Below are 72,089 nucleotides of genomic sequence, written 5' to 3'. Positions count from 1 at the left end.
AATTAGCAGCAGCACCTACCTTTCTATGACCACTGTGCTTTTCACTCTTCCCCAATCCCAGAAGCATTTCATCTTAGGTCCTCCGGGAAATGGAGAAGTCCCCTACAATCATGGACCAAAGAAGTTAGTGCAATGTGGCTGTCATATCCTTGCAGCTTGTTGTCAATTCTTTTTGGAATGGACATTAGACTGCATGGATTTGGTTTGTTTTAATTGCTTCAGCGCAGACGATGACCCGTTTATGTCCACCACACTACTATCACAGTGTGGTGGACTTCAACGGGTCATCTCAGTATTGAAAAAGAAAATATTTTCTGGTAAGAATACCAGAATCATTTTCTTTTCCAAAATCAGAGTTAGCATGTGAGGGAAATGCTTCCCAAGAGTCCTGGGTTTGTTGTATTGCATAGCATGCTGAGCACAATGACGATGCACAGCAAAGAAAAATGAAAGCAGACCGCACTAATGGAATCAGTGGGGACAAATACCACACAGTGTTCCTATACAATTATCCCAATAACAATAGTACCCCACTTGTGTGACTGAGCTATCACCCGTGAATGGAAAGGTTTCCTAAAGTCCCCAAGACACAAGGAAACATCCAGATTTTCCCTTGTAGATTGACCAATTCTGGTGATGTAACTGCAATATTTAGACGGGGGCTCGGTAGGAACCCACGGAAACCTGCGATGTCCAGACATATCTGAAAACAAAGTACTTAGGGTAGTCTGGGGCGCTGTAGCTTGCATGGATCTCAATACTTTTTCTTACCCTAAATGCCCTACAAACAACAAACTTTGACTAAATCACAGATTTTCCTCATATTTCTGTGAATGAAAATTGCAGAATTATGGTTTTCACAATAATTGGTTCAAGAAAATGAATCCTCAGCATGTTCAGCCTGGTATGGTTATCCAGATATTAAACCATCTTTTAAAGATAGTCTGTTATAGCAGCCTTTTGTGACATGGCAGGCTATATTTGGTAAATTCAGATTCCCACAACTTCTAGTTAGGGTAATTGCCGCACTCTGCAGCAGGCACATAGTTCTAACAAACTATCTGGCACCTGCCAACAAAATAATGAACTCTAGAGGAGATATATCATCTCACCAGACTATATTTCACAACAGGCCAGTGTAGGCTGGAGCAATGTCAGTCAAAAATAAGTCGTACCTGACTTGTGATACCTCTGCCCCAGAACAATAGGCTAATCACAGCACTATGCCATACTAGAATCTAGAGTTTCCTGATTGGATATTGCTTCTGATTGATTGGTAGGTTTAGGTAGTGACAACCACTCATGTATCAGGAATAGTAAAATTACAAAAAAAAGGCTGTTTCCGGGTCGCGGACTCCCTGGCTGCTCGGAAACACCCACTCCTCACTGAGTGTTGCGTGTGTAATTTGCCATGCTTTCACCGCAATCCCTACTCAGCACATGCAACTTTTCCTTTAGTCAACAGCACAATGTAGACTTCTGAATGGGGGTGCCGTATTTTCACAGAAAATGTGTGCACTTCGCCCCAGAACCTGGCTTGGCAGTGAGAGTAAAAAAAAATAATAATCACAAAACAGACATGCCACAACCCTGGAAAGCCTCTGGTGTTCGCTCACACAGGCATTGGGACCATAATTGAAAACAAGCCTGTAAATATTGTTTTTAGCAGTTTCCAGCACTTGTTAGGTCTCGCCAGAGTCAGCGCGCATGCGGTGCCCTGGGAGACATTTAGTTAGGGCTTTTAAATTCCAAAAAGCAAGCTTTTTTTAATCACTTGCTATTGGGCTTTGCGTGCTGTCTTTCTAAGAAAAACAGCACGCAATTGGCCCAAGGCAGGTGCATGTCCCGCCTTCTGTGTCATGTGGGCTAGGGTCCTCAGGAGTGAGAGGCACCGCATCCGGGTGCCAGGTGCATACCACACATTCCTTTCACGGCCGCGTGCCAGCGCTTGTTCCAATTATACTTTCTCATCCTTTTCACTGCTCCCTGCTCTGTGAATGATGTGTGCGCACCCGCTTGTTATATCTTGCTGACTCAGACTCTTGTGAGTTTATTTCACTTTCATTAGTAGAGGTGATCGGCTGTGAAATAATAAGAGCCTCTGAAATTTACAAACAAAAAGAATCGTAACAATGAAGACATACTCGCTCCTGCATGTTGTCACAGTGGCAAGTCTCTGCTTCCCTCGGATTCTGACTGCATAATATGCTTCCTGTTTAAATTGTTTCTCTTAAAATCTGTGTGAGTAGGTGGTCTAGCCCTCTGACCTTCGACTTCTTCCCTGGTGTGCACATGCAGGAGGTTCCAACGGCACCTTAAGTGCTAGGATTGTCGGTCTTAGATCTTGCTTGTTGGCAGCTGCTCGCCATTTCCCAAGCCACTGTTCTCAATTTACAAAGCACTCTTCCTGACGGAGACAGGAAGCGACCCTGGCGGGACTGAGTAATTAGGCATTGTTTTCAGTTTCAAGTTGATGCCAAGTTCTCAGAGTGGTAAGGTTAATGTTTTTGTTTCAAAGCAATAGCACGGATTAAAAGACTGAAAAAATGCCCAGCAGCCAATTTCTTTGCAAACAAATCCTTCCTTAAACACTTTTGCCCACATGTATGACAAGACACATGTTAGATAGAGTTTACGGAGCAGTAGTGCAAGCTCGATTTGCACATAGGAAAAAGGCACCAGGCTAGTAGCAACAGTGTATCTGTCTTCATACAGACAACATAGGAACTGCCCAGCACGACCAAGTGCTTGTTTTGTTCAAATAAAGCAACTACAAACGACACAGCAACGATGCAAACCTCTCAAATGCACAAGTAAGCGGTACCTCACGACAACACATGATAAATGGGAGAGAGCTGCTCACCAGCTAAAACCTCACATGCTGCGAGCACAGTGAACCAGACGGGGAGGCAGTGAACATTCTGTAAAATGAAAGGATGGCCACTCTTTGTTTAATGTTATCCTCTTCATTGCTGTGAAGAGACCATTTTCCCAGTGCCAACTATTCCAGCAGCTGTTACACTACTCCATGATCACTGCAACATTGGTAGGGCTCTTTTGCAAAGCGAAGGAAGTTGGGAAAGAATGTGTGATGTGGTTTGTCATTTCCAGCCCCAGGGCCCAAAAATTCTATATTTTTCCTCTGACGGGACTAATACATGCTGCCAAACCAATATTAAAATGTTGGTAATTTTTAAAGCACAGGTTGTATTCTCCTGAAGTATGTAATCACCAAATATTTGAATCCATTTACTTCCCTGACATCTACTCCTTGACTTCCATTGTACAGGATTTCACATCAGCAGCATTCTAGGTATGAATCACAGAAACTTTCACGTAAATAAAAAGATGTAAGAATTTTTCAGTTATTGATCCCCACAGGTGTTTGACATGATAGGGGTCAGAGATGGCCTTATTCTAATTGAGCGGTACAAAAAGGGGTGGTGATGGACGGAGCATCTGAACCAATCAAACACTCACTCCAAGTCAACAGATCTGGGTTTAATCCATCACCGTTCTTTAGCCCACTCTGCCACCCCAGTTCAGACATGGCCATATACAAATCAGTCTGACCCTGTGCCTCATGGGAACAGTCCAGCCCGAACTGCCAAGCCATGCCTTCCCTGGACCGGAAACAAGCTTCCTAGGACCGGTTTCTGACATTTCAGCCGTCTTCAAACAGGCTTGCTTGAATCCAGTGGCAAAGTGAGCAAGGGACTCATGTCTGAGCATACCCTGCCAACTTATGGCGAAAAAAGCGGTACAAAAAGGGGTGTTGATGGACGGAGCATCTGAACCAATCAAACACTCACTCCCAGTCAACAGATCTGGGTTTAATCCATCACCGTTCTTTAGCCCACTCTGCCACACCAGTTCAGACATGGCCATATGCAAATCAGTCTAACCCTGTGCCTCATGGGAACAGTCCAGCCCGAACTGCCAAGCCATGCCTTCCCTGGACCGTAAACAAGCTTCCTAGGACGGGTTTCTGGCATTTCAGCCGTCTTCAGCCAGGCATTACAATATACTCAATGCAACATAAATACAATCCACAAAATACCACTCAGTGCGACAAAGTTACCTCCGCATAATTACACTCTACTCAATGCAACATAAATACACTCCACATACCACTCAGTACCACATAATTACAAGTACAAAAAAACTAGAAGACATTTTTTATGATGAAATCTTTATTTAATCAGGTTTTTTAGTAATATATAATGTCGTCTTAGTTTGTATAAAGGTAATAAAAATGCTTAACACTTTTTATTATAACTTTCTAACATAATGCACAGCAGCAACAATACTCTACAACATACCCAAAAGTTCTAGCTAAACACATTAGGTCCCAAAAGCGAGACCTATTGGCTATGCCAATGCTTTTTTTCTTGTGCCATCGGGCCTCTATCGCTTTCTTTTCCAGAAGCCTGTGGGTGGCACCATGTTTACCGTTTGTAAATAAATTCTTTCATGGAAGGACACAGGGAGAGAGAAGTTTTGAAATCGGATGTCAGTTTCAGTTTGTGTCTGGACTAACACGATGTACTCCCAAAAATCAAATTAATTAAGAGACGCTTTTATCTCTGCCATATGCTAGATGGAGAGGATCCACTGCAATCATTTACCCGTATGTAGTCATTTTACAGAAGGGAATTAGGGGTCCTCACCAAAAATGTTAAATTTAACCTGCATTTAATTGCGAAATGACAAGCACAGTTCCATCTGCTCTTTTGGAAACTGTAAACAACATTGTGCACAGCAAGAAGGAACTGCTGAATGAAATACGGCCATACTGGACAAAACCAAAGCAGCCATTTGTAAGGCGGGGTAAACGGAGGACTCGAAACAGGCCAATAAAAAAAAGAAATCATAGGCAGAGGGGTGTTCATTTTCTTTTTATCGATTTTGCCTGATAAAAGAGGTATAATGGTAATAATACAGAGTACATAGATCGATGGCTTACCGCCAGTGCTTAATGTGCGAAAAAATAAAAGGGGCATTTTACAAATGGCCAGCGCTAATTATCGCTGGCCGTGCTTAGCGATACATTTTTTATCGCAGGCTATCTCTGGAATGTACCCCCTACCACCACAAAGGGAGGATTGGCTTAAGGCCTCATTCTCCATGGCTCGTCTAGACTACGAGGGCACAGAAAATAAGCCATTAAACATCTTGCATCCTTTTGTGAGTTGGGGACAAAGTTTAAGATTAATATAATTGGTCTAATGATTACACCAGGCTCCCTCACAAAAGGGACCGGTCGGACAACCCAAGCGAGTGCGGTAAGCCGTAGGGGCCACAGATCGCAAAAGCAGCTTCATAAGACCCGCAGAGGCTTGATAGGTGAGATGAGGACCAAAAAAAAAAAAAGGAATATATCGCCCTGGTAGCGCGTTATTAACAATGCGTTTATCCAGGGCGATACAAATTCCATAGATGGCGAGGTTATCGCCGTTTTGCAGGGAACATCGCTGGTTTTTCAGTGATTTTTCCCTGCAAAACGGCGCTAACCTTGCTGATACGACCTTGTGGTCGTATCAGCATAATCCACTCCTTATGTAAAGCATAGGTAAGTCTGGATTTTAGCAGAATCTGGTTGGCTGCCTTGTAAATATCGCGATGTGAACACCCAGTGGCGCCCATTTTGCATCTCATTAGAGATGCAAAGGGAGGCGTTGTCAAAAAGGGTGCTAACATGCGATTATGCATGTTAGCCCCCTCTTGTAAATTGGGCGATATTTTTAAAGCGGAGATAAAGCCCTTGTAAATATGCCCCAAAATGAGTTCAGGAGCCCAAAGGTTTTCTTAAAGGGGCAACACAGAGTACAACAAAACCCTCAAGTTTTTCAACCCAACAATCGCTTTCAAAAGGCATTCCAGAATGAGATATATATATATATATATAACACCAGTTGTATATATAGACCAATTAGACCACAGTTGTTATCCTCCTTCAGAATGTGCAGGTCCTCAAAAGTGCTGACATAGAGGCCTGCCACACTCGGGGCAAAGGTACTGCCCATCGACGTCCCATGGCATTGTAGGTACAGAGTATCTTTGTATTGGAAAAAGTTTTCCATGTGTGCCAACCGGCAACATTCCAATACAAAATGCCTAGGAGTCTTGTAATCGACTGTTTCCGGGGCAAGGAAGGCAGCGCGTTCACAGAGGACGACAGGATGCAAGAGGTAGCGCGACTGGGGAACAAGAACACCAAGAACCGCAAGTACTGTACTGAACCGACCTTTAATTAAACCTTTCCCTTTGTTTAGTCCTCCTGAAGGCCTTTTTCACCCGACTGGAGCGCGTTACATATACGCGCGAGGTAATATGCAATTTCTTAGAGAACAGACCGATGTCTGTTAGGGGCACATTTGTAAGAGAACACGTGTGTAGAGGCACGATATTGCACATAAAAATTTAATTTCTTCGTGTGAATCAGAAAAATTAGAGTTATACATGCTGAATATGTCACAATGACATCGAATGAAGTGTACTATCCTAGAATTACACGGGGCCAAAACCACAATATATTTCACACTTGTACAAACGCTGTAATTACATGCATGCAGCACCTACCTCTGAGCATGCCATTACCCTTTGTTTGAGTATGGAGAGTTTGAAGAGAGAGTTGACATTGCCATTGATAGTAGCCGCTTAATGAAGTATTGCCATTTTTTAGTTCTTACAATAATCTATCAATGGATAGATTTGATAAGCAGTTTTCTGCTTGGTGTGTATCCCCTTGTACCCCCTCCCTTGTGTGTTGAAAGACAATTGTGTTTATTTTCTCCTCACAGGTACATTGTGACCTCATTCAAAACAAGAGACAGGTCAATATACCTATTCCTTATCACTTTATTTAGAGCACCTTGATCGCACCCCCTTACCTTCACGTTATTCACATAACTGTCCTGATGAAAGCCCATAAGTCCTATCAAGGCAAAAGAGGCAGAAACATGTCGACCGATTTTTAACTTTCCTCCTCCCTTTCACTAATTTTTACATATACTCTGAGTGCATCCATTGCTCATAAAAAGTATCCCAAGATGCACTGGACCAGAGTTTACTAGACCCGAGCCCAGACCTATTAAAGTTAATTTCTGGTTTTCCGGGCCTTTTTAATGATTCCTCATCACTGGCTCACTACTGTTCCAACCCTGGGTAAATACCTCCTGGTGGAGGTTGCATAACCTGATCGACCTGATGATTATGCACACACGTGATTAGAAAGCGGAGAACCAAGATACACCGCTAAAACACCATCATACCCATCACGTGCATGAGGGTCTTTTAATTTGGGACTCACCCCCCGCTCCTGCAATATGCCTAAGGTTGTGCAGGACAAGTGATCCTTTCTCAATTGATTATTGAATATACTAAGCATGAGCGGATTTTGCGTATTGGCAATCCGCGGATTTGCGGATTTGCGTAGTTGCGTATTTCGAAAATACGCAAAATCCGCGGATCCTAGCGTATTTTTTTTTTTGTGTTCGCACGGGTTTCTGCAAGTTCGCGAGGGTTTTATTGTACAAAACGCGCAGAAACCCGTGCGAACACAATGTGCCTACTCATGGCCAAACGGACGGGGCTTCCATGCGAGTGCACATGCCTCTTGTGTGTATAAAAGGTCAGAGGCCGGTCAGAGCAGCAGATGAAGATACAGAGACTCCTGGTCACAGGAACAGCACAGGGATTGTGCTCGTGAAAGTCAAGGATGAAAAGGCCTCTATCCAGCATCACAGCTGACTTTCGACAGTAGATTTGGTAAAGAAGGCACATTGCCCAGCCTCGACGACGCTCTCAATTGTTTCTGGGCTGATGAATGAGTCACTGCATTTGAGCTTCAACTAGTTCCAGCGACCATGTGTGTGTTACTATGCAATCGCGCCAAAGGGCGCAGGGGTCTCTTGAGTGTATTTTACAATGGCGCCAGCAAGCTGCCAGCGCCGTTGTAAAATAGTTACAAAGTTAGCTTGCACAGGAAGCACTTAGATAAAATAAAGCAGCACCTGCTTCGTTTTATCTAGCGGTTCCTGTGCAAGCTAACTTTGTAACTATTTTACAACGGCGCTGGCAGCTTGCTGGCGCCATTGTAAAATAGTTACATGAGTGGGGGTTCAACTTTTGAACCCGTTACATCCGCGGATTTTTTTTTCCGGATTTTGTGAAAAATACGTAAAATACGCGGATTGCGTATTCACTAAAAATCCGAAAAATCCGCGGACGTAACGGATTTACCGCTCACACTTAGAATATACCCTGGAAACTGAATGGATCGGCTTTCCATCTCCCTCATTTTGATTAAAAGTCCTTCTGTAACGCCCACAGTAACAAAGTTGCTAATAGGCGCTATGACGGATTAGGGCTATACCTAATACGCCTACCAGTACCTTATTTATAACCCTGGACATGTACACTTAAACCTGACCACCAGTACCAATTAATTTGTCAGCAAGTGCCAATTCCTCACACTGTTAACATTTCACACTGCTTACTAATGTCATTTGCTTGCACTGTCCACTAGTGCAGCTCTTAGTGCTGGTCACTAGTAAAAGCTTCTTACACTGTCCACCGGCGCAGCTTCAAGCACCAACCACTCCTACATGTCTCCAGTGGTAAATTTGACCCGGTGGGGGTGACTGGTACTTAATTCTCCTTCATCAGACTTTTCCCGAGTGAGGCAAATTGAAAAACACACAAAACGGAAAGAAAGAGGGAGGAAGAGAAAGACGGAAAAGCACCACCTCCGCATAATTACACCACCACCAGTGCAACACCACCTCAGCATCAGCACATCATCACCACGCCAACCCAGCACCACCTGAGCACCAGTGCAGGACCACAACAGCATCACTCAGCACCACCTCAGCATCAGCACAGTACCACCTCCTCATCAAGGCACCACCACCAGTGCAGCACCAATTCAGCATTAGTGTATCACCACCTCAGTACCAGCGCAGCACCAATTCAACATACTCAGCACAGCCTAAACACCAGCACAGCACCACTTGAGCACCACCAAAGGAAAACTCAGCACCACCTCAGAATCACTCAGCACCACCTCAGTATCCCTCAGCACCACCAGAGCAGCACCAATGTACAAGCACACCACCACCTCTGTATCACTTAGCACAGCACACTCACCATAAGTGCATCACCTCCTCATCAGTGCACCACCACCAACTCAGCACCAGCGCAGCACCATCTCAGACCCTCTCAGCATCAGCACAGCATCAACTCAGCATCACTCAGCACCAACCCCCCCTGGAGCCCTAACCACACTCCCTCCCCAGCTCCTTCCTTCCTCCACTGTTTCCACTTCGTCTACTGCCTCCCTTGCTGTCATGCATAACCCGGTCTCACAAAACATAGGCCTGCCAGTTGTGGCTGAGGTAGTAGGAGATAGACTTGGCCTCTTATTCCAGTCCCTGAGGGGAGACTTATTCGATACGTTTGAGATTTCTGAGAGTAATCATAGGGGCTTGCACGATAGGTTTGTTGCTTTGGAGGCTAAACTGGATGGATTAGCAACTCAAACTGACCTGTTGGAAAGCAAAGTGACCTCGCTTGCGGAAACATCGATGGGGAACTCCCAAGACATTGACACTCTTAAGGCACAAAACCGTACTCTCTCCATGGATGTGGAGAGGTTGGAAATGCAGGGCCGACGGAATAATCTGAGGATCCTCAAATACCAGAGGGGGCAGAAGTTGAGGACATCAAGGGATTTGTGTGCAGGCTGCTACGAGAAGATATACTTAAGGATAGGTCAGATATTGACCTAGAAGCTGAAATACAGCGGGTGCACAGAGATCCTTTCAAGTTGCATCCAGACCGTAAGGCTCCTAGAAAGATTCTAGTCTACTTTCAAACCTACACAGTTAAGGAACTTATTCTCAGCAGAAGTCTTGCACGTTCCTCTCTCCACTATCGCGCCAACCCCTATCAAATTAGATCGGATATAGGGGGAAAGACCGCTCACAGGCAATGGGAACTGGGCTCTAGGATGCCAGAACTTCGTTCTTTGGGAGCTCAAGTCCAGATGAAATTCCCTGCTTTGCTCAAGATAATGTGGAACAATAAGATGTTCAACTGTAGCCATCCAGAGGAAGTTGATGAACTGCTTTTAAAAATGAGGAAATAATTATACTTCCAGGATGTAATCAGCGGCCAGACTGTGGGCATACGATCACCAATCATTTTATGCCGCTATCCACTGAGCGGTAACAGAATGAGAGGGTTTCTTTTCTTTTTTGATTTGTTTGCTGATAGGGATAAAGAGGGGGGAGGAAAGGGAAAAAAGATTAATAATAAATAAATTAAAAGCAAATTAATTAGACGTTTACTGAATGTAGGAGGTCTAAAAAAAAAAAATGTAACTGAGTATAGTAAGTCGGACTTTTGCACCGAGTGGGGAAAAAAAAAAGGGGAAAAATAAATAAAATTGTTTTCTGGTGGTGTTTCACGGTATGGGGCCCCCTAAGGCGTCTTCACGCCGGTTAGAAGGGAAGGGTTCCTCGGGGGGAGGGATGGGAGGGGTCACGGGAGGTAGGTAAAAAGTATTTGAAAAAGTCCTCATATGCCAATCCTTATGTTGTAAAATTAGAATGCAAGCACAGGTCACCATTAGTTGTAGATGTGGTTAGACTAGGTTATGGCTCTTAACATGGCTTCTAACATAAAGTTCCTCTCTTGGAACTTAAATGGTATAGGAAGCCGCAAGAAACAACACAGGGTGTGTGAATTCCTAAAAAATATTGAGGCACATATTTATCTTCTACAAGAGACCCACCTTGAAGCAGAGGCGTGTAGCCAAGTATTTGTAAAACTTAGTTGGGTTCAGGAAATCTTATGCTCCAGGTAAAGTGGTTCGACCAGAGGAGTAGCCATAATTGTGCGTGCCAATAAGGGAATAAGGGTCCATAATTGGGAAACCGATCGGTCTGGGCGATGGTTGGTGGCAGTCCTCTCCATTGGTAGTTCTACTTTCCAATCTTCTGTCTATTATGGCCCTAACGATGATAACCCGGGCTTCCTCCAAAAGTTGGAGGAGTACATGGTACAGAACTCAGCCCCAGTCATATTGGGAGGTGACTTTAACCTTATCTTTGACCCTCAGCTAGATCGTACTTCAAATGCCAAATATAATACACCAAAATAAATCTCTTTTAGCCTTGAGGAACATCATGAAGGATTTTACCCTACAGGATGCCTGGAGAGTCAAGTATGGTAGCCTAAGGGAATATTCATTTTACAGCAAAAAGTATAAAAAATACTCTAGATTAGACTACTTTCTTTTAGACCGAGCCTATCTCCCTGATATTGCCCTAATTTCACACATTCCTACGGGACTGTCAGATCATTCTGTTGTCGAATTAAAAATTAACTTTAAGGCTAACCCTTCAGAATACAGGTGGACTCTGGATAGAACTATCCTTCTAGATGAAGAGATTAAAATTAAAATTAGAGAGAGCCTGTCGGAGTTCTTTCTATTTAATGTTGGCACTGCCTCAGAACAGACAGTTTGGGACACCCTCAAGTCTTACTTGAGGGGTATCCTTGGTTCACACATGGCTCTAAAAAGAAAACTCGGGAAAGAACAAGATATTAAGGATCTAGAACTGATTAAGAAGAAGGAGCAACAGCTTCAGTTAGCGGTAATGGAAGAGAGAAGTAGAATCCAGGACCTTGAAATAGAGCTCCTGCAGCTGCAGATCGGCTTTAAAGCACGAGTAGATAAGATAAATAAAGATAAGTGGGAAGTAAGCAAGCTCCGTAACTTTGAATATGGAGAGAAGTGTGGTTCACTCCTGGCATGGAAAGCCAGGACCGAGAGGAACAGAAACAACATTAGTTCTCTAATTCAGCGAGACTCCGGGCTACTCATAACAGAAGACCTTGAGATCAAGAGAGAGGCTAGAGGATTCATGGAAGATCTATACAGTGAGGAAAACAGGTGTGGGGTGGAGGAGTTGGAAAAATGGTGGGCCCTGAGAGAGCTACCCCAGCTGAGTGAATCCGATAAAGCCTTTTTAGCTACGGAGATTACGGAGGGTGAGATACGGGCCCAGGTAAAAAAGATGTCCAGGAATAAGGCCCCTGGTCCAGATGGCCTCCCAGTGGAGGTGTATAAGGATAACATAGATGTAGTTATAGCCCCACTTCTGGTACTTTTTAATAAAATTTTCTTGGAAAGGGAGCATACCCCATCCACCTGGTTAGAAGCTACTATCACTTTGATAGTAAAACCCAATAAAAACCCTAAACAATTCGAGTCATACAGACCTATTTCCCTCCTTAATTCTGACCAAAAAATATACTCTAGGCTGGCAAAAGTAATTAAATCTATAATCCACCCTGACCAAAGGGGGTTCATCCCAGGCCGCCAACTTAACGAACTCACGTTTCAAGTTGTAGGAGCGGTAGATGTGGCAATGGACAAGGGACTGCCGCTCACCATTGTTGCGATTGATGCAGCAAAAGCCTTTGACCAAGTTAACTGGCCATTCCTATGGAAAACTATGGCAAAATTCGGATTTCCAGATATGTTTATTAAAGGGATTGCGACATTGTATAGGGTTCCTCGGACAAAAGTTTTGGTTAATGGTTGCCTAACTGAATGGTTTAATATCTCAAGGGGAACGAGGCAGGGTTGCCCCTTATCTCCCCTTCTTTTTGATATTTATATCGAGCCCTTTGTCTGCTCCCTGAGATTAGATCCGGTAATCCTACCGTTCAAAATGGGTGATTTGGTGCTTAAGACAGCATTATACGCTGATGATCTTCTTCTCTATACGTCCAATCCAGCAGAGGCCATCCCCAGACTATTCAAACTGGCTGAAGAGTTTGGTATAGTATCTGGGTATAGAATTAATAAAGAAAAAACAGATATTATGACTTGGAACAGCCCAACCCAGATACCAGAAGCCAAATCAAAAATTAGATATCTGGGAATTTTCCTTACCCAAAACTTAGAAGACATTCCGAAAGTTAGTTGGCAGAAGGTGGTAAAGGAAGTAAGGAATCTATTGACTAGATGGAACACTCTACCCCTTAACATCTACGGTAGAGTGAATCTAGTCAAGATGATAATCCTGCCAAAAGTCACTTTCTTATTTAATTCAATTCCCCTAATCTTTAATAAAAAGGACATCTCAAACCTCCAAGGAAGGATTGGTTCTTTTATTTGGGCGACTAAGTCACCAAGGATCGCCTGGAGAAAACTAAGAAGGGGATTGAAATTAGGCGGACTGGCTCTTCCCGATTTACTTTTTTATTGTTATGCTTTTCAGCTTAAGAACTTCAGGCTTCTGGCAAATGAGTTGGACTCTTAATCCCATGGTAGACTCTTTCAGGCCATGTTATCGGGCCTGCCGCATGGTTCAGTTTTTTTTCTCTACAAATATGGGGATCAGAAGTTTTTTAAAAAGGTTTGTTTGAAGCTTTTAAGGACAGCACTTAATACTTGGCAGTCAATACGTAACATTTTTGACATACCCTACTACCACTCACAAGCCCCAATTTGGGATTCCCCTGGTACACCGGACTGCCTATTGGATAGACTGGCTCTCCCTTTGAGAGCAGCAGGCCTTATGAAATGGTGGTACCTGTGTAACCACTCTGCATTGTTAAGTTGGGAATCCTTATCGAACATAACAGGGGGCTCCATTACAAGATTTAAATATTATCAATTGTCTTATTGGTGGGGGAGGCAGCGTTGGGTCAATGAAGAGGAGATCCCACTTTTGGCATCTATTAATAGGGTGGGAGGATGGAAAGGGGAAGTTGCGCTCTGGTACAATATACTTGTAGGAGCTAATGATAATCTAGGAGTTGAAATTACCAAGCTCTGGGATAATCACACAGTGCAAAACCCAGGAGAAGTGCTGAAGTTGTGGAAGGACTCATTCACACTTTCCCAGAATATCATAAAACCGTCCAACCTCAGGAGAAACCACCTGTTCACGCTACACAGGGTTTATTGGACTCCAGCGAAGCTCTCCAAGCTCTCAGCAGAAGTATATTGTTGTCCAAGATGTAAGTCTCCAGCTGCAGACGACAGACATATCTTTGTTGACTGCCCTGAAATTAAGAGTTATTGGAGTGAGGTTGGTAAATTCCTAGAAGAGGTTATACTATCCCCAATTACCTGCTCCGCTAGATTGATTTTCTTTGGCCTTCCCCTTAATTATGATATTAAAAATTGTACAGTACAGTTTATTTTCTATGTCATGGTTATTGCTAGGAGGGAAATTTGTAGGGAGTGGAAATCTGTAAACCCCCCCAGATTTGTAGACTGCTTAAGAAACATCATGGCGGTTTGTCGCCTAGACATGTTATGTGGTGGGGAAAGTGCTATTAAGATCTGGTCTGCCTTAAACACATGGTCTGAGAGATAATTTCCGTTGAGTCCAATGATTATGCCAGAGGTTAGTGGTCCTGTCCTCCCTAAGTGGCAAATAACATCGTGAATGGGAGTTGGATCAGGTAACAACCTACCTCTGGGTAATCTCCACTGGCTATCCACAGACTCCAGGGAGGAATCGGCTGGTTTGTGATAGTGGCCTGGAGAATGCCCATCTAGAGTTGACATTTCCTGGTGGCATATATGAGGACAAAAAAAAAAGGAAAAAAAAAAAAATGCACCACCTGAGCACCAGGGCAGCACCACCACCTCAGCATATCTCAGCACGGCCTTAGCATCGCTCAGAACCACCTTCAGCATCAGCATAGCACCATCTCAGCACCAGTGCAGCACCACCTCAGCACCAGCCCAGCACTACTGCAGCCCCAGCATAGCACCAGCGCAGCACCACCTCAGCATCAGCACAGCACCATCTCCGCATTAGGGCACCATCACTAATGCAGTCCCACCTCAGCACCAGCGCAGCCACACCTCAGCAGCAGTTCAGCACCAATGCAGTACCCCTTCAGCATCAGCGCAGCACAACCTCAGCATCACCCAGCACCTTCTGAGCTCCAGCTCAGCACCACAGAGCACCAGCTCAGTACCACCGAGCACCCCAGAGCACCACCTCAGCTTGACTCAGCACCACAGCATAACTCAGCATCACCTCAGTAGCACCTCAGTATCACTCAGCATCACCTCAGTAGCACCTCAGTATCACTCAGCATCACCTCCGCACCAGCACACCACCACCTCAGCATCACTCAGAACCACCTCAGTCTCCCTTCAGAATCTGCCATTTGTTGATTCTCCCCTAGTCTCCATCCGCTGCAAGTATTGCAATTCAGGTTCCTTTTCACAACCTCCACCCTCTCATTGATTATTTCCCCACCTAAAAAAACCAATATGAATCCAGCATTAGAACAGGCAGGAGGAAGTTGCCAGCATTGCAAGGACAAAAAAACTAGAAGATATTTGTATGCTAATTATGTTTTTTAATAGAGTTGTTCAGTTGTACATAATGTCTTCTTTGTTATATACAAAATAACAAAAATGCTATATAATATTTTTATTATAACTTTTCCACATACTGCAAAGCAGCCACACTGCTCTACAACATAGCTTAAAGACATTGGCAAAGCCAATAGCTCTGGCTAAACACTTATACGGTCCCAAACGCGAGACCTATTGGCTATACCAATGCTTTTTTAATTGCTAGTGGGCAAGAAGCAAGCAAATAAGAGTGACCATGAAGTCAGCAAATGGTAAGCAACGGGTGGGCTCTGAGCTCACTGTTAGAAAACAAAAGGTCTCAAAGGGACAGCGTGTGTGCTATCTAGGTAAGACCTAAAAAGACTGCTGCACTGAAAAAAAAAAATTTAAACCCTATGGCTTTCTCTATAGAATGTGTCTAGGAGATGTAAAATAGGCTATCATGCTTTGCAATTGAAGCGCTCAATAGGAGCTGAAATGATACACCAAAAACACAAAGGGGCAGATTTACAAGCCCCTTGCGCCGCCGGTGCATCACGTTGTGTGACGCACCGGTGGCGCAGCCTGCTAAGTGATATTTACAAGAACATGTAAAGTCACCCTGAGTGACTTAACCTGTGCTTGTAAATATCACCCCTGTTCACGCAACACTTTGCGTTTTATGGGCGTGACATGGGTGTTGCTATGGGTGTTCCCAAGCAACACCCATGTCCACTGATGCATTTCCAGATTTACGAGAAATCGTAAATCTGGAAATGCGTCAGAATCCTAAGGTTGGTGTAGCGAGGTGCAATGAGGAGAAATGTTTTCATTTCTCCTCGTTTTTTTCCTTTTTCAATTCGTGCTGCATTCTACAGCCCACATTGGAAGAGGAAATCACCTCAACTGATTTTTATTGTGCAGGAAGGTGCCTCTTCCTGCACAAAAACAATCTCCCCACGACACAGCCATCCTTGCACCATGGAGCAAGGGTGCCTGCACTGGCGCATGGCAGCAGTTTGTGCACCAGCGCAGGGGGAAGCACAGAGATGCAACATATTGTTGGAAATTTGTTGCATTCCTGTGCTTCGAAACAAACGCAGCGTGGCGCAGCAAAATAACGTGCGCCACTGCGTTCATTTCTTGTAGATCTGCCCCAAATAGTATAAGATGAGAGATGAGGGAGAGATGAGAGAGAAATGTTCTAAAGACATTTAATGAATATTTTAAAGCATTTGATCTGGCATGTGGGAGGAATGAATTTATGTGGCATTGATGGCTGATACACATGCAGTTTAAACAGAAGTAGTGAGGATGACATAGAGGTCACTAGGTTTTAAACAACAAATCATAGACTCTTCTACATTATAATGAACAGAAAAATGTTCATTTCAATGCAGCCAAACTTGATTGCCCCAAAACCCTTGTGGATTAGTAAACCTCATTAACGTCTTTATTCATTGTGGCAGGTTCCTAATGTAAATATTGTATTAAGGTACTTATATTGTATTTTTATTATAATATGTGTTCTAATATGATTAATTTTAATTCAAAGTTGTTTTATGTAATCATCTTTGTGTTGACTAGTAAGTACAATAAGCAAAACGTGAGTTAGGTAATTAGTTAGTGACACCATTACGTCCGTAAAGTTACAACACACTTCTTTATAATGAAAACTTTAGAATATAAAAACCTTGGGCTGTAGTCTTTTAAAAAATAATTCTATGAATTAAAAAAATTTAATGAGACTTGTGAAGTGGTGTCAATTCATCTACCTTATAACATCTTATATGGTCTTTTAAGTTGTGTTATCTAGCAGATATATTGGTAATGTAAACTGAAAAACTCTTGTGTCCTCTTCCCCGTCAGAGGCTAAACCAATGAATTATAAATACAATGATAACATTGTAATGTAAGCCATCCTATTTATGTTCTCTTATAATGTGAAAGCTGAAATATCATTGCCTTGTCTAAGGAAGGAACATGGTAGAGAAATTGAAAATGTAAATTTGTTGCACACTAAAATAATTCAGCTTCCAGTGGTCTATACACGTTTGTTCAACGCGCTAAACTACCCAAACAGGCTTGAAGTATTCCATGTCAATGGCATCACAAACATTACTATCCTGTAGTAATTCCTCAGACTGTAGACAACAGCTACATCTCTCAGGTCACCCAGTTTAAAATTGAGTAGCTCATCCAGTCAACGTTTTCCACTGCAACCTGAGATATTTACTCCCATTTTAAAACCAGAACTACAAGTCCCAGCATTCACAGAGAATTCCTGATCTGGAAAAGCTACCCAGACATGGGCCTGGGTAACTTGGGAGCTCTGAACAGGGGCATTCAATGGGGGGTCAGGAGGACTGGGTGCATGACTTGTTTCCAGAATAGCCAATCATGGTTAATTTGTTTAGCAACTAACCTAAATGTAAAGAAATCATTATATGATCAGTGTTTGACCTGAAACCCGGGCATATATCTGAGCCTCGTGAAATTATTTTGGGCACTCGTGAAAAGGATAGTCATGAACAGTCCACTAAGTGACTGCACTGACATCTGTACAAAGCACTGAATAGGTTAAAAGCACTTCTTGGGTCAGTCGCAGATGTCTACGAAAAAATGGAAGGCTTTGGCTTGTTCTTGAGAGCAGAACAACCACAATGTCATGTGTTTACGAAATAAGAATTAGTTGATGTCAAAGTCAAGGTACTGTGCAACCTCTACGCAGCACCTATGCCAGGGACCAATGAAAATCTGTGCCAGTCAATGGTGTCACAGACAGCCGAATGTGGGTAATGTGTAGACCATGCACGTGTCAATGTTTAATGTGATAATATGTAACTGTACACCTTATTGCACGTGAAGTCAAACAAACATAATATTCTGATGCACATGTACCACTACCACGGGGCTGGCACTACAAGCACCCAGACCCATGCTAGACAATACTTCAAGGGGGGTTTACTAGACCTTCACCGCAGGGAAACACCCCCATTCAGCATATAGCCTATGTATCGTCGATTTCAATTCCGACTGGCTGATTATGTATCAGCCGGTCAGAATTTAAACCAGCTGGTCATTCTGGCTGGCTTCTGACAGGCTCAAGGAGTCCGTCAGCCAGTCGGAACCGGCTCGTAATCCCAAAGGGTGGGCCTTTAAGACCTTGGAATTACGATTCTCGATGTCTGACATGGAAAGCGCGTTCATGGGCCGCAGCAGGGCCCCCTGTGTGCGGCCTCTGGTTGGGGGCTGAGGGGGATCCTATGGTGTCCCGCAGTTGATCCCTGCACCCCGTAGGGCCTGTCACGGGAAGCAGGGATGAACAACACCTCTGGGAGCATGTATTATGGCCGATTTTGGGATAATGCATGCTCCCATAGGGAAATATCGCAATGCGAACGAACACTCTTCCGTCGCATCCTAATGAGGCGGGCGGGACCGTTTATTAGACGGTGTCCGGTGGACGCAAGTCCACTTGACATCGTAATTGCCACATTTGTGTCGCATCACTGACCGCTGCCCCCATGTAACCATGTTGATGTTCTATGAAACATTGTGAATTACATGAACCTCTTGTAAGTTAAAAATACAGTTTTTAGCTCTGCCTTCTTGTCATACAGTGTTACATTATCAATGAAACCCTTATACACTCAACAATATTCAGAGGTCTCTTGGCTGCACATGTCTACAGCTGAGAATATGTGTGAGGGTTTAACAATGTTTCCTAAAATATCACTCAAATTGCAGTCAGGGTGTTTGTATATATTTCGGGCATTACTAAACAAGCATTTTCAATGCAATGGTTTTGCCTTTGGAAAAGTTATAGCTAATGGCAATGTAAATGACAATGCCATCTATTTTGCTATTCTCAAAATAAACACATAAATTCAAATTTTGACATTTACAATGCCAATAGCTCTAAATTTTCCAAAGGCGAAACCATTGCATTGAAAATGCTTGTTTCCGACTTCTTACCCCAACTACCACGCACAGTACCACTGGCCCCGGACTGGAGCTCATCAGCACTCCCTGGGGCGGGGGATAGTATAACAGGGCATCTGCCAAGGTTATGTAACACGCCACCCCAGCCATGTTGAGTAAACCTAAAATGAAGTAGGAAGAGGACGATCGGAGTGAGGTCAAAAGTACCGGACCCTTTTGGGAAATTGACGCCCTTTTTCTGCGAAAGGCCGCAATTGATCCACATAGTCTATTTAGCAGGGTACATAGCAAGACAGAAGACACTGACCTTAGTAACAGCGAAAAGGCAGCTTAAGTGGTTAACGTTCCTGCTGCCGAGATCTGTATATAATCTACACTTTTCCCGAAGCCGGTGAAAGAGTGCAACTGGGTTTGCTCCTTGGTTTATGGTAGTTCAGTACCTGTAGTATCTTGTCCCTGCCTCGCGTGTGATGCCTTACCACTGTCTGTGTTCAGTGATTCTCCCCGCTCGTTCACCCGTCTCCCACGGCGTTTTTTGCGCATGGCAGTGGCTCAGACGCCTGATAAGGATGGCTAACGACGTTTTCGACTTTGTTTACCATGGCGCGCGGTAGTTAGGCTCACTGCAGTTCAATGAACGAGAAAAGAACGTGGTACCTCTTGCCTCCGCCGCCATGCTTGATCTAATAATTAGCCGGTTTTCAGTCTTTCTTCTATTGCTATGACCATGTCTGTGAGGCTAAGAGCCTTGGAAATTGGATGTGGTTGCTACCCGGGTGTGAGCTCTGAGCTGACGGACATATTGAAAAACCTGAACAGAAGCACGTAGTATTTATGATTTTAACACTAAAAAGTTTCGCTAAGTTAAAATCTCGCAATTTTCATTTGTTTACAAACTTGCACTATGAGGCAACATTATTGCTCGTTTAAGCGAACTTTATTCTTATGTTACCTTGATGGTCAAAAAACAAAAAGGGGTAGTTGAATCAACAATGCCTGCCATAAAGTCGATTTTTCAGTCATGTTATAGCAAGTGGCGGTTCAGGCCATTGCAAGACGGCTGTTGTGATCACGACGTCAGAGCTTCAACCTGCAACATAGGAAGTAAGTAAACATGTTTTCGCAAGCCAGTGATAACTCCGCGCTCAACCTCCGCGTGTGTGTCGACACTTGTCAACAAGTCAGGTCCCGGGCCGGCAAGCCAATCACAGCGCGGCCCGGGGAATGACGTCACGGGGGTGTCCCGGGCCGGCAGCCAATCACAGCGCGGCCCAGGACAAAGGGGCGGGACTTAAAAAAAGACCGAGAAACGCCCCCGAATCGCGTTTTCAGGGGAAAGCGTGATTGACAGCCTCTGTCTCCCAATGGCTAGCCTCCATTTATGGAGCTAGCCAATGGGAGACAGAGGCGGAACCAAAGCCCATATGTAGGATCATGAGATTTCGCCCTGGGCAGTGCAACTGCTACGCAGTTGCAACGGCCAGGACGAAACCTAAAAAGCATATACTAATGAAGTGTTGCATATTGTCTCAAACATCTGCTTAAGTATTTAGCTGACACTGGGCACTGCGTTACCAAGGACAACGCGGATACCATTGTTCATATAGACAACCATTGAACTGTGAAGAGGCAGAACATGTTGCATTTTGGCGGATTTTAATTGAGGGTGGACGGTTAAATTGCCATCTATCATTCAACTCCGGCTCAAATAACCAAATCAAAAAAAAAAAACTCAACACAGGTCTTTTTCTAAGGACATGTGCTATGTATTGCCCAGGAGACTGTACACATGGCAGGAAAGCACTATACAAACACTGAAAACATGCCAGAAATATATCCACAAGGTTGCATTCAGTGAATGACAGGTTCAAATAGGTTAGCATAAAATTATCCTCTTCTCAAGCTATCACACTCCTATGTCATTATCCTTATTACTCATAGCAGATGTAAACAAGCCAAGAGAAGCAAGAAATCCCCTTCTAAAGAGACAAAGAAAAACTGGGCGAGGAAGTCTTTCCTGTGGTGCCAAACCTTAAGAATTCACATCAAAATGGCCGCATTCACCTGGACTATCGAGGAGTGTCACATAGTTCTTTGATCGTATCGGAGGAGAATCTCCCTTCCTGTTCTCAACAAGGCACGGCTTTGCCCGCGCTCGACATTCACGAGACGGTTGAGACGGATTTACAGTTTACAAATATTAATACAAATATAACGTGGACAATTGACATAAATGACGTCAAAAACCGCCTACCAACCCCCGCTAAAATGCTTACATTTAAAACTTAGCGCGGCGCCGCTTTACGGACACCGTGCGTGGTTTCTTTATGTATTTCTTAACTTTAACACTGAGCGTGGTGTCCATGAAGGTGGCGCTGCGCTCAGTGCTAAAGTTAAGAAATATATAACTAAACCGAGCGTGGTGTCCATGTAGCGGCGCCGCAAGCTCAGTTTTAAAGTTAAAAAAGCAAACACAAACATAGCGTGGTGTATCTGAAGTGGACGCCGCGAAAATGTAACAATAACTGCGCTTGTGCAATTGAAGCTGCCTGCGATAACAAACGCATGTGATGGTTTAAAAAAAAGTGCAGCAAGTTAAAATTAAGCCTACTCTGTCACGCCGCCAGTAAGAGATCCAATCCCGCTGGGCGTGGCCTAACAAGGACAGGGTGGCAACCAGGAGGGGCTTCAAACCGTCCAGGATAATCAGCAAATTCGGATTGGAATAATAAGCAGGGGCGGTGAGTCCATTAGGGCGCTTGGGCGTTGCCCCCCTAATTAATTTGAGGCAGGAGTGGAGTAACATGTGTGCAGTGCGTGCTATATCCCGGGATCCCGGAGGCAGTTGGCTCCGAAGGGGGCGGGGCAGCAGAAGTTAAGTGCAAATCGGCGGAGCGCACAGCAAGAGTGCGCATGTTCTGTTTAGGGCTTAGCAATTTTTGCTACCAGCCCGAACATGCGCACTAGGCACTGCTCATTAGAAGAGCGAGGGTTGTTCCATGCTGCTCTTCTAATGAGCAGCCTAGTGCGCATGTTTGGGCTGGTAGCAAAAATTGTTAAACCCTAAACAGAACATGCGCACTACTACTCATGCCAATCCTCGCGCTGCTGCTGGAGCAGCGTCTGGATTGGCTGAGACGTAGGCGCCGGCGGTGGGGTAAATTCGAACCTGCGCTCTGAACAGTGAATTCACTGAAGGACTCCGGACTCTGTCCCCCTGGCTGTGCTCAGCGAAACCGGCGGTTAAGTTTTAAGTGTACGGGCCGGTGTGAGAAGGACATCTATTTGTGTAATGCGGTCAGGTAAGATTTGTTTTAATTTTAACATTACCCCCCCCCCCCCCCAAGTATTGCGACCCGCCGCGACTCCGCAAGTAGATGTAGACATCATAGCCTCTCAGCGGCAGAGCGAGGCTAGGTAAATACAGAGCGCAAGGAATAGGATAGCTGGGCTGGGAGGTTTTCTGTATTAGCACACCAAATTCAGCAGTCTTCAAGCCTGGTTTCTCCCCCGGTGCTCAAACTTCAGGCACCTGTTGGACTACAAATGCGAGCCCGCGTGGGCGAGGGCACGAGCTGCGACCCGGCTTTGCCTGTTTCTTTAGTCTTCGGGGTGAACCAAATTTGAATTTCGGATTCATGCATCACTTCTGAGTGTCGTGGTCTTTTGTGTGGCGTGCACCTGTGATTGTGAACGACAGCAACAGAGGGTGAAACTGCAATAAATATGCGTCTTTGTAATGAAAAGCGCTTTATAAAACTGTAGCAACTGAAGCTAAATGCAAGTTATTTTAGGAGAGGAATAAAAAAAAGAATGGCACAAATAAGCGATCCTAAAACAGCCAGCAAAACACGACAATACAGTAGATGAGCCCGCTGTTAACCCACTGAGCTGGCTTACAGTATCCCCTAGCAAGCGCGTCATTTGATGTGGATTGAGTTTTTGTGCTAATTTATTAAACACCTTGGGCCGCTGTTTGCCTTGTAACAATGAGCAGCAAGCCCAGGACAGGACCTCTTCTTAGCGCCTTGAAGCGCTGCACAAAGGAGACTGGGCGCGAGTTCAGTGCACATCAAAGTGACAAAGTTGCTCGTCACATCAGAATTCTATGAGTCTGCCTCTTTAAATGATTTCCCTTGTCCACTAGGTCTGCCCCCAAGAGACTGCGGGGAGGTTCACGAGAGAGCACAAGAGAGAGGTTTTCACACAATCTGATCCCGATCACAAAGGAAGGATCCGTGTTTTTGTGTGGAGGGTTTTAAGAGTGTGCACATTTCGTCATGGAAATAGATGTCGGCAGCCACAAGTGACACCACTGATTCAGATTTTCAATGACAAAGTTCTCCACACAGTACACCCTGCCCCACCCATCCACCCCCCAGGTTTTATTCTCCAAGCACAAAAACGAACGAGACTCTAAAACAAGACTCCAACAAGGCTGTTGTGAAGGTGCCGAGCAGCTGAGAAGGAGGTGGGGGCAGCTTTGGGGCTCTTTTCGGAACAAGAATCTTACCGCTCCTTTTGCAGAAACTCCCCTCCTGGGATGAAATGAAAACCAGAGCAGAATATTCTTACCACACGGATTGCTTCCTTAGGAAGGGACACGTTGGTTCCGCGAAGAGATGTTCTCACAAGACCCACCACTACCTTCCTTTCCCTCCTCTTTTTCGCCCGTTCTTCCTTCCACTCCCTCTCTAAGTTTCGTCCCAAAACCTTTACCTTTCATTCCTGTCTCTCAACCACTACTCCCCATTCCTTTTTCGCCTCCCTGCCTGTTAGACTTGGGCCTTAGGGCAGGTTCACCCCTAATCTTTTTGCCTTTATTTGTGACCCTGTGTAGTGATTTTTGGGTCTTGGCGCACTTTTTTCCCTGTGTCCCAGAGTGAAAGTGCGTGCGTGTAGTATGGCTGGCCTGCCCTCCCATAGGAATGCATGGGGAATGTGTGTGCCCTGGTAGTTCCTGATGTGTGGGGAGTGCAGGCTCAAGTTTAGTATGTATGAACTCGTGAGAGTGAATGCTGCGCAATGGTATGTGCGGCTTGTATGTGTCTAGAAGGGAAGTGCTACTTCTGGACATTGATGTATGTGTGCAGTGAGGATGCTGGAGGGTGATTGGCTGGAGCTGGCTGGCATGCCAGGCTCCAGGAAGTCTGGATGGGTCTGCCCGGTGGTGAGTGTGAGATCAGCATGAGTGATGTGTGGGAGGAGTAGATCTGTGTCCTGGATGGGCTGGGTTTTCCCCACACAATGCTGGCTCCGCCCCCCTGTGGTTTGTCTAATGACCCTAGCCTCCCCAGTGAATGAAAGGGGTGGTTGGGCCATCAAGGGTACTCCCAAGCCAGCTGCAACTGGTTTCCCCCCACCCTGCACCTCCTAACAAAGGAATTCGCTGTATAAAAATGGGGCTGTGTCCCCACAGAAATTGTTCTACTTGTGGATCCTTGCCAGAGGGGGCTGTTGCTGCTGCTGGGGCCAGGAGGACCGCCACTTGGCTTGTCTCCCTGCCTGGAGACCCAGTGTGCTGGCTCTGGCCCTGCCTTGCCCCCCTGTCTGCCTCCAGACCTTGCTGGAGCTTTGCTGTGCTGGGGGAGCGCTCTCCCTTGTCCCCAGCGCTGGGAGCGCTTCGTTTTGCTTTTAGCGCTGAGAGCGCTTTATTTCCCCCCGAAGCGCTGGGTGCGCTTTATTTTGATTCTAGCGCTTTGGAGCGCTTTGCCAGGCCGAGCGAGTGCCTACCTCGCTTTCTATTTTTATTTGAGGCCGGTGCCCACCCGGCATTGCCCCGTGGTCTGTATTTATTTTTGAGCCGGTGCCACCCGGCATTGCCCAGGACATCACCGCCGCAGCCCGGGCGCACTGGAAGCTTGCCGGGCCGCCGCGCTGCCTGCAGCGACCCGGAAGTCCCGCCTCCTGACCCCCAGGGCCGCGCTGCCATTGGCGGCCCCGGCGGAAGTCAGGCGGCGTGTGGAGGAGACAAGGCCAGGCGGGAGACGAGGGAGGCAGCCGGTCGGGTCCCCGAGGCTCCCCGAGTGGAGAGAGGAGCCCCGGGACGAGAGGAGCCCCGCCCGCCCTGAGACTGCCGGTGAGTGCCGAGGAGGGAGAGGGGCCGCGGGACACGTTGTCGGTGTCCGCCCCTCCCCCGTAGCGCGATCGTGCGCGCATTGCTTTAGGAAGCCTGAGGGCTTCAGGGGGCATTTTTCGTGGAGGTAGAGTCCCCCGTGAGGGACTCCAACGCCCCCCATCTGTGCTGCAAGGGCCACGAGGCTCTGAGGGGCCATTCTGTTCTTGAGTCCCCCGTGAGGGACTCCAACGCCCCCATTGGTCCTTTGTAAGCCCCGAGAGGCTCCAGAGGCCACAGTTGTTGCCGAGCCCGGCGAGGCTCCTTGCCCTACCTGTAGTTACGAGCCCCGAGGCTCTGGGGGCATTTCATTGCTTTAGAGCGCTAAGCTCTACATTGCCTATTTTGCTTAGCGAGCCCTGAGAGGCTCTAGGGGGACACAGGCAGTTAGTTGGTTGTAGCCCCGAGGCTCCCACGCTGTGTCTCCCCACCTGTGTTCTTGAGCCCACCTGGCTCCAACGTTTGCCTACCTGCTATTCACAACTGTCCAGCACTTAGTGGACAGTTGCTACGTTTAGGCTTTTGTGTGCTGCCTGCGCAGCCTTCCCTGACATTGAGACTCAGGGCATTCCGCCCCTTTCGAGGCCAGTTGGACTGAGGGACATTTCTAGTGTTGTGCCATGTGCACCCTGCGCAATTTATGATTACTGCTCATTTGATTTGTGCGCAAATGTTCTACCTGCACCTCTGAATGTGTTTTAATGTTTCATGTGCCCTTGTTTGTTATTGCCTTTGCTAAAAGTGACCTGCTTAGGTAATTCTTTATGTGTTTATCCCCTTTGCTAAAAGTGACCTGCTTAGAGGATTGGTTGTGTCATTACCTTTGCTAAAAGTGACCTGCTTAGGTAATGCCTTGTTCTTTTATTTCCCTTTGCTAAAAGTGACCTGCTTAGAGGAATGTTGATGTTTAATTGCCTTTGCTAAATGTTACTTGCCTAGGTGATTATTTTAGGTTTCCTTCCCCCTGCGTGATTTCCCTACAGAGATTAGGGTGGCGTAGGAGGTGATAGGTTTTCCTTCCATAGGTCCTGCTGATAAGGTCCTAGCTCCCTGCGTGATTTCCCTACAGAGACTAGGGTGGCGTAGGAGGTATTTTCCCTTTACCAGTTGTTACTGGTTGTATGCTACATTTTCTATTTCTGTGTTACAGTCATTGTATGTTGATGTGCTAAAGTGTTATACCTACAAGTATTATTTCTAACAAGTGCATACCCCTGACAGTGGTCCAGGTGGCCCTGTCCTGTACATAATCCCTTGTAAATCTTGCCCGTGCCTGTTGGCACATTGTAAAGTGTGTGTGTTATCTAATGTGTTTTTACTATAATACAAAGGCTATTTTTATATAACCTTGTGTGGAGTTTCCTTTGTGGTGGGCCTTTGGTTGTTGTCGCTGGGGTGCGCGCGCAAACGCTTTACACATCGCCTCTGAGATTAGCCTTGCTGCTCGCGCCACGTTACCTAGAGGGTGAGCGGGGGTTATCTTGGTGTGTGACTCCCTAGCCCTGACTTAGAAATGGTGATCCCTGACTGACCTTGGCGCAAGCCTTGGCCAGCCGGAGGTCCCGTTTCTAACATTGGTGGCTAGCGGTGCGGATTGGACTTGCGTTTGCGTTGTACCACAGTGGCGACAGGCCACACTTCAAAACTCTGCAATTTTAGATAACCACATTTTTGGGATTATTGTTTTTTAGGGAAGTTCAGTTTTGCTTCTCCTGAAAGGTGTCATTTGTATTTTGTCCAGTACCTTGTTCCCCGCCCTGCTCCCAGAGTTTGGTACCTGTGTCGCTAGTGGTCAGGTTGAGATAATCAGGGGTGGTAGAAACTGCCTTACCAGTCCGAGGGGAGGGTTGTGTGTGAATGAGTGTGTGTTACGCTGGATAGTGGAGTGCAAGTTCTGAGATAGGAATCTTGCTGAATTGTGTAATTGTATACTCCTGTGTAAGCTCAGACCCCCAGGTTCCCTGTGTCAAACTCTTCTTGAGAACGTCCGCCAAAATGGAGCCTGTTTTTGATTTCTGTGATCTGTTTAGATACAGTATGATGGAATTGGTCAGATTCTGTGAAGAGAGAGACATAGGGGTGGATGAGTCAGATACTCAGTCAGAACTTAGGAGCAGCCTGATCCTATGGCAAAAGGGTCAGTGGGATCTTGAGCGCAGTGAGAGAGATAGGGCCCGGGCCGCACGTCATGAGGATGGTGAGTCTGTTGGGAGCCCTGAAGAAGGTGAAGTGAATGAGGATGACAGTGGATGGATGTCAGCAGAGAGTGAGGACCCCATAGGTAGGGAGTCCCTTGCTGAGTCCAGTGTCAGTACCAGCGCCACATCCCTTGTCCTGTCCCCAGAGGATTGGTTAGATAGGAAGGAAGAGAGGGAGCATCAGTTAGCGATGGAACAGCTCAGGTTAGAGCATGCCCAGGCTATGGCGCAGCTAGAGATCGAAAGACTCTTAGCGCAGGAGAGGATAGAGGTGGAGAGAAGGGCCATCATCCGTGAGAGAGCAGCCCTAGAGGATAGACTCTCCCCTGCGCACAATTGTAATTGTCTGGATTCCCCAGGGAGGGTGGAGTCCAGTGGTGGCAGCTTTTTAAATATAAGTGTAGACTGTCCCACTCCCAGTTCCCCGAGTATGTTACCTGGTTCCCCCGCAGAAGAGTTTGGGTTGAAGTTCAGGAGACTTAGGAAACTGCCTCATCAGTCGTGGGAAGACTTTGAAGATGAGTGTTGTGGAGCACTGCGTGATTGGGAAAAGGCTCACGTGAACGACAAGTCTGGCAGTTTATTTTGCATGGTTGTCACAGAGCACCTGCTCAGTTATTGTTCGCCAGAGTTACGCCAGCACCTGTTGAAGTTTGGATCGTTTATTGCATGTGAGCTTGCAGAGGAAGCAGACCGATGGGACAGTGCGAAAGGTTCTTTTGAGTCACTAGTGAGTGATTCCAACAATAGTGGGTCAGGTGTCTTCCAGCCCAGTGTGGTGGAGGAGGGTGAGAGTAGCCCAGCTAGGTCCTTGGTTAGTGAGAAGGGTGTAGGGGCTGACTGCCTGTCTCAGTGGAGCGGGAGTGAGTGTGTGACTGAGAGTCCCCAGACGCCCGAAGCCCTGTCACAGAGCCTGGATGGTTTCTTTAGGGAACACCAGGAAAGGAACCTAGACTTGCCTGTTAGTTCACTTGAGGGAGATCTCCTAGTGTGTAGAGAACCTGGAGCATCTGTAAGCGGAGCTTCCATGGTTCTAGAGTCTGGCAGTACCGCTCCAGGAGGGAGAGTACAGAAGTCCAGTGAAAGGAGTGATTTGGGGATCGGATGTGAGTCCCCAGAAGTCCTGGAGTGCCAGGCATTGGTTCCACCAAAGGTTGTAGACCGGAGGTTGGAAGGCCAGGTTCAGGATCCGCCTGACCTGAAGGGTGGGACTACTGTAATCAGTGTCCTGACCAGTTCTTTTTCCAGATGTACCGCCCCGGTTGGGAGGGAGCAGGACTCTGGAAGGGGGTGCAGAGGGTGGGAGAGCCCACTTCTGACCCCGGTACCACCTGAGGGGTTAAACCCTAGGTTGGGAGAATGTTGTTTAGAGGGTACCCCTCGCAGGAGGAGGAGGAACCCTAGGAGAAGAGGTAAGGGGAGGAGAGCCTTCCCTGAGACTCCTGGTCCGCCTGAGGTTGTAGACCCTAGGTTGGAGAACCAGTGGCAGTCTAGCCCTGTCTTGCAGACAGGAAGAGTGGAAAATGGCTATTATGTGCCAGGGGTTACTACCCCCCACTTTGTGAGTATACAGGATCCAGTGGTACCTGGATGGCCTAGGGCCTGGTCCTGGCCGAGGGCAGCTGGAGAGTATCAGTGGGGTACCCCAGTTAGTCCCTACAGTAGTTTTAGAAGGAACCCTAGGGGTTCACCGTGGCGTAAAACAGGAGGGTGTCCCTGCAGTTGTGGGCCCGCGTCCTTGTTTTATCGCCCCAAGCAGGGAAGCCCATCACGGTGGTGATCGGTCTGCCCTGCGTTTTGGCTGGAAGGGGGTCGTGTTAGACTTGGGCCTTAGGGCAGGTTCACCCCTAATCTTTTTGCCTTTATTTGTGACCCTGTGTAGTGATTTTTGGGTCTTGGCGCACTTTTTTCCCTGTGTCCCAGAGTGAAAGTGCGTGCGTGTAGTATGGCTGGCCTGCCCTCCCATAGGAATGCATGGGGAATGTGTGTGCCCTGGTAGTTCCTGATGTGTGGGGAGTGCAGGCTCAAGTTTAGTATGTATGAACTCGTGAGAGTGAATGCTGCGCAATGGTATGTGCGGCTTGTATGTGTCTAGAAGGGAAGTGCTACTTCTGGACATTGATGTATGTGTGCAGTGAGGATGCTGGAGGGTGATTGGCTGGAGCTGGCTGGCATGCCAGGCTCCAGGAAGTCTGGATGGGTCTGCCCGGTGGTGAGTGTGAGATCAGCATGAGTGATGTGCGGGAGGAGTAGATCTGTGTCCTGGATGGGCTGGGTTTTCCCCACACAATGCTGGCTCCGCCCCCCTGTGGTTTGTCTAATGACCCTAGCCTCCCCAGTGAATGAAAGGGGTGGTTGGGCCATCAAGGGTACTCCCAAGCCAGCTGCAACTGGTTTCCCCCCACCCTGCACCTCCTAACAAAGGAATTCGCTGTATAAAAATGGGGCTGTGTCCCCACAGAAATTGTTCTACTTGTGGATCCTTGCCAGAGGGGGCTGTTGCTGCTGCTGGGGCCAGGAGGACCGCCACGTGGCTTGTCTCCCTGCCTGGAGACCCAGTGTGCTGGCTCTGGCCCTGCCTTGCCCCCCTGTCTGCCTCCAGACCTTGCTGGAGCTTTGCTGTGCTGGGGGAGCGCTCTCCCTTGTCCCCAGCGCTGGGAGCGCTTCGTTTTGCTTTTAGCGCTGAGAGCGCTTTATTTCCCCCCGAAGCGCTGGGTGCGCTTTATTTTGATTCTAGCGCTTTGGAGCGCTTTGCCAGGCCGAGCGAGTGCCTACCTCGCTTTCTATTTTTATTTGAGGCCGGTGCCCACCCGGCATTGCCCCGTGGTCTGTATTTATTTTCGAGCCGGTGCCACCCGGCATTGCCCAGGACATCACCGCCGCAGCCCGGGCGCACTGGAAGCTTGCCGGGCCGCCGCGCTGCCTGCAGCGACCCGGAAGTCCCGCCTCCTGACCCCCAGGGCCGCGCTGCCATTGGCGGCCCCGGCGGAAGTCAGGCGGCGTGTGGAGGAGACAAGGCCAGGCGGGAGACGAGGGAGGCAGCCGGTCGGGTCCCCGAGGCTCCCCGAGTGGAGAGAGGAGCCCCGGGACGAGAGGAGCCCCGCCCGCCCTGAGACTGCCGGTGAGTGCCGAGGAGGGAGAGGGGCCGCGGGACACGTTGTCGGTGTCCGCCCCTCCCCCGTAGCGCGATCGTGCGCGCATTGCTTTAGGAAGCCTGAGGGCTTCAGGGGGCATTTTTCGTGGAGGTAGAGTCCCCCGTGAGGGACTCCAACGCCCCCCATCTGTGCTGCAAGGGCCACGAGGCTCTGAGGGGCCATTCTGTTCTTGAGTCCCCCGTGAGGGACTCCAACGCCCCCATTGGTCCTTTGTAAGCCCCGAGAGGCTCCAGAGGCCACAGTTGTTGCCGAGCCCGGCGAGGCTCCTTGCCCTACCTGTAGTTACGAGCCCCGAGGCTCTGGGGGCATTTCATTGCTTTAGAGCGCTAAGCTCTACATTGCCTATTTTGCTTAGCGAGCCCTGAGAGGCTCTAGGGGGACACAGGCAGTTAGTTGGTTGTAGCCCCGAGGCTCCCACGCTGTGTCTCCCCACCTGTGTTCTTGAGCCCACCTGGCTCCAACGTTTGCCTACCTGCTATTCACAACTGTCCAGCACTTAGTGGACAGTTGCTACGTTTAGGCTTTTGTGTGCTGCCTGCGCAGCCTTCCCTGACATTGAGACTCAGGGCATTCCGCCCCTTTCGAGGCCAGTTGGCCTGAGGGACATTTCTAGTGTTGTGCCATGTGCACCCTGCGCAATTTATGATTACTGCTCATTTGATTTGTGCGCAAATGTTCTACCTGCACCTCTGAATGTGTTTTAATGTTTCATGTGCCCTTGTTTGTTATTGCCTTTGCTAAAAGTGACCTGCTTAGGTAATTCTTTATGTGTTTATCCCCTTTGCTAAAAGTGACCTGCTTAGAGGATTGGTTGTGTCATTACCTTTGCTAAAAGTGACCTGCTTAGGTAATGCCTTGTTCTTTTATTTCCCTTTGCTAAAAGTGACCTGCTTAGAGGAATGTTGATGTTTAATTGCCTTTGCTAAATGTTACTTGCCTAGGTGATTATTTTAGGTTTCCTTCCCCCTGCGTGATTTCCCTACAGAGATTAGGGTGGCGTAGGAGGTGATAGGTTTTCCTTCCATAGGTCCTGCTGATAAGGTCCTAGCTCCCTGCGTGATTTCCCTACAGAGACTAGGGTGGCGTAGGAGGTATTTTCCCTTTACCAGTTGTTACTGGTTGTATGCTACATTTTCTATTTCTGTGTTACAGTCATTGTATGTTGATGTGCTAAAGTGTTATACCTACAAGTATTATTTCTAACAAGTGCATACCCCTGACAGTGGTCCAGGTGGCCCTGTCCTGTACATAATCCCTTGTAAATCTTGCCCGTGCCTGTTGGCACATTGTAAAGTGTGTGTGTTATCTAATGTGTTTTTACTATAATACAAAGGCTATTTTTATATAACCTTGTGTGGAGTTTCCTTTGTGGTGGGCCTTTGGTTGTTGTCGCTGGGGTGCGCGCGCAAACGCTTTACACATCGCCTCTGAGATTAGCCTTGCTGCTCGCGCCACGTTACCTAGAGGGTGAGCGGGGGTTATCTTGGTGTGTGACTCCCTAGCCCTGACTTAGAAATGGTGATCCCTGACTGACCTTGGCGCAAGCCTTGGCCAGCCGGAGGTCCCGTTTCTAACACTGCCTCTCACCCACCACATCTGCCTTTCCTCGTTCTCTCACCCACCACAACCCTTTTCCTTTCTCTCCCCCTCTCTCTCCTCACACCCACAACTCCTTCTGTCTCTCTCCTCACTGCCTTACTCACCACTCCGCCTTTCCTTTCTGTCCTCTCTCTGACACTCACACTCCACTTCTCTCCATTCCTCTTTCCCACCAAGTTTCCTCCTTTCATCCTCTTTCCCTTCTATGCTTGTCACCAATTCCTTCCCTTGCCGTCGGTTATTCTACCACTTTCCTCCTTATTTCTCTCCCTCTCACTCCTCTTCTCGACCACCTCCCCCTTCCCCTCTTCTCTCACTCAACACTCCCTCTACCTCTCGATCTCTAGTCTCTGCCCCAGCTTCCCCTTTCCTTTCTCTAGCCTCTCCTCTCACCCACCACTCCCTCTACCTTTCTTTCTGTTCACCCAGCTCCCCATTCCTTTCTCTGAACACTCTCTCCTTTCACCCACATCCCTCTACCTTTCTAGGTCTCTGTCCACCCAACTCTCCTTTCCTGGATCTACATTCTCTCTCCTCTCACCAACCACTCTCTACTAGACTGATGCCATCTATATTCTATGAGTGAGAAAGAAGCACCCATTCCTTGCACGCAAGGAAACACACGGGTATCTTGAAAGTAAAACAGGCTTGTTTAAGTGGAAAAACATGATGTGCATGTGGCTGGAATTAAAGGTGCATGCTTTTTAAGCTACCTACACCATTATCATATGATATCTTTTTATTTATTTCATAATTACACTTTCACAATTGCTTTATCAACTCTCTTGCTTCCTTAAATTTGATTAAATACACCATTTGCTTTCTCTTTCCCCCCCCCCCGAATTTCGCCGAGCCCCACCATATGGTGGCTGGACTTGCTCGCTACACTCACTCGCCTTCGGGCACTCATACAAAACTTTTACGCCCTACCACTTTCAAATGTCACCAGCCGCCACTGATATTAAGTGATGAGAAACGACGCATATCAATCTAATTTGGAGGCGGAGCTGAGACACAGCTTCAGAATCCGTATTGATTTCAAGAAGCTCGCATGGCGAGACAGTGCATGCGCGGCGAGACCTAAAAACAATACTGGTTTTCTGAATTTCGAAGAGGAGGTAAACATTTGAGGGAATACATACATAGCTTCACCTTGGTAAAAAGAAGAAAAGTTTCTGAAAAAGGTATAATCGGAGTTTGCCACAGTTTTATGACTAGCATGAAAGTGATACCATCAGCTAGTGACTTTTGCTTCCAGATTTATGACTTTACAAGCAAGCAAATGTCTATTCCAAATCCCTGGAGCACCCTGCCAATAAACAGTGTCAGTTTAAAAGAGTGATTAAAGAAAGGCATTTTTACATGGAAACAATTCTTCACATATTTGCTTTCAAGTTAGTTACCTACAAAAAAAACACAACATTGCAGAAAAAAAGCCTTTAAAGGGGAGGGTGCTGAAAGAAAAGCAAGAGATATGAATAAATATATTTACTTTTCCCCCTGCACATCTATCATATTCAGAGGCAAAATAGGGCACGAGGTTAACAGCCAAATGACACTTTTCCTAGTTCTGTGCCCTGCAGAGGCTCATGGTGGGGAGAGAAGTGCACGAGGGAGCCAGCTGAAAAAGACACACTCTGGTAGAATGCCTGAACACAAAGAAGAAAGTAGTGCTGATCAATGTAAGCAGTGGAAGGATGCACGTAATGGGTCCATGCTCCAGGGGAGGGTCAAACGGACAAAGAGGAAGGAAGCCTACAGCAGCTGACCAATAAGAAGTAAGAAAATGAGAGTGACAATGCAGTCAAACAATGGCAAGTAATGGGCGGGCTCTAAACGACTGTATTTTATTGTAATTGCATTTATGTAACACTTACTAATCCCTGATGAGGAATCGAACGGCCACATGCATCATTGTGGGATTTTGCGATTCCTAAATTGCGAAAATTAAGGAATCGCAATTTAGGAATTGCAAAATCCTATGCATCAAGAAATCTTAAAAGTTTTTACGATTTCTTAATTTTCTGTATTTGCGATTCCTTAATTGCGAATCGCAATTAAGGAATGGCATTACATTGATTCCTATGGGCCTAGAGGCCCAAAGGAATCAATGGAAAGGCATTCACTTTTTGCAATTTTTGTTTTGCGAATCGCAATTTGTTGATGCATTTCAAGGGTGCTGAGGGGGGTCCAAAGGACCCCCCCCCTGCACCCTTGAAATGTTTTTTTAAGTGCAAGTTTCACACACACATGTCCAAGGACATGTGTGTGTGTAACATGACACTTTCCAAAATGCTTTTTTGACCATTTATGAAAGATTTCGCAAATTAACACGAGGGTCAACCTCGTGTTAATTTGCTCCTCCTATTTGCGAATTCGAAATTTTTTAAACATTCATGCATTGCATTTAAGGAATCGCAAAAATGCGATTCCTTAAATGCAATCGCATTTTTAGGAATCACAAACAATTGCGATTTTTGAAAAACTGTTTAATGCATCCCAAAAAGTGATTTTGGAACCGCAAACGGCCGAATTTTCCGATTCGCACCATTTGCGACTCCAAAATCACTTGATGCATGTGGCTGGAAGTGCTTTATAGAAAACAAAAGTTCTCACAAGCAACAATGCAAGCACTGTCTTAGGCACGGCCTAGAAATGACAAAGGGCCTGTTTTAGATCTTGGCTGCACTATCCTCCACATGCCGCAGCGGCTGTTGCAAGTACTCCAGTCAGCTGACAGTGGTCTTTTATGAAGGCTAACAGGACTTCTTCACTTAAGGCCAGGATGGCTTTTGTTGAGCCGATTTAGATGTTCCCTTTGTGCTGCTGATGTCCTGGTGTGCGGAGTCCTGACAGAGTGAGGCCCTGCTAAAGTGGAGACAGGTAAGAACTACTTATCCTTATCTCGCTAAACATATGTATGTTGTAAATGTGTCACAAATTATATGTAGGCAATTCGTAATGCCCATATCTAACATATTGCGCAACAAAACATTGACCGGATAGGTTATTCCTAATTCCTCATATAAGAGCCTAAACCAACAATTCTAAGTTCATGTGATTTATTTCACATCACTTGTGACTTATTTCATGCACATGTGAATTATAACATTAGTTAATGTCATAAGAAGGATAATACATCATTTAGTATGCCATGCTTATGAAACACAATTCAACATTACAACAAAAACACATAAATTATAAACATGCAAAAAAACATAAACGCCAATACAATTATAAATGTCCTACAAGTATCCTGCAAACAACCAGTCCATATTAGACACATAAATCACAGGCAGACCAGGCTGCAATTTATCAGAGGACAGAGACAGACATTTAAACTGTCTTGGAACACGCAGCAAATGTAACTAGATAAAGAACATATTTGAAATGCATTTTTATTGCCCATTTACCATTTGAATACTTGCAGCTCTGTACTGTGCCACCTGCCTCGGTCATTTGAGAGGGGCAAAGATTCATAAGGGGTGGCCTGTCCCTCCAATACCCCTGTGGCTACTGCCCTGAATGGTTACATTGTATATGCTGTACAGTCCCATTACATACTGTTGTGCCCCTTTACTGTACAGAGCATCTATTGTTTGTCTGTAGTCCATATTATCTGTCTCCCTCCTCATATAATTGCGAAAATTAAGGAATCGCAATTTAGGAATTGCAAAATCCTATGCATCAAGAAATCTTAAAAGTTTTTACGATTTCTTAATTTTCTGTATTTGCGATTCCTTAATTGCGAATCGCAATTAAGGAATGGCATTACATTGATTCCTATGGGCCTAGAGGCCCAAAGGAATCAATGGAAAGGCATTCACTTTTTGCAATTTTTGTTTTGCGAATCGCAATTTGTTGATGCATTTCAAGGGTGCTGAGGGCGGTCCAAAGGACCCCCCCCCTGCACCCTTGAAATGTTTTTTTAAGTGCAAGTTTCACACACACATGTCCAAGGACATGTGTGTGTGTAACATGACACTTTCCAAAATGCTTTTTTGACCATTTATGAAAGATTTCGCAAATTAACACGAGGGTCAACCTCGTGTTAATTTGCTCCTCCTATTTGCGAATTCGAAATTTTTTAAACATTCATGCATTGCATTTAAGGAATCGCAAAAATGCGATTCCTTAAATGCAATCGCATTTTTAGGAATCACAAACAATTGCGATCTTTGAAAAACTGTTTAATGCATCCCAAAAAGTGATTTTGGAACCGCAAACGGCCGAATTTTCCGATTCGCACCATTTGCGACTCCAAAATCACTTGATGCATGTGGCTGGAAGTGCTTTATAGAAAACAAAAGTTCTCACAAGCAACAATGCAAGCACTGTCTTAGGCACGGCCTAGAAATGACAAAGGGCCTGTTTTAGATCTTGGCTGCACTATCCTCCACATGCCGCAGCGGCTGTTGCAAGTACTCCAGTCAGCTGACAGTGGTCTTTTATGAAGGCTAACAGGACTTCTTCACTTAAGGCCAGGATGGCTTTTGTTGAGCCGATTTAGATGTTCCCTTTGTGCTGCTGATGTCCTGGTGTGCGGAGTCCTGACAGAGTGAGGCCCTGCTAAAGTGGAGACAGGTAAGAACTACTTATCCTTATCTCGCTAAACATATGTATGTTGTAAATGTGTCACAAATTATATGTAGGCAATTCGTAATGCCCATATCTAACATATTGCGCAACAAAACATTGACCGGATAGGTTATTCCTAATTCCTCATATAAGAGCCTAAACCAACAATTCTAAGTTCATGTGATTTATTTCACATCACTTGTGACTTATTTCATGCACATGTGAATTATAACATTAGTTAATGTCATAAGAAGGATAATACATCATTTAGTATGCCATGCTTATGAAACACAATTCAACATTACAACAAAAACACATAAATTATAAACATGCAAAAAAACATAAACGCCAATACAATTATAAATGTCCTACAAGTATCCTGCAAACAACCAGTCCATATTAGACACATAAATCACAGGCAGACCAGGCTGCAATTTATCAGAGGACAGAGACAGACATTTAAACTGTCTTGGAACATGCAGCAAATGTAACTAGATAAAGAACATATTTGAAATGCATTTTTATTGCCCATTTACCATTTGAATACTTGCAGCTCTGTACTGTGCCACCTGCCTCAGTCATTTGAGAGGGGCAAAGATTCATAAGGGGTGGCCTGTCCCTCCAATACCCCTGTGGCTACTGCCCTGAATGGTTACATTGTATATGCTGTACAGTCCCATTACATACTGTTGTGCCCCTTTACTGTACAGAGCATCTATTGTTTGTCTGTAGTCCATATTATCTGTCTCCCTCCTCATATAATTGCGAAAATTAAGGAATCGCAATTTAGGAATTGCAAAATCCTATGCATCAAGAAATCTTAAAAGTTTTTACGATTTCTTAATTTTCTGTATTTGCGATTCCTTAATTGCGAATCGCAATTAAGGAATGGCATTACATTGATTCCTATGGGCCTAGAGGCCCAAAGGAATCAATGGAAAGGCATTCACTTTTTGCAATTTTTGTTTTGCGAATCGCAATTTGTTGATGCATTTCAAGGGTGCTGAGGGGGGTCCAAAGGACCCCCCCCCCTGCACCCTTGAAATGTTTTTTTAAGTGCAAGTTTCACACACACATGTCCAAGGACATGTGTGTGTGTAACATGACACTTTCCAAAATGCTTTTTTGACCATTTATGAAAGATTTCGCAAATTAACACGAGGGTCAACCTCGTGTTAATTTGCTCCTCCTATTTGCGAATTCGAAATTTTTTAAACATTCATGCATTGCATTTAAGGAATCGCAAAAATGCGATTCCTTAAATGCAATCGCATTTTTAGGAATCACAAACAATTGCGATCTTTGAAAAACTGTTTAATGCATCCCAAAAAGTGATTTTGGAACCGCAAACGGCCGAATTTTCCGATTCGCACCATTTGCGACTCCAAAATCACTTGATGCATGTGGCTGGAAGTGCTTTATAGAAAACAAAAGTTCTCACAAGCAACAATGCAAGCACTGTCTTAGGCACGGCCTAGAAATGACAAAGGGCCTGTTTTAGATCTTGGCTGCACTATCCTCCACATGCCGCAGCGGCTGTTGCAAGTACTCCAGTCAGCTGACAGTGGTCTTTTATGAAGGCTAACAGGACTTCTTCACTTAAGGCCAGGATGGCTTTTGTTGAGCCGATTTAGATGTTCCCTTTGTGCTGCTGATGTCCTGGTGTGCGGAGTCCTGACAGAGTGAGGCCCTGCTAAAGTGGAGACAGGTAAGAACTACTTATCCTTATCTCGCTAAACATATGTATGTTGTAAATGTGTCACAAATTATATGTAGGCAATTCGTAATGCCCATATCTAACATATTGCGCAACAAAACATTGACCGGATAGGTTATTCCTAATTCCTCATATAAGAGCCTAAACCAACAATTCTAAGTTCATGTGATTTATTTCACATCACTTGTGACTTATTTCATGCACATGTGAATTATAACATTAGTTAATGTCATAAGAAGGATAATACATCATTTAGTATGCCATGCTTATGAAACACAATTCAACATTACAACAAAAACACATAAATTATAAACATGCAAAAAAACATAAACGCCAATACAATTATAAATGTCCTACAAGTATCCTGCAAACAACCAGTCCATATTAGACACATAAATCACAGGCAGACCAGGCTGAAATTTATCAGAGGACAGAGACAGACATTTAAACTGTCTTGGAACACGCAGCAAATGTAACTAGATAAAGAACATATTTGAAATGCATTTTTATTGCCCATTTACCATTTGAATACTTGCAGCTCTGTACTGTGCCACCTGCCTCAGTCATTTGAGAGGGGCAAAGATTCATAAGGGGTGGCCTGTCCCTCCAATACCCCTGTGGCTACTGCCCTGAATGGTTACATTGTATATGCTGTACAGTCCCATTACATACTGTTGTGCCCCTTTACTGTACAGAGCATCTATTGTTTGTCTGTAGTCCATATTATCTGTCTCCCTCCTCATATAATTGCGAATTCCCAAGTCATTCACAGTGGGTGAATATCCAATTTGTTTTCAGCCATTACCTATATGCCTTTGCCATCTCTCTGCTGTTGTGTATTTTATTGACCGCTTCTTAACGTCAAGCAGTCATTTATTAACCTCTGGAGCTTTTCTTGTCTTCCACCCTATAAAAAATTGGGTTATTAGTTGTGCAGGATTGGAGGCCTGCAGAAGTAAAAGGTCAACAATTGTCTCCTTACTGGGAACTAACAGCCTGATTCATGTACGGGCCGTTTTGCGTGTCCCTAATAGCGAGTAATAGCGACTCGCTATTGAGGAAACGCAAAACGGCATTCATGTACTTTTCGGGGAAAAAATAGCGACTCGCACGCGGGCGCTAAATCCGTTAGCGACCAACTAAAAACGCAGAAAAATCGCTATTCCCGGCTACCTGCGTCGGGATAGCGACTCGCAATCCCGTGCGATCGGGAATGCGACTCGCATTCTCGCGCGATCGGGAAAACGGGAAGTCGCTTTCCGAGCACAGTGATGACATCACAACCAGGAAGCAGGCAGTTCCCACCCCCAAACACCACAGCGAGGCAAACCTCCGAGGGAGCAAGTCGGAAAGCAGACGCTAAACCAGCGATAGCGACTTCTCTACCGACTGAAATAGCGACATATCTGCTGCCATGTCTGAGGAACCTGTCCCTGGCCCCAGCAACAGCGCAGGACGAAAGCGAAAGCTCAAGTTCTCAGAGCAGGAGCTCGAGAACCTCATTGAAGGGGTGGTGGCCAACCATGACCGGCTCTTTGGGACCAACTCCAGAAAGGTCCCAGAGCAAGACAAGCGGAGGATCTGGCTGGGTATAGCCGCCAGCGTGAACTCGGTGGGTGTGGCCGATAGGTCATTGGAGGAGCTAAAGAAGCGCTGGTATGACCTCCGAGGTCGTGCCAAGCAGAGGGTGGCGGAGCGCCTTGGAGAGGCATCGGGCACTGGAGGTGGCGGACCGACAGTCCCACCCAACACACCCTTGGAGGACCAGGTCGAGGACACCCTTGAGAGGGAGGCGTGCGTTGGCGTGACCCCTCTGGACTCCTCCCGCCCCACCCAAGACACCCAAGGTAAGTGGCATGCGACTGCGACCCTGTCCCCTATGACCGTCCCTGACCAAATAGGCTCACTTATTGGCCCTTAGTCATGCCTTTGTTGCGCATCAGGGAATGCCCTGAAGCATTGTGGGAGATGTAGTATGTCCACAATGTAGTAGTACCCCAATGCAGCCAGACAGGTCCCAAAGTACGCAAATCCACAGCCATCCAGGGAATGTCACCCAGCATGCATGTAACATCAGCACGTCTGACAGTCACATGCAACTAATGAGTATCCACTTACCCTCACAGGTGGCGCAGACAGCAGTGACAGCGAGAGGCTGCTGATAGATGAGGAGGCCCAGGAGGAGGAATCACAACCAGAAACCCAGGCACCAGCCCCTGCCGCTGCAACAACACCAGCAGCCAGGCCCCCCACCGTTGTGGCCCCTGCATCTAGCATCCCACCCGCAGCCAAGGCCAGGCCCCCCACCGTTGCTGCATCTGGATCTGCCGCCCCACCCGCAGCCAAGGCCAGGCCCCCCACCGTTGCTGCATCTGGATCTGCCGCCCCACCCGCAGCCAAGGCCAGGCCCCCCACCGTTGCTGCATCTGGATCTGCCGCCCCACCCGCAGCCAGAGCCAGGCACCCCACTAATGTGCCCCCAGTCCCTGCCGCACCAGCAACGCCTGCTGCAACACCACCTGCAGCTGGTGCCAATAGATCTGGGCCTGCGACAGCGGCAACACCGCGGGCAATCAGCAGGAGGGGCAATGGACATCGCTATGCCTGCATGAGCGTTGAGAGACGCATGCTCCGTATCCACCAGCGCCAGTCACAGCAGCAAGGTGCCATCCAGCTCCAGCTGCACAAAATTGGGCGCAATGTGGTGGGAGTTGGAGAGCGCATGGACCGCATGACGGCGGCCATGGGCCGCATGACTGCAGCCATGGAGGAGAACACTGCTGCGCTGCTCAAGCACCGCAGTGTAGCGAGCCGGCGCCACCACCAGCTGATGAGCCGGCTGTCGGCCTATAGCAGGTCGAATTATGTGGCAGCAAATGCCACCACCCAGTTGTCGCGGCGCTCTCTCACCCAGCAGCACCAACTAGTGCAGTGCTGTGAGGACATCACCAGGGTCCTGGAGCACCTAACCACCGCGGTAACGGCACTACACACACCTGCGCTACCGGCCACTGTAGGGGGCGACGATGCCAGTGAGGGTGCCTCCAGCGTGAGCAGCCAATCGGCCACACTGGTCCCGCCACCTAGGCGCAGCACCAGGGCAACGCCTGGTACAGGTGCCCAGGAAGAGGAAGAGCCTCAGAGGCGCTTGGGCATTACGCGCAGGAGGCGCCATTGACACTGTCTGCATAACACTGGCACAGGCTGATGCTAAGCCTGCCAAGTACATGCACACTGCAGTATGACGCAATACTGGTATTTGTAAATAGTTGGACTGATTACCTTTTTGTTGTGAATGAAACAAATATATTTATTTTGCTGCACACATTAGCCTTGTGTAATCATTGCATTTTGCATGCAATTGTGATATGTGGGGTGGGGGAAGAGGGTGGGCTAGAAATTGTTCACTGTGATGTGGTTGCGACGTCTGTGGCCTTCAGCTGGGTTCTCCCCGCGTGCATGGTGCACATGTGCTGGTGGCCGGTCGTCCCCTTCAGATTCACTGCCTGAGATGTCAACAGGTATCCGGCCCTTGGTTGCAATGTTATGGAGCATTGCACAGACAGCCACAATGCGGCAGCACGCAGCAGGACTGTAATACATGGCCCCACCTGTCTTGTGCAGTATACGGAACCTGCTCTTGAGCAGGCCAAATGTCCTTTCTATACAGTTCCTTGTCCGGATGTGCGCAACATTGTAGCGCCGTTGCTGAGGTGTGGCAGGGTTGAGGTAAGGGGTCAGGAGGTATTCCCGTAGGGCGTAGCCACTGTCACCTGAATGAGAGGAGCAGATGTTGATTGCCTGTGCAGGGCAGTGACTTCATTGCAATGTGACATTGTCGACAAAGTGTACTTACCAAGTAGGTGTCCTTCCCCAAACTCTCCTCTGAGCAGTCGTGTGTGGAGTCCACTGTGCCTGAAGATAAAGGAATCATGGGTACTCCCTGGGTACTGTGCGACAATGTCAGTGATGATGGTCTTGGCATTGCAGACCATCTGTATGTTGAGGGAGCGGTAGGACTTCCGGTTGCGGTACATATACTCCGTGGCAGCTGGTGGGCAGATGGCGACGTGGGTACAGTCGATGCAGCCGAGGACATGGGGAAAATGGGCTACATTGTAAAATTGTAGTTTTGTCAGGTCCAATTCCTGTTGGCTCGTGGGAAATGTGATGTGGCGGTGGAGCTGGGTGAGCATGGCGTCAACAAAAGTGTGGAGGCAGCGTGACATGGTGGGCTGGGATATCCCCCCAGCAGCCGCTACTATGCCCTGGAAACTGCCGGAGGCCAGGAGGTGCAGGCTGCACAATACCTGCACATGTGTAGGCACAGAATTGTTTCGCCTTGTTGGGTGCTGCATGAGGGGGTCAAGTTCTTGTATCAGCCAGGTGATCATTTCCCCATTCAGCCTGTATTTGGCATAAATCTGTTCTCTGGTTTGGCCCAGCAAGGTGACCCGCTGCCGGTAAATCCTTTCCTGCCTCATGCGTCTCCTCCGTGCTGCTCGCTGTAGCCTTCGCCGCCTCACCACCATGTACATTCCTGGCATTGTGGAACGCCTAATGCTGCTGCTGAATGTCCTTATGTGTGATTGGTCAGGCCTGGACCTGTTGGTGATTGGCCAACTGTTTTTCAAATTTTACTTAATCATGGCTTTTATGGTTACCACCTGCTTTGAGTTGTCCTTAATTTGCGCCGCGCAAAAATGCGATTTTGGGGTTTTCCGCTATTGTTTATTTTTCATGAATGCCGATTGAGAATAAATTGCGTTTCGCTATTCATTTCGCAGATTCCGTGGTTGGTCGCTATTTCTGTATCGCTAATGCGCGACTACCGGGACTCTGCGACTATTATAGCGTAATCGCTATTTTAATCGCTATTCTGTGTTTGCGAAATCGCTATTTTGTACTTGAATGCCGATTCCGTGTTTTGCACCCGCAATTGCATTTTCGCAGCCATTGCGGGCGCAATTTCGCTTCATGAATCAGGCTGTAAGTACCCCATTATTGCACTTGATTCTCTGTGGGTGGTGAAGTAGAGCTGTCGAAGGCCTACTCAGGGGAGGTGGTGTGGGCTAGTAATCTCAATTCTCTGGTACGCAACAATAAACCATTTCCAATTCAGTGCCTTTAAAAAAAAAAAAAGGAAAATTGCATTAATAACGCACATACTCCTAAACACCATTCATTGATAAAAAATATATACATAAGGCAGGTGGAAATACCTTTGGTGACATTCCGGAATTACATCTGACCCTTTGTGGGTCATGACCCCCAGAATCACAAAACCCCCCACCAATACCAAATGAGGGATAAAAATTAGATTTTCCCTACATGAGGAGTATCGGTCATATATTATGTTAGCATGATGTATCTATATACCCTCTTTGTTTGATATACACATAACATAACTCGTATATGCGTTAACTGGAAGTAAAATGTTTATTCTTTTCCTGTGTTTCCAGTACTAACAGAGTAGGCCGAGAACCATACAGACGTCATTTTCTTTCTTCTGACTCGGACACGAGCTGTGATCACGTGTTACTCTCCAGTAGTTGTCAAGCCCCAGTTCATTTGAGTAAATGAAAGCAGCTGAAAGTAAACTGTTTTCTCTCTATCCTGGGACTCATGGTCGCATCTGGCTTTGGGTGCGATAAGCACATTCCAGGGGGCGTCGTGCCTACACTCCCGGGAACCAAGACGAAAGGGAGTCACCCCTACTAACCTTTTCAGTAATAAATAGTAAAGCTTTGAACTAATCATGTGTGCCATAATTGGTCCTTCCTTGGGGCCCGAAGGCCAACTGGTGTTTTTCTTTTACAGTGATTCTATGTGTTGAACTGAAAGTATATAGCCTTCTGTTTGAATGTAAGCCAGCAGTCTTCTCCGCACACCTGATGGGTGAGGGTTGGAGAGGCTCCTCTATAGAGTATTTTGCTTAATAAATGATTGAACCTTCTTCACTGCCAACTGACTTATTATTTGGTAAATGGGGATTGGGTTATTGGTAGGTATCGCCCGTTATATTATTTTTGTAATACTTCAGTTGGCGACTCCGCCGGGACTCCTTAAAAGGTTCGTCCTCCCGTAACCGGGTAGAAAGGACAAAGAAAGGGGAGCTCTGATCGAGCGGGTGGACTGACCGGAAAATTTCGACTTACTCCGCTCTCGCGATCAGGGTGCCCCAGCTGCTAGTGACCCTTCGCCGGAGTCCTACGGGCGTAACCCAGGAGCTGACCGTGTTGCTCTTCAGGAGTTGGCAGTGGAGAACGTGCAATTGTACCTGCGTGCACCAGGTGAGTGGATTATTTTTGGTGTCTTTTGGAACGCTCTGCTGAGCAGTGCCTTTGGAGCAGTTAACTGTATTGGATTTGGTGGTCGGTGTACCACGGAGAATTTTAGGGGTCTAACGGAGCAGCATTGTGGCTGCACGGGTAGATGCTCCACGGACTTGTTTCGTGAATAACAGAGACGCTGATCGGACGCCTTCGTGTGGCTCGTGTGGTACGCACCCGGCCGGACTGGTCTCGGAAAGGCCCGTGGTTCTACCTGGGTAGCCTCTGGGACATATCTGAAGCGGTGCTAAGGCAGCAGGTTTAGTCAGAATAGTCTCATGGGTGAACCAGGAAGGCCCCGGGATGGTCTACAGGACAGTCTGTGGTTATACCTGTCTGACGGTCTCTGGGTAGTCTTTGGACTGCTTGGTTTTGGTATCTGATGGTCCGGAATCTGAATTGATTAATTCTCCATGAACAGGAGTCGACGGGCTCTGTTCTTTCGTTTGGAAAGGAAAACATAAAAAGAGACATGTCATTTTGAAAATGTTTGTATTTGTATATTGCACTGTGCGTGTGTTTGAGTCGGAGAATGAGTGAAAATGTTGGGAGGGTTTGAACATGGCCATGTTTGAAAGACTGTTTCTTGAATGAGGTATAACTGTCAACGATCATTATGCCGTGTTTTAGCAAATTATGTTTTGGATGATGTTGTTGCCGAAAGGGCATGCCCTTGGATGAAAGTCAACCTGCCCCGCCCGAGGGCAGTCCGAGTTATAATATGTATGTTAAACATGGTATTACACCCATTTTGTTTAAAAAGCTATGGCATAAATATACTAAAGACAATGTGGAGTTGCAATGGCCCTTAACCGGGTCTTTTGATGAGAAAAAGATACATTTTTTGCAGGATCAATTGTTTTCTAAACAAAGTCGACAGGCAATGTTTGATTCTTTAAACATGTGGCAGAAGGAAGCGAAGCGTAGACGTATAAGGGAGGAGAAATTGTGTAAAATAAAGGGAGGTCAGACGATTACGCAGAAAGCCATAGCTTATGATAAAGCTCAAACCGAAAAGGGAATTGATTGTGCAGACAGACAATTTAGATTACAGGTAGATAAAAGTTATGTGACCAGGACTGAGGCGGAGGGTGAGATGGAGGATTTATTGAATACGCGTCCACCTCCCCCTTATGCTCCGCAACGTATATATCCTGCTGTCCCTTTAACTCCAGAACCGGCCCCTGTGGCCTCTGCTCCGGTTGTTTCTTCTTCCTCTGTCCCTTCGGGAACGTCTTCTATTTCATCTCCCTCCGCATTCGGGACGGCTACTTTATGGTCCGATGCGTTGCCGTCTTCTGCTTTGTCCACAGTTGTTTTGTCCCCCCCTACTTCTGCCTGGGATTCTCAGTCCTCGAGCACGACCCCAACCCTAGCTGACCTGACTCCATCTCGTGCTTTGGGGGATCTTGGTGCACGGAGGTAGTTTACTCATTCAGCGGTAGGACTAGATGAGAAGCAGATGTTTGGGAATCAGTCATCCCAGTGGATGCGCCATCCTATTTATACTCTAACTGATATATGGAGCACGCTTCGAGACTACGAGCCTGTTATGCAGCAACATGCCCTGAAACACATGGCCGCATGCCTTATTTCTATATGGGAGCAATGTTTCCCGGGAGGGATGGCCCCCCAAGTGATGTATGATATTCGGGACAGGGCCCATAAGTCTAAACTAGGACCAGAAGAGGTGTTCAGGAATGTCGAGGTTTTGTTAAATTATCGAGGGCGGATGCATCAGAAATGTGCATCCTGGGACTCTCAGCATCCTATGCGAGAAGTCCATCCTATCTTACATCCTGAAGTGCCGGAATTAAAAAATTATCAGGATGTGGTAATTAGACCTCGTGTGGAAGCACGAGTATAAGAACAATGGGTTTACACCCCCTGGAAGAGGAGTGAGGTCCTCTCGCTAAAATCACAACTCCCTGACCCCCATAAAAACCCTACGGCTTATTATAAGGAACTCACAGAAGCGGCCTCCTCAGCTGTTATGACCCTAGCTGACATAGAGCTATTTTTTGGGCTACTAGTCCCCGTTGATGTGTGGGGTCAGGTGCATGAACAGGACCATTCTCAAGAGTTAGGTGGAACATGGGATCAAATAAAGGGTTGGGATAAGGATCAAAAGCCTGGTGATAAACCGAAACCTGAACTATTGGCTTTACCGGGCTGGATTATAACTTACATGCATCCCTTAATCCCGCCTCGTAAGGTGGATTGGGATAAATTGACCGCATGTAAGCAGAAGAAGGACGAAAGTGTTTCTGATTTCTTCACTAGTTTTGAAGTGTATTCATTCACTTTAGTGGACAGGATTTATCCGTAGAAGGCGGTGTACGATTATTTGTTAATCGTTATGTGACAAATCTGTTGCCGGAAATCTCCACGCGGTTACAAGCCGCTGAGAGTACTTAGACCACTTCTACGCCCTCGGTAATATTGAGTATGGCCCAATATTACGAACATAGGGAAAATGAGAGTAAGGACAAGACGGAAAAGAAAGCGAAGGATCTTAAGATACGGGTGTTGTTGCAACAAGTCATTCGAGGACGAGGCAGAGAGAGAGGCGGTAGAGGGTTTGTCCCGAGGGGGGCGGGAACTGGACGGTACGGAGGCCCAGCTGTTACTTTGGGACAAAACCAGTGTGCTTACTGTAAGGAGGAAGGGCATTGGCGATTTCAGTGTCCACTATTGCTGGCTCAGAATGGGGCAATAAGAGGGAGAGGAAGAGGTTGAGGTGGTGTGGATCGCAGTGATATGCGGTGAGAGGAGGCTACGCACGGCGAATCGGGAAATAATAATTTCGATAATCCGAGAGGTAGGCAGTACTAGAATGAGACCTATGCGTTAAATGAGGCCGAGGGGTATGCTTACACTTAGGACAGCCAAGGACAGAGTGGGGGCCAGGTGTCTGTACCCGTTGATCAACAAGGTCCTTATGTGAGAGGCCAGTTGATGGGGACATCTGAAAAGTTTCTAGTTGATACAGGTGCGATGAATAGTTCTATTTCTCGTTCGTCAGTCCCAGGGGCTGCTCTGTCCGGGCAAAATAATGTTTTGGTGGGTTTTCATTATTCCGGTGGTGAGCCCCATTTCCAAACCTATTCCGTTCACAATTGGTCCAGTTACGGTAGACTCCCCGTTTCTGTTGACATCACATTGTGGTGAGAATTTATTGGGCTTGGATTTGTTGAAGAAATTACATGCAAAAATGTATTGTTCCCCTGATGGTGTTGATCTGACTATTCAATCCCCGGGCAAGCATACTGTGCAGTGTTTCACTAAAAATGAACCCCTCCCTCCTGAGTTTGCTGCTATCCCAGCAACACTATGGGCCACTGGAGACACAGATGTAGAATTATTAAAGATTCCACCTGTTTCTATTACTTTAAACATAATGCTCAGTTACCACGATTACCTCAATACAAAATTTCTCCGGCAGGTGAGAAAGCTTTGCTCTCCATCATACTAGATTTGATCAAAAGGGGTGTGGTGGAAGAGACGGCTGCCAATATATGCAACAGTCCCATTTTAGCCATTTTGAAAAAGGCCCCTGCCAGGAGTGATCCTAATTATGTTGATACTTACCGTTTTGTGATTGATTTGCGTGAAATTAATAAAATAGTGGTGCCCCAATACCCTGTGGTTTCTGACATCACTACTATTCTTACTATGATTCCTCTCACTGCTAAATATTTTTCCGTGATCGATTTAAACAATGCTTTCTTTAGCATTCCTATCCATCCCGATAGCCGTCATATTTTCGGCTTCTCCTTATCTGGTCGCAGCTTCCGGTTTTGTTGCACTCCCCAGGGGTACACAGAGAGTCCCAGTATTTATAGTCAGGCTTTAAAAGCAGTATTGGATGATTTGATCCTGCCCCCTGGTAATGTGCTTTTGCAATACGTCGATGATCTGTTGGTGGCTTCTGACACTGGGAAGGGTTGTAAAGAAGCCACTGTTAAATTATTGTCTCATTTGGCGGCTAATGGTAATAAAGTATCTCTTTCCAAATTCCAATATTGTCGACAGGAGGTGACCTATCTTGGTCATCTACTGTCAAAAGAGGGGAGGAGACTAACTCTTGAGCGTATGGCTACCATTTCTAACATGTCTATACCTCGTACTCAGAGTTATGTTCGTGCATTTCTTGGCATAACTTCTTAATGTCGCCAATGGATTCCTAATTTCTCTCTTCTTACTAAACCTCTCCTGTACTTAACCACTAAAGATGTGCATGAACCTCTACCTCGGACTGATGATTGCCAAAAAGCTTTTGACTCTTTGAAATCTGCACTTTGCTCTGCACCCGTTCTGGGTACCCCTGATTACCGAACACCTTTTGTTCTTTTTGTACACGAGGTGGACGGTTGCTCACTTTCTGTGTTGACACAAGGATTTGGTGGTAAGCAGAGACCTAGTGCCTTTTTCTCAGCGGTGTTGGATAACGTCGCCAGAGCACTTCCTAGCTGTTTAAGAGCTACTGCTGCAGTTGCGGTGGCTATTCGACAGTCGGAGGGCCTCGTCCTGAACACTGACCTCACAGTGATGGTACCGCACGCTGTGGATACATTATTGAACAAAACGAAGACCCAGCACCTTACGAGTGCGCATCTTACAGGTTATGAATTGACTTTGTTTGCTCCCCACATTACGATTAAACCATGTGCCACTCTGAACCCTGTACGTTACTACCACTCCCTTCGGACGAAAAGAACAATGATGTTCATGATTGTATTTGTTGGACGGATGAAGAGACGAAGGGACGGGTAGACCTCACAGACATTCCTTTATCTGAACCCCAAGGGGAATTGTATGTCGATGGCTCTTGTTTCAAATTACCAGATGGCACGACAACTGCTGCATTTGCGATAACTACTCTACGCACCGTAGTTGAGGCTTCCCGAGTACCCTATCAGTCAGCACAGGCAGCTGAGTTAGTGGCATTACTCCAGGCTTGTGAGTTAAGTGAAGGATTGAGAGTAAATATTTACATGGACTGCCAATACGCCTTCGGCGTGGTTCATAATTTTGGCCGACTGTGGGCAGAAAGGGGTTTTCTTACTTCCCATGGACAGCGAATACAACATGGCCCTTTGATTTTACGATTACTGACAGCATTGACATTACCAAAAATAGTGGCTGTAGTCAAATGCAGTGGTGGGTGCAGTGGGTGAGGGTAATGCCTTTGCTGATCAGGTAGCTAAAGAAACTGTAAAATATAAAATGATCTCAATGTTTGTTACTACTTCTGCTTGGTGGGTGGCAGAAACAGAAATATTCAACAACACTATGGATAGTGTCCGGGAAATACAGAAAGAAGCTACCCCTGCTGAATTGGCTCGCTGGGAAAAGGAAGTGGGGAAATTAAATGCAAATGATTGCTGGACTGACTTGACAGAGAAACAGCGATGGTTGTTGCCCAATGCATTAGTGAATGCCGTAGTGACCATGGCACATGGTTCAGCACATATCGGGGCAAAGGGTATTTGTGCCTTATTAGACTCTGTGTGGAATAATCCTAATATCCCAAGAACTGCTGCCCATTTGGTGTAATATTGCATGGTGTGTTTGCAACATAATCCTGGGGGCAGGGAACATGTTTTGAGTGGAAAGTTTGCACCACCATCTTTGCCTTTTGAGGTGCTCCAAATGGATTACATCCAACTGGAGCGTGTGAATAATTTGAAATATATTCTGGTTGTGGTGTGCGCTTTCAGTAAATGAGTGGAAGCCTACCCGACCAAAGAAAATACTGCTTTGGCCACAGCAAAGGCGTTGATAAAAGAATACTTCCCACGCTATGGATTGCCTCGGGTGATCTGGAGTGATAACGGGGGGCACTTTAATGCATATCTTATCAGTCACATTTGCAATGGATTACAGATTAAGCAGAAATTCCATGCGGCTCAACACCCCCAGTCCACTGGCTTGGTCGAGAAGTATAATGGAATACTGAAACTCAAACCAGCAAAGATACAAGAAAGTACCGGGTTAAGGTGGCCAGATGCCTTACCACTAGCATTGATGTCAATATGGGTTACCCCACATTTTCGTTCTGGCTTGTCTCCTTATGCGGTTATTTTTGGGCGCCCTGCCAATGTTTGGGGCGTCCCGAGACCCAGAGCATTTCGTAATATTGAGTATCCTATGTTGACAGACTATCTGTATGCTTTGACTAAAGATCTACGTTCCATTCATCAACAGGTCTCAGCAGTCTTGCAGCCCCTGCTGGAGGGTCCCTGACATCGTTTGGAGCCAGGACAGTGGGTTCTGGTCCGTAACTATCAGCAGAAATCTAGCCTGGATCCCCGTTGGTCTGAGCCACTTCAGATCCTATTGGCCACGCGAACGGCGTTAAAAGTGAACGGCAAGCGACATTGGATACATGTATCGCACGTGAAGAAACTACCCCTCCCGCTTCCTTATGATCAGCGACTCCAGGAAGGAGTTTTGACCAAGGAAAGTGAACGAGCCCCTCGCTTTGTCCCTTTTTCTGATGCCCAGGAGATTGGAAAAAGGCAAGGAGAAGGAGTACAGGGCTCGGAAGGGACTCTGTCATCAGTACAAGTGATTGCCCTGGATTCTGTTGCCCCCGTAGTTGAACGAGAGGCTCGTAGTACCCCTGCTGCAACAGATTCATCATTCTCTGTTTTGTTCTCGGATCAGGAAGCGCCTGGCCATGTTCGATACAACCTGCAGCCCAGAAAACAACACAGTACCCCAGGTGAAGATGGTAGGAGATAGGGAGAGACTTGAGTAATAGGGTACAGACCTGTCCCTCAAATGTCTGTTAGATGCACTTCTGGGGTACTGAGCGAGACACTGGACTGAACGCGCTGAGAGCCTTGAACAGTTGCTTGCTCTGTTCAGAAAGAAAGACTGAATTTCTTGTGTAAAAAGGCCCAGGTTGTGTTTTCTTCAAGAGTTGTGTGAGTACATAACTCCAACGTGAGAAGATTGTTTGGTTTCATTTGAGATGAACGATAGGAGCCTGCCTGTGAGGCTCTAAACGGACACAGGAAAGAAACACCCTCTGGCAGGTTGGACTGCATTGCCGAGTTTATTTTTGGACTTTTAGCTAGCATGTATCCCTTTGCTAATTTTGTTCCCGAAGAGGAACGCCATTTTGCACCAAGTTATTTTCCTGTAAATATGCCTGTCTTTTCTAGTTGGACTCAACGTGTTAAAATTGCATTTGTGGTAATTATAGCAACATTGCTAATCATATTAATGGGAGTATTCATATATCTAGAATTTGCCATCCCAGGCATACTGTTTTAGGAACCCCTACCCCACCTCCGGAACATGTGTTTTACACTTTGGCACCACATAAGGAAAGGCACCGTCAGACTTATATGAAAAATGTATTTGTTGAAATGCTTCATCAAACACATAGCGCTACTAATACTACGAACTGTTGGGTTTTTGGCCTTCTTCCCTCTGTTATGCACAAGCATGATTTATTCATATCCTTACCCTTGTCTTATCTGGGAAGTTGCGAAGCATGGTTTAAATTACTTTCGATGATGTTTATGCATTATACAGTAGACACTCAAAGATTTTCAGAAAAGGATTATGAAATGATTTTAGCATATATTGAGGTTCACCAAGGATTTGCAACTGATGGAAATAATGGAGAGGGAACATTAGATCCAAATGCATGTATGAATATGTACACAACACATGAAAACGTCACTTGGTTGAGGAATGAAATTTTGCATTTTGCTGAGTTTCATTTCACCCAATACTTCCGCCATTTTCAAGAACGAAATGTTACAGATGATAGGGCCATTCCAGTACCTATACTGAATAGCACATCTGCATTCTGTGTTCAAGGAGCAGGATACATATCGGTAGGAGAAAGTCGATGTAATTACACCTATCGGTTACGTACCTTTAGCAACCCTCCGTTGTTAACTCCTCCTAATGTACATTTTCTCTGTGGAGAAAATGCCTATACTTGGCTTCCCCAAGGTTGGGATGGACGTTGTTATCTGTCTTTTCTGTACCCTCCAGTTTATATAGCCCCTCCTAACTATCACAAGGATCACCGTTTAGATAATCGGAGCTTGCTATTCATACGAAATAGAAGAGAGATAGATACTACTGACATAGATCAGACAGATACTCCCGAACAGCATTTTATCGACATTGTTTAAGGAATAGTTCCTATTTGGGGGCCCATAATCACCAGCAAAGAAGTACGTCGTAGTTGAAAGTGTTATTAACACCACTGCAGGGATATTGACTAATTTAACTGTAGAGCTACAAGCGACGAGACTGGTTTTGCTTCAAAACCGTATGGTGTTAGATGTTATCTTGGCGGATCGAGGAGGAGCATGTCGTGTGATCGGCAGTTCCTGTTGTGTTTATATCCCTGACTCCGCCCCCTCTGTTCATTTAGCCATTCAGAAGCTACATCGTTTGACTTCCGAAATACATGCAGAGACTGGTACCTGGTCCCTCTCTGGTTGGTTCTGGGGTCTGTTGTCTACTTGGGGATGGAACATTTTGATGGTGCTGGCAGGTGTAGCCGGTATCATATTCACCTTTGCATACAATGTAGACCTGCATGTTGCTCCTATTGCGCAACTAAACTCACTTCCTCTGTGGCTGGTCCCTCCCTAGCAGTGGTAAAGGCCCAGTTAGTACAGCAGGAGGTTAAGGATTTAATGCAGATTGATGAAGGAATATTTGAAGATTGAGCTGCCTTAGTTAGCTACATCATGCTAAAAGGGCCGTTCTGAGGGATAAAAATTAGATTTTCCCTACATGAGGAGTATCGTACATATATTATGTTAGCATCATGTATCTATATACCCTCTTTGTTTGATATACACATAACATAACTCGAATATGCGTTAACTGAAAGGTAAAGGTTTATTTTTTTTTTGTGTTTCTAGTACTAACAGAGTAGGCAGAGAACCATACACACGCCATTTTCTTTCTTCTGACTCAGACACGAGCTGTGATCACGTGTTACTCTCCAGTAGTTGTCAAGCCCCAGTTCATTTGAGTTACTGAAAGCAGCTGAAAGTAAACTGTTTTCTCTCTGTCCTGGGACTCAAGGTTGCATCTGGCTTTGGGCGCGATAAGCACATTCCAGGAGGCGTCGTGCCCACACTCCCGAGAACCAAGACGAAAGGGAGTCACCCCTCCTGACCTTCTCAGTAATAAATAGTAAAGCTTTGAACTAATCATGTGTGCCAAATATGGTCCTTCCTTGGGGCCCAAGGGCCAACTGGTGTTTTTCCTTTTACAGTGATTCCATCTGTTGAACTGAAAGTATATAGCCTTCTGTTTTAATGTAAGCCAGCAGTCTTCTCTGCGTACCTGATGGCTGAGGGTTGGAGAGGCTCCTCTATAGAGTATTTTGCTTAATAAATGATTGAACCTTCTTCACTGCCAACTGACTGATTATTTGGTAAATGGGGATTGGGTTATTGGTTGGTATAGCCTGTTATATTATTTTTGTAGTACTTTACCAAATGCACAATCACAATCTAAGGGGGAGTCATTTTAGATAAACCAGGGTTACTCAGTTTGTCCAGGGTTCACCACCTCAATTTATAGAAAAGAAACCTGTTGGCTTGGCAGAGGTCACCACATTAAAGTAGGAAACATGCCCATTGGTTTTGTTGAGGGTCACCCCATCAATAAATAAAGCATTCCTTTTGGCTTTGTCTAGGAGTCACCACTCAATGAAAGCAATAATCACTTATTAGGAATCACCATTTAAATGTCAATAAGGCATTTGTATTCAAAACAACATTAAATGTGTTAAAGTCTTTCTTTTACAATTTCAGCCCACGTAATACTGCCATAGCTCTAGCTCTAGGAGTGTTTTAAAAAGTATAACATTTGAGTTTTGGTCAAAGACCCCAGGGTGAGTGTTAAAACACATCTTTCTGGGGGTTGCTGTACTCCTGGCAGCCCCCACATATACCTTTAGGGGTGCTGGTGGCTCCCCTGCAATCTTGGGGCCCCCACAAATAGCAGACAATATGGAAAATAGCCACTGCACGGCATTATGAGGAGCTCCCAGCCCAGGAGAGGTCAGTTTTAAATGAGGGGGCTCATCCACTGCTTTTGTTTTGGCTCTGGCAGCGCGCTACATAAGTTTCTTTATTTTAGCTTTGAAATCTTTTTGTTTACTTGGTTGCCCCAGTACCTCCCCCCTCCCAGGGACCCACAATGTCTTATAATGTAGGGGCAGTGCAAGGGTCCTCTCCAGTGCTGCCTGACTGGCCCCTCAAACCTAGCCCACTCCATAAGCTGGCAGGGGAGAAAGTCAGTGTCCCATCTCAACTCGTGTGGGGTGCAGGAGGGAGTCTCTAATTGTGCGCCATTCGCCTCCAACAGAAATGACCACGGGGTGGAGGAGGGGTCCAGCATTGCTTGTGGAGCTCTGCTACCCCACAAACTGTGGAAGGTGAACATGTTGGCTCTCATCAAAGAGCTTCTATTTTCTTCTGTGTCCTGAGAGCGTTGTCCCCAGGACGCTACCCTATGTCAGCCTCAGGGAATGGGGGTCCCTGGGCAAATAGGGGCTCGGGAAGTAGGTCCCCAGGCACACCACCCTTCCCATTAATTAATTAAATAAAGCTGCACCAACACCCGGGCTTTGGCCCACCATGGGGTTATTGCTTTAAAAAGCGGCAGAACCCCATGCATTCTTTTTCTTGTGACTGGCATACTTAAATGGGTGAATTTCCAAAGTACATATGTCAGGCCCTATTGGGCTTATTTTCTTGATATTGGCTCATTTTGGGCCTGCTGGGAAGTTCTAGCCACCTAGAGCATTTTCAACAGGCCTCCTGACCTCCAAACGTCACACCTGGCGAGGATCTGGATTTATTAGCTTCCTGAGCCTATACCTCGTTCTGACAAAAAAGACCTTTACTTCCTCATCCGTACTTCGGATGGTGTGTCTCGTCACATATTCAGCCATTTCTCATATCACCTCACATGTCAAGGCATTTTATTCCTTAGAGACAATTTGCCTTGAGAAAGCCTTGGCCTGCCGACCATACAGGCGAAACACGTGTCGGCTGTTCGACTGTTCTCTTGCTCATTTGTATTTATGATAATGAATAAATACAAAACAATTATATTTTGCAACATTAGACTTTGGTATTCATTATTCCCAGGAACCTGTATAAATACCTAAGGCATAAACCCATCATAGTATGAAAACATTGCCTTGAACTCGGTAGCTCTTGGGTGAAACCACCTGATAGGTTCGTGCCACACCAAGAACTGGCCCATGTCCTATTGTTTGTGAACCTTGGCAGCACTCACCCACCCCACCAAACCAAACCCCTCCCCCTATACCTGTCCTTCCCAGGTCCCATGCCTCCAGGCCATCTTGCAGGGCATCCAGGGTGGCAGTACAGTCCAGGTCTATCCCTAACTGGTCCTGAGGCGCGTAAGCCAGTAGCGTCCCTGGCCCTGATAAGACCCATCTAGTCCTGAGGATCAGCTGCAGGCAAATAGTTTAGTCCATCAGTGGCATCAGGTGGCTTCTCTTCCCTGCTTTCCATGATCATGGTGTCATTGCTGTCTAGGTCCAGAGTCTTGCTTTCTGTCTCTCTCGTGTGCAGGGGTTTATAACTATGGGTGAAAAGTTCTAGATGCAAGGCACTCCTGGCCAATCCTAGGATGCCAGATTATCCTTCACCCCTGTTCCAACCCTCCTGCACAGTTTTCTAGAACAATGCAATCTACCCTTCTTCTCTTGTGCAGAGCTCCCACTCAAAGGTGTGGATATGATAATACGCAAACTCCCAATGTGGTCACTCCAAACTGGTTCTGGAGTAGGTTTCCCTCTAACTGGTTTTGGAGCCAACTTTGGTAGATGGACAAGAAAGGGGACAGGCCTGGTGTCAGGTTCATCTGTTTGTGACCGTGATGGTCTCTTTGAAGTGTAACCAAACTTTGGGCACAGCACCAGGCCATCCTGCCAAAGAAAGGCCAGCACCTGCCCACATCCAAGCCCTTTGTCCTCTGTCTTGGAGCAAACCACATTTCATCAAAGGGGAGTCATCCAGCTGCTTATACAGTTGAAAGCTGACAGGCTTGAGGCAGAATATTGTAACTTTAAAAAAAGTTTATTTTGCTTAATAGGTATATAAAATTCAATGTCACCATTAAACTTGATTTTGGATAATTATAAAAACGAGCCTTTTAATTATTTGTCTAGTTACTACCAATCTAAATTTAGCATTTAATATATGTAACACTGTAACCTAGTGTTTCCCAATGGAAGCAGCCAGTCTTGCTACGGGTAAAATAGCTTTTGGAGATATCTCACCAGAGACCAGCCTGGGGGAACTACAAGACCCATGATCCTTTGCGGCAGGAAGCCGCTCTGACCCGCGCCAGGAGGCGCTTAAATTCAAGGCTACCCCCGGTGGAGCGGGGGACATACCTGCATCAGTCCGGAGCGCTGCTTGTTGTTGGGGGAATTTTGGGAGGCTGTTTGTGTAGCACAAACCACCGCCTGGACGCCACTGTTGGCCGGGGTCTCCTCCTGCCGCCGAAGCGCTATAACACCGGAGCTCGGCCGCAGTGCAAGGGGAGACCGGCCCGGGGGAACTACAAGACCCAGCATCCTTTGCGGCAGGAAGCCGCTCTGACCCGTGCCAGGAGGCGCTTAAATTCAAGTGCGCCCCCAGTGGAGCGGGGGACATACCTGCCTCAGTCCGGAGCCCTGCTTGTTGTTGGGGGAATTTTGGGAGGCTGTTTGTGTAGCCCAAACCACCGCCTGGCCGCCACTGTTGGGTGGGGTCTCCTCCTGCAGCCGAAGCGCTATAACACCGGAGCTCGGCCGCAGTGCAAGGAGAGACCGGCCCGGGGGAAATACAAGACCCAGCATCCTTTGCAGCAGGAAGCCGCTCTGACCCGCACCAGGAGGCGCTTAAATTCAAGGCTACCCCCCCGCGTCGCGGGATCACGCGCGGGTCGGCGCCGGGAGAAGCCCGGGACAAGGGCGGGGCCATCTGAGGCCATCAAAGGCCAGAGGAGGCCGGGACGGGGCACCCCCCTTGGCGCTTAACCAAGAAAGGAATAAACAATAAAAACATTTTTTTTTTTAAAAGGTACAGATACCGATTGATAATCCCCAGTTTCTTACAGGACCTTCCCAAGTGTCACCATAGTATAACAGTCAAACTATTTCCTGGTGGTTGATGTTGATCCAGTTTTAATCCATATAAGCTAGTTACGCTATGACCTGCAAGGGGGTTCCCAAAAGCATTTCCTCCAAGAGTGACTTGCTTAAGGGAACGATGGAATACTACATAAAGAGGGCAACTCTCCCCATTGCCAGTGAACTAGAGAGAATAGAACGATCCCTAGCCATGGATAGTTCTTCCAGTATGTGTTCTCCCTCACAGACCGTCGATGCAGCTCCAGATATATCACTGCTGGAGGAGCTAAACAAAATATGTAAATCCACGTACGCTCCTGTGGAATCAGGATATGTGCAAACTAGTGCTCCTACCTGCACTATAGCAACCACTAGTCCTCAGTCCAGTAGACAATCCCAACTAACTGAAAGCTTGCAGGGTACTCCCCTTTTAGCACGACCAAAAGTAAACTCGCAATCTACAGTACCCCCTCAGGTCTTTTCTGCTAAAAGGAAGAGAGATGGGGTTAAACAAATGGGGAGTCAGGCAAAGCAACAAAAACCAAACCCAAATCCCTCACTACCCAACACTCCCAGCACCGCCACCTCTAAAGCACCTATCCAGGCTTCTCTATTGGCCTCGATCGAAAACATGATGAAATCAATAATATCCCCGCTGTTGGAAAAAATGATTAGCTTAGGGGATAGGCTCACGGGTGTTGAGGATGCGATTAAGGCTAACTCGTTACTCATAAAATCTTTGGCAGGACCCTTTCAACCACAGCATCCAGCCTCCACAGAAATGCCTAAAACCACCACACAAAGTAAGACCACCCATAATCAATTAGTAGCCTCACATATGAAAACTTTAAACTTCTTGAAAGCAGCCACAACAGTACGGAGTTCTTATCCTAGAGTAGGGCTAAACAAAGAATCTATATTACATAAGGGGACAGCGGCTAATCATGGCAATATGTCATATAAAACCAATTATCTACATTTGCCACCGGAGGTCGCTCCTTTTGTGTGCGTCCTCTCGGGAGTACCAGAACTTACAAAGGGGAAATATGAAAGACAACAGGACCTAAGAAACAAGGTTGTGTTCTGGCTAACCAAAAATAGACCTCTGCCACCCAACATCGATGGTACTATACTAAGTGTTAGAAGGGTGGGTTGGCTAGGACCTCTTCCAAAAGAAATCGCGGGCGATTTGGTACTCGTAAAATTCAGGAATAAACACATCGTCCCACATCTCCAATCACGGCAGCCACAAATAGGAGATGGTCCTATATCCATCTGGAGCCTAAGTGAATTCTACCCTAGAACATCATATGTCCAGTCGCCAAGTCAAAAAGTACAGAGCAATCACCTGATGGGCAGAAGTGGTCTTGTATCGAGTGGTTACATCATCCCCACTTCTAATCAATTTGACCTACTCTCCGGTTTAACTTTGATGGATTAAATTGTATAGACTTAGATATTATCCATATGGAAATTTTAACTTGCAATGAATTATATATTTCTTTCTGTAGTAACAATTTTTTATCACTTTGTTTTTTGCTTTTATATTATGTTAATTAATCAGCTTGAATGTTTTGCACAGTCTGTCATTATGGAATTACGTCTTTTATTGAAACCTTTGGATATTTTATTTTTTATGTGAATGCAATATTATGCGTTATGCTTTTATTTTTATATTTCTAACCGAATAAAGTACTTTGATGATGATATCTCACTATAAGGACAAGTTCAACATACATTTTGATATCTCCTATGTTTAACTATCATGCACCCTGCCTTTAATGGCAATATGACCTACATAAGGGTGACCTTTTTAACATAAAAAAGGAAGTTTTAGGCCTGTAAAAAGGCGTAATTTTGACAGGTCGAATTTGCAGTTTAAAATTGCCTCTGTTATGCTACCTGTGTGAAGCTACTAAGCTGCGCATAACTGTAGTCTTTCACATGCACATATGCATGTGCACACATGTTTACAAGTAACCAGCCCAGTGTCCTTTGCCCTAGCTGGGTTTCAGTGGCCTTATCTCAAAAGGTGGCTACTGTCTAATTACCATGAAGTTACCAGGAGGGAGACTCACCCGCAGGAAAGGTCCAAAAACCGGGTGATCAAAAGTCAAAAATCACTATGGACTAAACAGCAGAACCCTTATGACACAACCCATAGCAACATTTCTCTTAGCTAGTACCAAGACCAGGCCACACATTTACAAATCTATCTGCTTGCCTTGGTTTTCATCATTTGTCCCAACAGGCACACTTATGGGTCCAGAGACGCTGACCTACCTGATACTCCTTAAATTAAATTCAAAACCTCAGACCAAATTTGCTGTATCTGATTTTACTCCCACAACATATGATAGAAGTCTGCACGTCCTTCCAGACATCAGGACAGGAGTCAACCGCTCCACAGTACCATATAACTATTTGTAGCAGGGAAAAGTAGGTTTTTATGTAAATAATACAGTTGAGTGAAGGTAAATCTGTTTTATTTTGTAACCCTCTTTGTGTATTCTATACATTTGCTCATTCACTGTCTGCAATCTCTTTCCAAAGCTTCGGTTCCTATTTAATTTCAATATTGACATGTAAGAGTAATAGGGGGAGACGATAGCCAAAACCAGAATGGTCACCACATGCCTGCAACCCCTAGAGATAATATATTTGCGAGCCCCTCTGACTTTGTTGGGTCATCGTCATCTGCAGCCCAAGTTTGACTTGTTGCTCTTGCCACTGCCTTATAGGCCATAAAGAGCCCAGAAGCCACTACACATTCCTCACACAAAGCCTCAAATGTGGAAATTCTGCCTTCTGAGTACAGGTCCACCAAAAGTCAAACCCCCGCCTTGAGTCAGGACTTTTTATCATATCTCTTGGTCAATTTCCCAAATTTACGAGAACACCACATTGGTAGCTCAGAACCATATGCCGATGCCACCTCAGCCTTAAACAGGTATCTTGCCGAATAAAGAGCTCTAGGATGTGACCCCAGAAGTTTGGCCCCACTCACTAATACACTAATGTTGGGATTTCTGCCCAGCATGGTCATAACTGCACAGCCTTCCGCATCACTATCACAACCAATCCAAGTCATTGACCAAATTACTTGAGCAGCGATGTAGTACACTTTCATGTTTGGAGTACCCATTTCACCCTTATTCAAAGGCCTCGTGGTCTTGCCTATAACAGTTCTCTTTTTATGTTGGCCAATATATAATCTGATAGTAGAGCATTCAATTCTTCTTCCAAAATTCACTCCACTGATGCATTTCAAACATATAATGCCTACCAGTAAGAACAATATATGACTTGTACACCTCTTAACCCTTGTTGTCTTAAGTAACATATCAGCTACATTGATTTAACGAGGTGTCTAATTTATTATCTCTGTATAATGTGTGTGGTGTAAAGTGCTCTACCTGTATTAGCAGAAGTAGCACTATAAACAATTAAATAAAAACAAATTGTAAGTGCTATTTGTTATTTGTGTAATTACTCTGGACACAGGCGGTACGAACAGTAAAATCTGACATTCTCATTCCATACATATCCCTCCTAGACTAGAGTTGGACAAAGTCAAAGACCTGCCTTCAAATCATAGTTTTTTGCACTGGCATTCAGTTGTTAACCCCAGATAAGGCCTGGGCGGTAAATTCCGTTCCGCTTGCGGAATTTGGGTAATTTTGCATTCCGCGGAGAACGCGGAATTGCCAAAAAGTCAGCGGCTTTGCGGAATTTTTTGCTTGTTCGAGCTTTCAAAATGTGTGTTCACAAGATATTACCCCCCGAGCATACAAACAGCTTTCGCGAACAGGAAAGAAGCATCGCGAACGGGCGGAACAAGCAATTCCGCGTGTTCGTAGATCTCTGCGTGCTCGCAGAGATTTTTTACCATTTCGCTGAGCTTTGCCTAGCACGACTACGCAATTCCACCGACCCCTACCCCAGATAGCTTGCAGCCAGGATGATACTTGAATGATACTGGATAAAAGTATGGCCAATAGCCCTTTAAATCAAGCAACAATTGTGGGACCACATAGAAGTGAATAAAAGAAGCCCGTCACTGTCTGCAGGTTACTGCCTGATACAGAGCCCAGTCAATGTGCAGGTGCTGCTGAACATTTCCATATGTATGCAAATTTAATAGGTACAAATTAAGCATATTTCACTTCACAATAATAGCTGCAAGATTCAGGATCTGGCTGTACCTGCCTCAGTTCCTCCAATGTTAGCCAGTGCCACTTACAAGGTGGGCAGCCGGCACCAGGTCCAGACTCTGGTAGAAAACACTAGAACCACCCAAAAGGGCACTGAAAGGACCAGAAAGAATCACTCTCTATCCAAAATGCCATTTCAGAGGCTTCATCTCAGATGTTGCTATCAATAGTGCAGCTAGTGCAGTGACATGGGGGCTGAGGGGCAGATATCACCCAATCCAAGGCTAATGTTTGCTACTAAACAGAGCTTAATTTGAGCTGGTGGTTGCAGGTAGGGCCCCCCTGTCCCACCAGCAGTCATTTTTTGGAAACTGAAACTTAATTTTCCTCAACAGCCTTTGACATAGATCAAGGGAGGAAAAAATACAAAAGGGAAATCGATTGAGAAAGAGAATGATGTAAAACAGTGACAAAGGTGTAACATATTGATATTATACACACTAGGACCCTCTTCGTTCTGGGGCGGGTCCTAAACAGGAATCATATGATATGCAGGGAGATGTTATGGTGTGATTATGTTATGTTATTTTAATTTATTACGCGCTCGAAACACCCCCGAAGGAATATTATGGCGCAGGTTCAGGACAATACGGACAGGCTGAAAGTGAACCTAAATTAGGTGGGTCTTAAGCGCCTTCATGAAAAGTGAATGATTCTCACAGAAGCGTATTTGCACACGCAAATTATTGCAGAGATGCGGGTCAAGGAAAGAGAAAGATCTGCAACCTGCTCTGTCCTTCTTAAACCTGAGGACTTTGAGCAAGGCCTTATCGTAAGATCTAAGAAGTCTCAAAGGAGTGTAGAGCAGAAGCTTGGAGGCTAGGTAAGATGGCCATTGACCACGGAGAGCACGGTGGGTTAGACAGCATTGTTTAAAAATTATGCTCTTTCTCACTGGTAGCCAGTGTAGAGACTGAAGTATTGGGGCTGTCCGAGCCCAGGGGAAGGTTGCATGCGAGACGAGAAGCAGTGTTAAGGACAACCTGAAATCTGGAGAGTGAATTCTCATTTATGGAGGCCAGGAGTGAGTTGCCGTAATCAAGGCGACTGATTACCAAGGCTTGGACAAGGGTTTACCTTGAGGAGAGTGGTAAAAGATGGAAACTCTTCTCAACAGATGTAGCAAATAAAAACAAGAGCCAGTATTGGCAGAGGTGTGTTCTTTCATAGAGAGGGATTGGTCCAGGCAGACTCCCAGGTTTTTTACCACCGGTTTGGGTACAGAGCCAGTGCCCAGCTCAGCAGGCCACCAGTCAGGAGCCCATAGAAGTTGGGCATGTCCAAATAACATGATTTCTGTTTTTGAAGGGTTGAGCTGCAGTCTGTTTTCCAACATCCAGGTAGCTATGGCATTATCGTGGAGGAGAATAAAGCTTTGGAATTGGATAGATTATTTCCAAAGGAGAAAAGCAGCTGCGTATCATCAACATATGATATAATCTCAAAACCAAAAACTCTGACTAGCTTAGCAAGGAGGGCCATATATGGGATGTATGATGTAATGTGCAGTCTGCGAGTGAATGCTGGAACATAAAGTAATACCTAACCGCAGCTCCAGTGTGGCATAAGCTATTTGCATGTTCCATGGCTAGAGAAGATGCTACAACTGGTTATGAGTAGGGGATATGTGCCCGGGAAACAAAACAAGACTGCTCTCCCTGAGAGTTTACAACAGTATAGCAAACTGCTCGTGCATGTCACATGTGCCCACAATTGATGCACAGAAGTCTGCAATCAGCACATGTGGAGTCAAAGCCCTGCTCCATACCAAAGGTGGCCCCAGGAAAAACTGTGCACCCTATAGTGGAGCATATTCAGATGCCTGCCAAAAACAGCCAGAGAGGGGTTCATGAGGGATGTTGCGCCACGCCCTGAATTCAGAGCAAGTAGTCAGGCATAGCTAGAAATAATAACGTCAACAAGGAACAAGAAAAAGAGAACTTACTCACCATCATAAGCATTTGAAGGATACCGCAGCACAAACTTTGAAAGCACCTTCTGCTTGCAGAGGTTGCAGGAGCCAGCCTGCACAAAAACAACTTTAAAAAAATGCAAAAACAAAAGTTGATGGACAGAATGTAGAACAATGTCATACATTCACCCCAGTACAGAGATCTGGGCCTAAATCCATCGTTTTTTTGCACTCCACACCACCCCAGTTCAGACATGGCCATATGCAAATCAGCCTTGACCCTGTGCCTCATGGGAACAGTCTAGCCCGAACTACCAAGCCATGTCTTTCCTGCACCGGAATCAAGCATCCTAGGACCGGTTTCTGGCTATCAGCCGTCTTCAGCCAGGATAGCTTGACTCCAGTGGTGTGGAGAGCACGGGACTCACGTCTGAGCATACCCATCCCACTCGGGGTTACAAATGCAAAAACAACAGTTGATGGACAGAATGTAAAACAATGCCATACGATCTGGGCCTAAATCCATCGTTTTTTTGCACTCCACACCACCCCAGTTCAAACATGGCCATATGCAAATCAGCCTTGACCCTGTGCCTCATGGGAACAGTCCAGCCCGAACTACCAAGCCATGTCTTTCCTGGACCGGAATCAAGCATCCTAGGACCGGTTTCTGGCTATCAGCCGTCTTCAGCCAGGATAGCTTGACTCCAGTGGTGCGGAGAGCATGGGACTCACGTCTGAGCATATCCATCCCACTCGGGGTAACAAATGCAAAAACAACAGTTGATGGACAGAATGTAGAACAATGTCATATATTCACCCCAGTACAGAGATCTGGGCCTAAATCCATCGTTTTTTTGCACTCCCCACCACCCCAGTTCAGACATGGCCTTATGCAAATCAGCCTTGACCCTGTGCATCATGGGAACAGTCCAGCCCGAACTACCAAGCCATGTCTTTCCTGGACCGGAATCAAGCATCCTAGGACCGGTTTCTGGATATCAGCCGTCATCAGCCAGGATAGCTTGACTCCAGTGGTGTGGAGAGCATGGGACTCACGTCTGAGCATACCCATCCCACTCGGGGTAACAAATGCAAAAACAACAGTTGATGGACAGAATGTAGAACAATGTCATACTTTCACCCCAGTACAGAGATCTGGGCCTAAATCCATCGTTTCTTTGCACTCCACACCACCCCAGTTCAGACATGGCCATATGCAAATCAGCCTTGACCCTGTGCCTCATGGGAACAGTCCAGCCCGAACTACCAAGCCATGTCTTTCCTGGACCGGAATCAAGCATCCTAGGACCGGTTTCTGGCTATCAGCCGTCTTCCGCCAGGATAGCTTGACTCCAGTGGTGTGGAGAGCATGGGACTCACGTCTGAGTATACCCATCCCACTCGGGGTAACAAATGCAAAAACAACAGTTGATGGACAGAATGTAAAACAATGTCATACATTCACCCCAGTACAGAGATCTGGGCCTAAATCCATCGTTTTTTTGTACTTCACACCACCCCAGTTCAGACATGGCCATATGCAAATCAGCCTTGACCCTGTGCCTCATGGGAACAGTCCAGCCCGAAATACCAAGCCATGTGTTTCCTGGACCGGAATCAAGCATCCTAGGACCGGTTTCTGGCTATCAGCCGTCTTCAACCAGGATAGCCTGACTCCAGTGGTGTGGAGAGCATGGGACTCACGTCTGAGCATACCCATCCCACTCGGGGTAACAAATGCAAAAACAACAGTTGATGGACAGAATGTAGAACAATGTCATACATTCACCCCAGTACAGAGATCTGGGCCTAAATCCATTGTTTTTTTCAACTCCACACCACCCCAGTTCAGACATGGCCATATGCAAATCAGCCTTGACCCTGTGCCTCATGGGAACAGTCCAGCCCGAACTACCAAGTCATGTCTTTCCTGGACCGGAATCAAGCATCCTAGGACCGGTTTCTGGCTATCAGCCGTCTTCAGCCAGGATAGCTTGACTCCAGTGGTGTGGAGAGCATGGGACTCACGTCTGAGTATACCCATCCCACTCGGGGTAACAAATGCAAAAACAACAGTTGATGGACAGAATGTAAAACAATGTCACATTCACCCCAGTAGAGAGATCTGGGCCTAAATCCATTGTTTTTTTCAACTCCACACCACCCCAGTACAGACATGGCCATATGCAAATCAGCCTTGACCCTGTGCCTCATGGGAACAGTCCAGCCCGAACTACCAAGCCATGTCTTTCCTGGACCGGAATCAAGCATCCTAGGACCGGTTTCTGGCTATCAGCCGTCTTCCGCCAGGATAGCTTGACTCCAGTGGTGTGGAGAGCATGGGACTCACGTCTGAGCATACCCATCCCACTCGGGGTAACAAATGCAAAAACAACAGTTGGTGGACAGAATGTAAAACAATGTCATACATTCACCCCAGTACAGAGATCTGGGCCTAAATCCATCGTTTTTTTGCACTCCACACCACCCCAGTTCAGACATGGCCATATGCAAATCAGCCTTGACCCTGTGCCTCATGTGAACAGTCCAGCCCGAACTACCAAGCCATGTCTTTCCTGGACCGGAATCAAGCATCCTAGGACAGGTTTCTGGCTATCAGCCGTCTTCAGCCAGGATAGCTTGACTCCAGTGGTGTGGAGAGCATGGGACTCACGTCTGAGCATACCCATCCCACTCGGGGTAACAAATGCAAAAACTACAGTTGATGGACAGAATGTAGAACACTGTCATACATTCACCCCAGTACAGAGATCTGGGCCTAAATCCATCGTTTCCTGGCTGATGACGGCTGATAGCCAGAAACCGGTCCTAGGATGCTTGATTCCAGTCCAGGAAATAGATGGCTTGGCAGTTCGGGCTGGACTGTTCCCATGAGGCACAGGGTCAAGGCTGATTTGCATATGGCCATGTCTGAACTGGGGTGGTGTGGAGTGCAAAAAAAACAATGGATTTAGGCCCAGATCTCTGTACTGGGGTGAATGTATGACATTGATCTGCATTCTGTCCATCAATTGATGTTTTTGCATTTGTCACCCCGAGTGGGATGGGTATGCTCAGACGTGAGTCCCATGCTCTCCACACCACTGGAGTCAAGCTATCCTGGCTGAAGACGGCTGATAGCCAGAAACCGGTCCTAGGATGCTTGATGCCGGTCCAGGAAAGACATCGCTTGGCAGTTCGGGCTGGACTGTTCCCATGAGGCACAGGGTCAAGGCTGATTTGCATATGGCCATGTCTGAACTGGGGTGGTGTGGAGTGCAAAAAAACGATGGATTTAGGCCCAGATCTCTGTACTGGGGTGAATGTATGACATTGATCTGCATTCTGTCCATCAATTGATGTTTTTGCATTTGTCACCCCGAGTGGGACGGGTATGCTCAGACGTGAGTCCCATGCTCTCCACACCACTGGAGTCAAGCTATCCTGGCTGAAGACGGCTGATAGCCAGAAACCGGTCCTAGGATGCTTGATGCCGGTCCAGGAAAGACATGGCTTGGCAGTTCGGGCTGGACTGTTCCCATGAGGCACAGGGTCAAGGCTGATTTGCATATGGCCATGTCTGAACTGGGGTGTGTGGAGTGCAAAAAAGCGATGGATTTAGGCCCAGATCTGTGTACTGGGGTGAATGTATGACATTGATCTGCATTCAGTGACTCGCTCTTCGCTTCCAAGCTGAGTGGTCGCTCCCCTGCTGCTGCGGTATCGTTGCAGAACGCATATTACATTATTTGGAGTGCCATTTAAAACTTTAGCCTGCTTTATGTGCTGACTGCCGCTGCGTGCTCTGTCTAACGCTTTTGCCCTATTGCATACTGAATTAGCTGATTTGCCTTCCGCATTGTGACACTGCCAGCGTGACTTGATTAGCAGATTTGGTGCTTATGTTTCGAAATCGCCGCTTTGCTTATTAGCATTCTGATTTTATAGCGCTTTTCAGCATTTGTGTGTTTTCCCCCTAGCGCTCTCTCCGTCCTGACCCCTCCGCCTCCATTTTGTTGATTGTTATTGACCTCCTCCTTAACCCGACCCGCCTCCCAGCTGAACCGCCCTCCCACAGTCAACAAACAGCGCTCCATCACCTGGAAGCGCCGTGACACGCTCTTCGCTTCCAAGCTGAGTGGTCGCTCCCCTGCTGCTGCGGTATCGTTGCAGAACGCATATTACATTATTTGGAGTGCCATTTAAAACTTTAGCCTGCTTTATGTGCTGACTGCCGCTGCGTGCTCTGTCTAACGCTTTTGCCCTATTGCATACTGAATTAGCTGATTTGCCTTCCGCATTGTGACACTGCCAGCGTGACTTGATTAACAGATTTGGTGCTTATGTTTCGAAATCGCCGCTTTGCTTATTAGCATTCTGATTTTATAGCGCTTTTCAGCATTTGTGTGTTTTCCCCCTAGCGCTCTCTCCGTCCTGACCCCTCCGCCTCCATTTTGTTGATTGTTATTGACCTCCTCCTTAACCCGACCCGCCTCCCAGCTGAACCGCCCTCGCCCCTCCCCCTCCTCTGTCCATTTATGTCTGATGGTCCCACGCGCAGCGTCCACGCGCTACGTACACGCCGAAGGTGCGCCAAAGGTAAGCCCGTCTTCGCCCGTCCGCGCCTGGACCGCGCCCAGCGCCAGACCCCCTGCCCCTCGCTTTGCCCAGCCCTCCCGGATTACCTACGATGCCGCCACCCTCCTAGCCCTTAACCCCGGTCGCGCCCCCAACTGCGTCCAAGCCGCCCCTGGAAACACCCATGGACCTTTCTCCTGCTTCTCATGCAAATTCATCGGCACCGACAACATCTCCGCTACGACCACACCACAGATTCCCGACCCCAACCACCTACAATGCATCCTTCTCAACACCCGCTCGGTCCACAGACACGCCACTGACCTATGGAATCTACTAGACACCACTTCTCCGGACATCGCCTTCCTAACGGAAACATGGATGAATGCTTCCTCCGCACCAGACATCACCATTGCCATCCCTGAAGACTATAAGATCACTCGCAAAGACCGTACCAGCCACACAGGAGGAGGAATCGCTATCGTCCATAAGAAATCAATCCGCATCTCAACCAGTTCTGACGCCAACCTCGCTAACTCCGAACACCTTCACTTCCAGATCCACATCGACCCCAAAACCACTCTCAGAGGCACCCTCCTCTACAGACCACCAGGTCCCCGCGCAAAATTCAGTGAAGACATCACGGACTTCATCACCCCACACGCGCTCCCCTCCAAAGACTACATCCTTCTGGGAGACCTCAACTTTCACCTTGAAAAGATCAACGACCGCAACACCGCCACCCTCTTGGACAACCTCGCCAACCTCGGACTTAAACAACTAGTCACTTCCCCCACCCACATCGCAGGTCACACACTCGACCCCATCTTCACATCCAGCAATCATGTCTCCTTCAGCCACACTACGGACCTCCTTTGGACTGACCACAGCTGCGTTCACTTCACCTACAACAAACCAAAACCCAGCATCCACCTCCAACCCACCCTGCAAAGAAACTGGAACAAAATCACCACGGACCAAATCTCCGCATCGCTCCTTCAAAACACCCCAGCCCTCTCTTCTAACGCTAACGAAGCCGCCGCCAACCTCACCCTATGGTTATCCAACACCGCCGACACCTTAGCACCACTGAAAAAACGTCAAAGCAAACCTGGCAGCAAGAAGGCCTCATGGTTCAACGATGATCTCAAGAAGTCCAAGAAAGTCTGCCGCTCCCTTGAAAAGGCCTGGAAAAAAGACCCAACCACTAGCACCAAGGACGCCTTCAAAAACGCCACCCGCACTCACCACCAACTAATCCGAAAAGCCAAGAAAACAGCATTCAAGGATCGACTTGACAACAACGCCCACAACAGCAAGGAACTTTTCAACATCGTCAAGGAATTCACCAATCCCTCGGCCAACTCCAACGACATCACCCCCTCTCAAACCCTCTGCGACTCCCTAGCCTCATTTTTCCACAACAACATTGCAGACATCCACAACAGCTTTGACAACCAACCCAGAAACCAACCCACCCTACCATTTGCTGATCATCTTCCCCCCGTGAACACCCTCAACGACTGGAACCCAATCTCCACTGAGGACACCATCCGCCTGATGAACTCCATCCACTCAGGATCACCCACAGACCCATGTCCTCACCACATCTTCAACAAAGCAGACTCCGTCATAGCACCGCACCTCCGAGACGTCATCAACTGTTCCTTCAAATCCGCCACCTTCCCGGAAGACTGGAAACACGCTGAACTCACCGCCCTTCTGAAAAAACCCACAGCGGACCCCACCGAACTCAAAAATTACCGCCCCATCTCGCTTCTTCCATTCCCGGCCAAAGTCATCAAGAAAGCTGTCAACAACCAGCTCGCCGCCTTCCTCGAAGCCAACAAATCCCTCGACCCCTCACAATCTGGCTTCCGAGCAAAACACAGCACTGAGACCGCCCTCATCGCAGCAACAGACGACATTCGAACTTTACTGGACAATGGAGACACAGTCGCCCTCATCCTCCTTGACCTCTCTGCAGCATTCGACACAGTCTGCCACAGCACCCTTTTACAACGCCTCAATAACATCGGAATCCAAGGAAAAGCACTCGAATGGATCACCTCGTTCCTCACCGGAAGAACCCAGAGAGTCCGCCTTCCACCATTCAAGTCCGAGGCCTCTGAAGTCATCTGCGGCGTACCACAAGGATCCTCACTCAGTCCCACCCTCTTCAACGTATACATGAGCCCCCTCGCAGCCATCGCACGCCAACACAACCTCAACATCATCTCTTACGCGGATGACACTCAACTGATCCTTTCTCTCACCAACGACCCCAGCACCGCCAAAACTAACCTACACGAAGGAATGAAAGAAGTTGCCGAATGGATGAAACAAAGCCGTCTGAAACTGAACTCAGACAAAACAGAAGTCCTCATCTTAGGTACATCCCCCTCTGCATGGGACGACTCCTGGTGGCCGGAAGCCCTCGGAAAAGCACCCATCCCGACAGACCACGCACGGAACCTAGGCGTCATCCTGGACTCTTCACTCTCAATGAACAGACAAGTCAGCGCCGTATCCTCTTCCTGCTTCAACATTCTTCGCATGCTCAGAAAAACATTTCACTGGATCCCCTCCGAAACAAGGAAAACAGTCACCCACGCTCTAGTCACGAGCCGACTGGACTACGGAAACACTCTCTACACAGGTACTACCGCAAAACTCCAGAAGAAACTCCAACGAATCCAAAACGCCTCAGCCAGGCTCATATTAGACATCCCACGCAACGAACACATCTCTGGTCACCTTAAAGACCTCCACTGGCTACCCGTCAATAAGAGGATCACTTTCCGACTGCTTACCCACGCACACAAATTACTCTACGACATCGGACCAGAATGCCTCAACTCACGACTGTCCTTCTACACCCCCTCCCGCCAACTACGTTCTTCCAGCCAAGCCCTCGCCACCGTACCTCGCATCAACAAGACCACCATGGGGGGCAGATCCTTTTCATACCTGGCTGCTAAAACATGGAATTCTCTCCCCGCTTACCTTCGCCTTACCCAGAACCACCTAGCATTCAGAAAGCAACTTAAAATGTGGATATTTGACAAATAATCCTCCTCCCCTTCCTAAGCGCCTTGAAACCCTCTGGGTATGTAGTGCGCTATATAAATTATATGACTTGACTGACTTGACATTCTGTCCATCAATTGTTGTTTTTGCATTTGTCACCCCGAGTGGGATG

The sequence above is a fragment of the Lissotriton helveticus genome, chromosome 11 (assembly GCF_964261635.1).
Source record: "Lissotriton helveticus chromosome 11, aLisHel1.1, whole genome shotgun sequence".
Lineage (NCBI taxonomy): Eukaryota > Metazoa > Chordata > Amphibia > Caudata > Salamandridae > Lissotriton > Lissotriton helveticus.
The sequence above is the reverse complement of the archived record's forward strand: the minus strand, read 5'-3'. Positions refer to the sequence as shown.